This window comes from Cupressus sempervirens, chromosome 9 (genome assembly GCF_028749045.1).
Source record: "Cupressus sempervirens isolate cs-2001-9-10 chromosome 9, ASM2874904v1, whole genome shotgun sequence".
Classification (NCBI taxonomy): domain Eukaryota; kingdom Viridiplantae; phylum Streptophyta; class Pinopsida; order Cupressales; family Cupressaceae; genus Cupressus; species Cupressus sempervirens.
In genome coordinates, this window is record NC_143126.1 from 229,042,797 (window position 1) to 229,114,885 (window position 72,089).

The 72,089-nt window shown below is 33.6% G+C and overlaps 1 pseudogene; it reads left to right on the forward strand.

Annotated features, from left to right (window-relative positions):
- The first annotated feature begins 7,620 nt into the window (after positions 1 to 7,620).
- Positions 7,621 to 27,535, forward strand: LOC149538335 (switch 2-like; annotated as a pseudogene).
- Positions 27,536 to 72,089: the final 44,554 nt, after the last annotated feature.

A 72,089-nucleotide genomic window follows, 5' to 3' on the forward strand; every position in this document is an offset into this window, starting at 1 on the left:
TGCACTAGTGAATTTTTGACCAAGAATTAAACACTAACTTAAACTTCATAATAATTTAATAAACTATCTATCAAAATCCTGTAAATTTGCAAACCTTATTTTGGTACACAATATGAATTTTGATTATATGAATCACATTTTATTTGTTATAAGACCCATCACATTAAGCTTTAATGGGATCTATCTTTCAAACCCGACAAATTTCATCCAAATATAAATGCCTTAAGCTTTCTTCAAAGCCCGCATTTTACAATATTTGGAAAACAAACAAATACATACATATACATGCGTGTGTGTTTGAAATGTTTTGTGCAAATTTGAGCTGGAGTAGGTTTGAGGTGGAGTTAAAGAAACATTAGTGTAATCATTAGTGTAATCTAGATGTACCAATATAGGTGCTTTGGGTATGGCATCATTAATTTGATTGAAAGCCTTTCTTCTAGAATCGTTCCATTTGAAACTTTGACTTCCTTTCATCATATCAACTATGCATTTGGTGATTTTAGAAAAATTAGGGAGAAAACGTCTCAAAATGTTCACCTATCCAAAGAATGATTTAACTCTAGATTTGCTTCCTCACAAATTCAGCTACTAGATGGCTCTGACATGGCTTAGGTGATTCTCTAATTTTTTGGAGAAAACTATCAAATCATCCAGGTACATGACCATGATTTTATCCTTGAGATGAGAAAAGGATGCATTCACAGCCCTTTGAAAGGTGGCTCTGTCATTGATGAGCCCAAAGGTCATCCTATTATATGTGAACATTCTCCAAGGGGTGGTGAACGTTGTCTTGAACTAATCTTTTGGGTTTACTTGAATTTGGTTGAAACTCAAAAATCCATCTAACATGAACAAATTCTAATCTCCCCATTCTTTTTCTAGATAGGTACAATATTAGCTATGCATGTTGAATGATGTATGGAGTAGATAATTCTTTCTTCCAGCATCTTGTGAACTTCCCTAAAGATGGCCTCTAAGGCCATAGGGTTGTAGTTACATTGATTTTGCCTAAAGGGAGTAGCTTTAGGATTGTGGGGAATTTTTTTCTTGAATTGACCATTCCTAAAGGTCTTTAGGTCCTCATATCCCCAAGAAAATACATCTTAATACTCTGACAACAATCCCTTTGCTTTTTAACTTTCTTCCCTTGAGCAGCTCCTACTGATATTAACCATCTTGGGTTTATATTTGGTGCCAATTTTAATGCCTTCATATTCTCTCCAAGTTCTACCTTTTCTTGCCCTTTCCCTTCTAATAAATGCATCATGCCTATCAAATAGTCTCTCAAGGAAAGTGAGATGTCTTGGAATCTTACTACCTTTGAGTTGCTCATCTCTAAGCTCTAGCTCTTTCATGGTTGCAGGTGAGAAATCTATGCGGGCATTTTCGCTTCCTTTGAAGTACTAATAGCTAAAAGGTTTGAACATCCCTTCCTGGAAAGACTGGATCTATTTATCATCATTGAATACTTTCCATGTCTCAATGTTGTTAGGAATGTTGGACTTGAATAAGACTTCAACCTTGTACTAAATATCTTTGAAATTCGGATGTGGTATTAGAAGCAAGGATGATGCAGGTAACAAACTTGCCCTTGCATTCTGCTTCCTTGGAATAGCTTTTATTGAGAACCTATCTAGGTGCTCAATCTTATCCCATACCCTCTTTCTGTAATTCCTAAGCCTTGCATTCTTTACAATGTACTAAGCTAGGACTTGTTTTACTACATGCTCTACATCTCCTTGAGCTCTTATGACTTTCACTCCTCTCTTCTTTGCAATAGTGATACTTGACAACAAGGATTCATACTCTATTGTATTATTTTTGTTTATGAATTGCAACTTGTATACAAGCTGAGTTATGTCTCCGTCTAGGGATACAAGCAATAGACCAATTCAGGACCTAGTAGTAGCGCAACTTCCATCAAACTCTAGGGAGAAAATCTTTAGGTCACTAGGAAGCCTTGACTATTCCTTAGAACAATTGAAGTTGGAGATCATGTAATTTCTCAACTCCATCCCTTGATATATAATTTGTGCCTTTGGGTCATCATACCTCAGGACCATGAGTTTGGCCTTTTCCTCAGGGTCCAACTTGATCTTCTTGTTACCCATAGGAATGATAGTGTGAGACCAATCCATCTTGATTTCCCCTCCCATGTCCTCACAAAAGCTCCTACTCAAAAGCATACCATAGCTGGTCGGAATATGGGCTACTAAGATGGTTAGCTTCATTCTCTTTGCAATGTGATTAGCCAATGCTACTTGTGCATCTTCCACTTGACCTAATAGAGGGACCACTTTGCATCCATGGAATATAAACATCCAAACATCTTGGTAAGGGTCAAAGAAAGGACACGAGCAATAGAAGAGGGCATGACATTATCAGAGGCTCGAGAATCAATTATGTAGCTACTAAGCTTACGATCATTTACATATAAGGACACATAAAATGGATTAGGCTTTTGACCAAGGGAGGTAGGCAAAATTGATGCTTTTTCCTCTTTGAAGAGCATAGGCAAGATAGACTCTTCATTAGCTAGTGGGCCAATATCTAGATGAGGCTTATTATTGTTGATAGTAGAGTTGACATTAGGTTGAGTTTTGGCATTAGCATCACCTTTACAATAATCTACTAGCTTTTACAATTTAGTAGGATAAGTTTTGAGATATTCAAGGGAGACACCTGGATATGAGCATATATACAATATTGTAATATTATGTAAAATGAGGAGTAAGGCTTACCACTTGGATAAAACCTTGACTGCTCTTTCCTCCAGGATGAGGAAGTGGATGCTCTAGCTAAAGTTGGTGAAGGGCTAGTGGCTAAGTTTTGGGAAGGAACAAAGTTCACCAGATTCTTCTCTATCTTACTTCAACTAAACTCTCTCTAAGGTGGAAAATCTGTCGCCTCCAACCTCTGAATCTAATTCATACTCTGAAAGGAATCTTCTTCATATATCCTCTTCTTCTTGTCAATGGTCTCTTCAAGCAATGACACTGTAGAGAGCACATTGATAGCCTACTACAAGACAACGAGATCGAATAGGCTCCTCAGAATTAAGGGAATTTTCTTGCTCTAGGAAGCAATAGGGAAGCCAATAACCTTACACTACTACATTTAAACTCATTTTTCTACCAAAATTTTTGACCATCAACTAAATAAGTTTAGGTTGGTCAGAATGTTAAGGCAAAAATTTCTTTTTTTTACATGTAAGCCCCATGTTGGTTGAAATTTTGACCAACACAAGGGTATTGGTCAAAATTTTGACAAACGTGGGGCTTAAATGTAAAAAAAAAAGAAACATTTCTTATATGTTTTTCATGCACAACTTCATTTGAAGATTCACTAATTGGGAACATTTGATTATGGCAGTACAAAAACTCAAAAGTTGGGGAATTCTCTTACCATGTCTTGTTCTTTCTGATTTAGAACAATAGATATGAATTCGTAGCCCATGTTTGATTCTGGGGTTTTCAGTTCCATGCCCAATTCTAGGTCCCTGACCAATTTGATAGGTCAGGATGCACCAGTAACAAAGTGATGCATGCGAGTGAGGTTGAGAGACTGATCCAGAAGCCCGCTCTCTAATGCATGATCCAGGAATGGAGTGGTTCAACATGCTAGAGCAGTTCCATATCCCCTACTATTTGCAAGGGCAGAATCAAGATTGCCTTTATAGAGAAACATGAAGGATTTGTATTTTAGTTAATATGAATCAGGCCTAAAAAGGTAGATTATAATTATTCGCCTGGAGTCGATTAAATATGTTGGCTTGTAGCACTAAGATTTCAGTGCTCAGATGTGGTGTTAACACCAATTTGAAGATGTGTTAGTAGGTTATTTGAAAAATAGTGGTCTTTGTCTAAATCCGGTTCCTTCGTCTACCTCATGAGTTAAGTATTACATGTTAAATAAGCCATTTTCAAAATTTGAACAATAGCTAATCGTAGCCTTCCATTAAGCTTTGATTTGTCCATCTCTATTCTAACATGATATCTTTATCTGTGCAGAATTCATTTGCTTCAGTCAAGATAAATTATTTTTATCCCTCAAATCTGTCGGCACATGATTTGTTTGTACCTGCTGAATGTTCGAGTCTTTGGTAATCACTGCCAAAAAAATTTGACGCCTTCAGATGTTTATACATAGTTTTCTGAATAATTCCTGATATGGTATCTTCGTTAGCAGATTATATATTAAATTGCTCAACCTTTTGAATGTACTCATCCTTGTATTCAAACTTTCAACGCTGACTGATCTTACTGTGAACTCCAACGCACTAAACTTGGCTCAATGATAAATTCACAATGATCCCCCCCTTTGTTTTATATATATAATATTTCTTTTGTTGTAGTCGCAGCATATTGAATTCATGTATGCATCAACAGGTTTTATTTCACAATAACTTGGCAAGCTTCATACACATGATATAGTGTATTCTCTACAACAATTTATCAACTTTCCAAACCGATGGCATCTCCGTATATTTGGCACTGAGGCTCTTTGACGTCTCCTCCGTTCTTCTAATTTTTCAATCATTCACCATGCTTGTATACTAGTCGCCTTTGTATGTTCCACTCCTTTCCTGTAGTTGTTATAATAATTCTTCGGTGGCTGTATGATCTATGTTGACCAAACTTCTTGATGCAGTAATCTTTGTTTTCAGAATCAATGCTATTCATTGCTGGTTTATAGCAAGTTTATCAAACTCCTTTCATGACATTAATCCATGTCTTTCCTTTCCATTGGATCTTTGAAACTTGGACGACATCATGTTATCTTTAGTTGTTCATTACCCACTGTGATATGACTCCACTATATACTTCCAAACCAATGGCATCTCTGTATATTTGGCACTGAGGGTCTTTGACGTCTCTTTTGTTGTTCTCATTTTTTGATCATTCACCATGCTTCTATACTAGTCGCCTTTGTCTGTTCCGCTCCTTTCCTGTAGTTGTTTTTAATAATTCTTCGGTGGCTGTATGATATATGTTGACCAAGCTTCTTAATGCAGCAATATTTGTTTTCAGAATCATTACTATTCATTGCTGGTTTATGTCAAGTTTGTCAGGCTCCTTTTCATGGCATTAATCCATGTCTTTCCTTTCCATTGGATCTCTAAAACTTGGACGACATCATGTTATGTTTAGCTATTCATTACCCACTGCAATATGACTCCACTGTATACTTCCAGCAACCCATGTATAGATAGCAAATACTTATATTTGTCGCATTCTTAACAGGACCAACACTTTGTTCTTAATTTTATTGCCAAAGAACTTGCTACTTATAATATTCAATGTCTATTATTGACTTCCATAGAAAAAACTATTATTTAGTATTCTACTCTTTGTTTATACAAGTGATTACTTCACCAATAGATATGAACATTGTTAGCCATATATTGTTGATTATGTCTTATCATTTCCTTCTAATTTCTTTCTGTATGCTGATTTTGGAAGTGACTCAGATTAATAAGCTTTGTCTTTGTTTCATTAGTAAGTTTCTTATTGTTATCCTGTCTTCTTTGCTGCTACTTAGTTCCATGCTTGCTGCTTGATCATTACTGCTGCTCTATATATCTCTGTTCATATATCTTAGTGCTTTTGTCATCAATGATAAAACTTCCAACAATCTTATTGTCCTTTGACATCAGTGACGAATTTCCATCAATCTCCCCCTTTGTCATTGATGGCAACCTCCCAAATATACAATCTTGATTATGCAAGGCTCCCCCTTAGTTCGGTGGTCCCCCTTACTCCAATCTCTCCCCCTTTGTCATCAATGGCAAAGGGTCATCAAGGCTAGAAACTAGCTCCCCCTGAACTGATGCTTCTCAAAAAAAATTTAGTGGATAGATGAGAGTGATACTATTCCCAATTTCTCCCTTAGGTACTCAAAAGTTTCCTTTGGAAGGGGTTTTGTGAATATATCAGCAATTTTCTCCTTTGGGTTGATGTATTCCAACTTGTCTTGTTTAGTCTTGGAGCCAAACTCATTGGATGTATTGGAGCCAAAGTTTGAATCAGAAATCATTATCATATTTCTTCCCTATTGCTTTGGTACTGAAAACTAGGCAAAGAAATACAATGTTGGCCTTGTTGGTATTCAAACAATGTTTTTATTGTCTCAAATCCTTTGTAGTACTTACTGGCCACTGAAATTTTATGTTAAGAAACATGGTTCAGGTTAAAAGTGAGATCTAAGCCATCCCCTTTGGAAACTTTTAAATAAAATGAATATTGTTTGGGACTTGAGAAGTAGTCTTTAGTATTTCTCTCATGCCTTGTTTACATTGCCTCTGATTGTCTTGGCTAGAAGTCTATGTTATTTAGACATTCACATTATGTTGTTATTTTCCTTCATGCAACTCAATGTTCCCTTGTTTGATTTGCTTCTAAGATGTAAACAAAATTTGACTATCCTTGAGATTAGAGTATTGATTCTATCAAAAATGCCTTGAGTGAGTTTTTAGGTTCCCTTCAATATGATGTGAGGTATTGTTATTCGACATTCTTAAAACCTAGAAACTTGGGCCATGTTCAATTACACCCCTTAATTGAGAACTTAGGCTAATAATTTTTTCATTATCACTATATCATTGATCAATGATAAAATCTCATGCTATCGGAATCCAAGATTCAAATGTGATTATTAGAAATTTAAAACCTCTCCCAAAGTTTGCACTAGAATAGGGAAGAAGATGTCAAATGTTGTAATATGCAATTTATGAACTGCGCTAAATCATGATGATGCTCTAGGGCAATGATCATAAATTCATTTTCAGTTGTCATCTTACTATAATATTAAGATCCTACAGGAGGATGCAATTCGTACTCAATTTTTAATCAAATCAGTTAAATTAAATAGAAACACTCGTTGGATAAGCTATTTTTTAAAATTCTAAGTTTTTGCCAAGCTAAGTATTCCAACTATGGTACAACACAACCATGCCACACACTGCTGGAGTTATGGGCTGGCTTATTGTACTAGTAGGATATTATCTTGGGTTACATTCCTATATGTGTCCTCCGATAGTAGCATTGCAACCCTTTGGACCATTGTAGTAAAGTTGTAAAGCCTTGTTGTAGTTAGTTGAAGTAGATGAAAAGAAAGCAAATAATAGTATTAAAGGAGCATCAAACTACTAATAAGATGCATGTTGCCAAGATGTGAGAATTTTTTGTAAAGTGAACTAAGCCGATGTTAGCATTTCCAACTCCTCTATTGGTTCAGTTTTAGTTTCAGATAAACTCATGTTTGCTATTGCTGATATATTTTACCTTTTATGAGTGCATGTATCACAGAGACTTGATGGAGTTAGAGAATTGATGTATTTGGAAGATATCAATCTATTGACCATAAAATAGTCACATTTCATTTTTATTCTGCTTGATGTTTGATTATTTAACACTATAGAGAATTATTTATGTGCATTTATTTTCTATAATATCCTGTATTGTAGTCTCAGCTTGTCAAAGCTCTGCTTTTTATAGCAACTATTCATGTCCACGTCAAGTTACCAAACCCAGAGAGAAGAGCATTGCATACAGTTTGCATTGTCTTGTGCCCAAGGTATTAATATTGGATTATTATTTTCTTCTTCCACCAAATATTATGGCATATGACAATCGTATGATATCTTTGTGTAAATTTGATAGGGGACTCAAAAATTCTATACAAATAATTGCATTCCTCACTACTGTGCTATTGAAGGAACCAGAATCTGATGATTTTATTGGTGGTGGCTCTAATGGGAAGAAGAACTAGAAGCTTATTGAAAATAAAAAATTAGTATTGATTATTTGTCCCACATTTTCCATTTGTAATTGGGAAAATGAGTTTCATTAATGGTGAACATTCAATATTGCTATATATCATGGTCCAAATAGAGACCTTGTTCTAGAAAAGTTAGAAATCACTGGCACTGAGATAGTTCTAACAAGTTTTGGTACATTCTGTATTCATCATGACAGCCTATGTGAAGTGTAGTGGGAAGTTGTAATTGTTGATGAGGCTCATCATTTGAAGAATGAAAAATCTCAGCTCTACAAGGCCTGTAAAAGAGTACAAACAAAGAAATGCTATGGGCTTACGAGGACAATTATGAAAAACAAGATTATGGACTTATTCAATGTTTTTGATTAGACTACTCTTGGATGCTTGGCCTCTCATGAACACTTACATGAATTCAATGATGAGCCTCTCAAACAAGGACAATGCACAAGTGCAGCTGAACAATTTATACAAATAGCAGAGGAGCATAAACAACATCAGCTACTTGTTCTATAGAAATACCTATTGACGAGGAAAAAGGGAGAAATAATTGGGCATCTTATGAGGGGAAAGCAAGATAATGTTGTTTTTTGTGCTACGAGTCCCTTCCAAAGGCTTGTTTACAAGAGATTGTTGGAGAGTCCAAAATTTCAGAGTCTTATCTCAAAGGACTTACCTTGCAGCTAAGGAAGCCATCTAACTAAAGTTGATTTTTGTCATAAGATAGTTCCTGATGGGATAATCTAGTCTTATCTTCATCAAAATAATCTAGATGGTTGTGATTCATGTCCTTTTTGACTTGTACTTCCTTGTATGGTAAAAACAACAACAGGTATAGCCGAGATTTGCCTTCTAAAATTTTATTCTTGTACTAGCATCAAAGTACTTGAAAATTTATTCTACATAGATTTGCTTTGTAGGTCAGTAACCATTTGGAGTTAATCAAACCAAACCCCAAGGATGATCTAGAAAAATAGAAAAAGGACGAAGCATTAGCGGTGGCTATTTTTGATAAGGATGCTGAATTGATTGGTGGCAGTGCTCCAAATCAGAGTTTCATGAGCCTTAGTGATGCACAACATTGTGGAAAAATGTGGGATTTAGAAAAGTTAATGACATCTTGGATTCTGCAGGGTGATAAAGTGTTGCTTTTTAGTTACTCTGTCAAGTAATTGAGTTAGAGTTTGAGCTAACAGAATGGTTAACACTTGCCATTTAATGTTAAGAGAGCAATTTCTGCTTGAGTGAATTTGAAATAATATATTTGATCTAATTGATCATTTTAAAATTAATGGTATCATTGATAATTTGATAACCATTTTATTAAACAATACAATCTATTTATTTTTTACATTTGTATATATGTACATGATGTACAGGCACACTTCAAGATAGATACTTTTGTACTCTTACAATAAAGTATTTAAAAAACACTTTCACATAATCATTTGTATCCAACTACTTAGGAAACATTATTTAAGCTGTTAATTTTCAGTTCTATTACCAACCTTGGCTGGCATTTGAACCTTGTTTTGAGGTGTTTCTGAAAATAAGGTTTTCTGCGATCTAGGTGTGGTTCTTCATGGAGACATTTTTATATGTGCAGTCCCAATAATACTCTCTTTAATATATGGGTTGGGTGCAGGGTGGTTGATGATAGAGTAAAAGGTGTACACTAAAAAATGGTGAGTATTTTTTCCATTTTTCCTATATCACATTGATTACATATCATCTTCAGATAGGTTATTTGTTCTATGGCTCTTGTAATGTGTTAGTGCTTTTACTATTCCCTTTTGTCATGAATTTTGATGGCTCAATTGAGGGTCAAATGAACAATCATCAAGTGCTCAACTAGTTTAGGTTGCATATACACAAATATTATAGTGAAGTAAAATTTCACATTAAAAAAGTTAATATTGAATTTTCTTATAGATTTTTCATTTTGGTGAAATATAGACACCTGTAACTGGTTAAGAGAAAATGCACCCAACTCCAAAATTCGGTAATAACTCAACACTTTGTCATATCAAAAAAATTGGAAGAAATACATATACTCTAGTTGTTTAGACACTCTTGATAAGTAAGTTAACTTTTAGACATTTCCTTATCAGACACTTGCAAGTAGTAGTCATTTCCTTGCAATTTTGTCAAACTTCTCCAATTTCTTTCTTTTAAAACTGATGAACATTTTCTCAAAGATCCAAGGGTCCCTAACTTGTACTGATGATTTCTCTACTATATTGATGTCTGTTACAGGAGAGGAGAATGTCTTGAGATCATGAAGAGATTCATCTTCTAGATGTTCCAATGTGTTGGTGCCTACTTATCTAGCGATTCTAGTCAATTCATGAATGAAGACCAATATGATCCAAATGTATACAATATGTCTTTATATTTGTTATGTAATTTTTATTTGGCATAGGTACAAGGTTGATGATGACACATGCCTCTTAAACTTGATTTTTAAACTCTGGGTCTTCTCTGTAGAATTGGAGATGGCGGGAGAAGGCATGGTGTTCTTGTAGCCCTTGGCTCTAATCCAGTAGTCATGGAAGAAGCTATGATCACAGCTACCTCTACATCAATTATTCTTGGCCAGAAAATAGGGCTAGGTATTGGCTGAAGAAATTATTCTGGAAAAGAAAGTGACTTAGCAAATGGACTCAGTAAAATTATACTTTTCTTATAAATATAATAATATCTTGGTAATGCACTATCTGGTTTTGCTATCCTTGCCACTAACTGTGAAATCACTTAATATGTAAACTTGTAGAGTTTAAATCAGTGTTTTCAATTTTCTCCTTGGAGGCCCTGGGTCCGAGTATGATTTGAACAGGGTACTAGTTCTAAATTAATTTACTGAGAGATATATCCAGGTTTCTCTTTTCTACCTACATGTTTTTCCAAGATAGTTACTGGTGAATTGTGAACAAATTTAGGCAAATTAGCACTAGTTTTAAAATCTGAGGCAAGTTGGTGAGCGTGTTTAATTTATTTTTGGGCTTTGGCCTTGACTCACTAGGTTGCTAGTTTGTGTGCATCTAAGGTGAAATTGAATCAATACTCCTTCCACATACACGTAGAGTTTTTTTGTGGGTACTTAGCAGATTTTTAGTTAATGGTTTTTTTATTGCTATTGTTAAGAGTAAGATGATGAATTTTGTAATTCTATTTAAGCATACCATGAAGAGCCTTACCAAATTATTTCAAAATAGGTGTTATGAAGCCCTTTCGGGCAAATAGGTATTTACTATGAACTAATATTTACTAGTTTGGGCATGGGTGTTAGGGTTAAGTACGGGGATTTCAGCAAAAAAATTGGGAGTTGGATTTTTCCATACAAAAAAGATATAAAAAAATAAACAAAATCACCATAAGACTTAACTACTTCTTCAATGCTAATTAGTTAGACTCGAATGTCTTCAAAAACTTTCATTTTCAATATTAAAATAATAGTGTCAGCATCATATGGGTCTTCAAATTAGATGTTGGCAGATTAAAAGAATCACAAGAACTTTCACTAAATGAATGCTTGCTATCAACATTAACCTCCTTTCAGAAGGCACCAGAAATAAAATAGTAATATCGTGCAAGATTGGGCTGAATTGGCTCCCCTCTCAAAAAGGCATGTCAAAAATGCGGAAAATTCTATTGTGACATTTTGAGGAATTGCCTGGCACAGTTGATTGGTAAAAAAGGAGAGGTGTTCAGGAGGGAGCTGAGTTGGCTTCACCCTCAAAAAAGGTAGGTAAGAAATGTTGAATGTTCTGCTGCTATTGTTCACAGCATCACTTGGCATAGGTTTCTGTACAAACCTCAAGCCTTGATGATTCTTCTCTCCCTGATCTTCGATTTTATCTCAGGAAGAAGGAATTATCTTATATTTTTAGCAATTTTTTCAACTCTCTAGATTTATATTTTCTGGTGTATCATCTATTATGCCAGGTATATTAGAAATTATTTGATACATGTTTCTGTATACAGTAAGTAGGTCTACCTATATGTTTTGGGTGATCCTCTATCTTCTAGTAGTATTTCTTGAAGGCTTGTTCAGGAATGCTCAATTTCTTTTACCATGATTTTCCTCAATCTAATCCTCTCTTGTATTTGCATCTAATATTTGAACTCTACATTTTTTGAAACAAAAGAAAGCGGCTGAAATTTCCTTTTTGCATGATAAAGCGCTTCCTCTTTGAATGTTGTGAGTGTTTGAATCTCTTTTAAATGCAATTCATAAAGTGCTTTTGAAAATAATATAATTTGTAGTCTCTCAAAGACAAAACCTTCAAATTGAATATCATTCATTGGCATCTTAATAGTCTATCTTACTTTGAAATACAGGTATGGTAAAATGATTGAATACTTAACAAAATGCCTGGAAAGCACAATTCTCAAAATTTATTAATTAAGTTTTATCTTAAAAGAAACATTTTATTTTTGCTATTGTCTTCCCATCGGCATACATTTTCATCATCTTCTTCTCTGCCTTTATGTACACAAACATCTTTGGATGAATTATCAACATTTAAAGTTTTTAATCTGTTGAATTCAGTCTGAAGAGTATGGACTATTAAAAGTACTTTCTTTTGTTGAATTCAGTCTGAAGAGTATGGACTATTAAAAGTACTTTCTTTTGGGTGGTATCACTGACATGATTTTCACCATGCAGGATGTTAGATATCCTGGAGAAGTTTAACAACTCTACAACATTATGTTGGACATACACATGCTCCAACTCCCTATATTTTTATATGGTTTTCTTCTTTCGATTTTTTCAAAGAGTTGAAGCTATATTTTAATACATACCAGTGGAAAAGATTTGATAATATAGTCATTAATTGTGATACCGATAATGGCACTATACATATGGTGATTGTATGTATTTGTAATTGCTAATACTAAATTGTGATACATGATGTATCTACTAGAAAGTCTGTTGGAACAGAATACATGGATAGTTGTAATTGTTTGGCTTACCACTTTTAGTCCAGGAGCTATGAAGATGTAAACTTAATACTATAAAATTCTCCCATAATTTTCAGCTAGGAATGGATATCTCCAAATATGGATAATATAAAAATAACAAATTTCTCTCTAATTTAACGGTGAGTGTATTCAACTTTGAGTTACTTGGACAAACTGAGGTTTTTTGTTTATGCTTGCTTCAGATTTTCTGCTGAGTAATCTATTTGTATGTTGGATAATGTTGAGCTACTTCTCACGCAAAACTTATATTGCTCCCTGTTTATTTCATGCTTCATTTAAATGATGAAATCTATGAACAACTCCTAACTTGTGTGCTCAGCTCAACTAATCCATTTCAATAAAGAACTGCATTAGAGTCGAAATATTGGTCACCTCTGTAAAACTTGAACAGATTGCACCACATGCATGCTATTTTTTTGTTTCCTTTAACCCTAAGAAAATATCAGCAAATAGAAGCATATGTTAGTTTTAAAATTAATTCAAAATGAAATCTTGTCTAAGGACATTCAAAACCCAAACTACCCTTTTCTGCTAAAAAGCTATTGAAATGTAGTCATTGAGAGTATTAATTTATCCAGGAGAATCAACTTTCTAAGAAGCTAAACTAACTCAAATAGTTCAATAAATACAACTTGAAGCTTAGCAACTTAAAATCATTTATATGGAAGTAGGGAACTAAAAGAGAGCCTGTGCAGGGTTAATCGGCGAGATTCTTGAGATAGGTATAAAGCATCAACCAAAGTCACATTTGTCAACATCAAACAAACTCGTTCCTTAGTTTCACATTATTCAGAGTTGGTGTAATTAAGTTTTTTTACTTGTGAGATAATTAATTTTACCATGAATTCATCTTATTCACCCCCAATCCATACATTTAAGAACAGGGAAAAACGCGAGCATCTCCAGAATATACTCTTATCTCCTTGTTTTGTATTTCATAAAGTATTCCAAGTGTCTTTAACTGGCAGGCATTTTAATCGGGTTTAACTCTTCCCCAATGCATTTTGAAAACACCATTCCCAATCCTTGAGATGCACTCCTAGGAAATTGTATGGTAATTCTATGTACTAACATGCATATCAAATAAATATTGGACATGACATTTGGTTGAACTGTAAGGAAATTGGATAGATATTTCATGTGTAGAATAAATAACCGAGTCTACAAGACTATTGGGAGCCCTACCTCTCTTCCTCTCAATTTCAAATTGAAATAGCTGTTTAAGTTAGCTCTGTGTATCAGACAATATTTGTATTCCTGCAAGAGATAATTTCAGACAAGGGTTTCATTGCGTGACTGGGCTGTATCAATTAATGGGGATTTTATACAATTGGAACTTTATACTTTTTAGTTTACCATAGGTGTGCATGTCTGTCGTGAGTTTAGTTGATAATTTTATTTTTTCTCTACTGATGAGTAATAGTTTGTGCATGTCTATTTTTCTCCCTGAATAGTTATGAGAATTGACTCTGTACAGGATGTGAAAAATACCTAACAGCCTACTGTCCTGGTTAATGAAACTTGTTAGTGGCTTTTCTTACTTGGAATCAGGGTTAATTTTTGTGGCTGCTAAATTATTGTTGTCAGCTGAAAGCTTGTTGAACATGTGTCTAATGGAAAGATTACTATTTTATTTCTTTATAGTCAACAAAAGGTCACTATTTCATTGGGCTGAAAATTCTGAATCAAATTGTTGCAGAGATGAATCAGATATGTGTTGTTCGCTAAAATGATTGTGCAATATTTTGTGTGTTGCTTTTCTTAGAGAGGATTATCATTGAAGATTTCAATGGACTGTTGTATCTTATCCACCAAGCAAACATGGCATGCTTGTGGAAGTGAAATGTGAGAAATATCTATTACTTTCACTAGGCGTTTTATATGATTTTATTTCTTCACTTCTAAATATCCCTGATCTATACTGCGCATATGATTATTCCTCGAGATGGAAATTTATATAAGCATTTTAGCTTTCACATCTTTAGTTGGCGACATCTTATTACTTTGTGTCAGCCCATAAAAATATTCTGAATATATCTGCCTAGTTGCCATATGGTGCACATCCCCAACAAGGAAACTCAAAATAGATAGATAAGACAAGAGAAAACATGTGGTATCATTCAGATTTTCATTTTGGTATCACGTTGAGGAAGAACAGATTGGGAGGTGAGTCGACAGTCTATACCGTCATCAGGAAGAGTGTAAAACGTGGCTCTGCCGCAAGTCGGGTCACTGGAAGTGCTGTAATCAACCAGGTCTGTTGTAAACTCTCCATTCCTCCATGTATTTGCGTATATGTAATGTTGAAAATTATACTATGCTAACAGACTGAAATCAAACTGTTATAAATTCTGGGCTATTGTGAAGCATTAATATTGAGTAATGAATAAAATTACCCTCGTTCCGAGTTGTGTCACTAACAGTGTCACTGACTGATATTGACTGAAGATCCTAACATTTTGGTATTAATATATGAAAGAGTGAGAATATCTTGTTTCAGTTCCAAGCACTTCTAGTTACGTTACAAGTTTTTGACTAAATTCCATCAATCTGTTGTTCTATTGTTGTTCGTTTGGGTCAGAGATTATTACATATTTAATTACTTTGATTGACAAGTTAACCATGTTAGTGAACAGTTAAATATTATGATTGATTAGTTGCTTTAAGAGGTGCAAGTCATGACTTTTTAAAATTATTTGTGTATAGTATATATATTTACATTATTTTGTATTTTCATGTATTATAATTCAACTATTATGCTGTTAAATCTTCCTTCTTAACAAGGGAGTTTGTTAGGCATTACTGTGTAATTTACTTTGATTTAGATACAAAAAATTTGGATTTGTTTCTTTTCCATTATGTTTGTTTCATTTCATGATAATTTTATGCTTGAGTAATATGAATGCCAGTTTCAGTTCTTATATCTGCCTATTTTTATCTAACTATGGTTGTTTATGTTTGTTATGTCAGCCAAATCCAGGATTTCCCTTGACACATCATCAAAGAATTGCTTGCTCCTTCAGGGACTTGGCCCTTTTCCAATTTTTTCAAATCTCTATAACTTCATTACAACAATTAAAAAATAATAGTATGTTCCTTCCGTAGATTGTCATTTTTAGAACCTTAATATGTTATCCTACATGTCTTACATTATTTTTGTAGAGAAAACCTTGTATAGTGATAAAGATTCTATTTGTCTTTTGCTCCATTGAAAATTCTCTTTTGTAATCAACACTTTACTTGTTTTATAGTTGATAAGAAGGTTAAGGAACAAACACTTTCTCTTGCGTTGAAATGCTTATCATTTGATTTTGTTGGGACATCTTTGGATGAAAGTTCTTAAGATCTTGGCATTGTATAGGTACCAATTCTGAATTTATGAAAGAAATACTATTGTGTTTGGGAAACTCTTTTCGGTAGAATTTGATATTAATTTTAGGCAAATTGTTTGTGAGTTGGAATCTCTAGTAAATGGTTGCTCTAAATTTTTGGTTGTATTGAACCAGATTCCTTCTTCTTGGAGGCCAATTTTGGATGACTCATCGACTCTCCAGCTATTTTTTTTACTATTATGCCATTTCAAAGCCTCCTTTGTCAAAGGAGTTATGTGCTCTTAGTATATAAGTTGTTTTATTATTGAAGTAAATTTTTGATTTGTTCTTAATTCACAATTTGATATATTTTCCAAATTTTGTGTTTACTTATTTCTTCAGCTTAAGCATCTACTTGTTTACTTTTTGTAGAGTAGACCTCCACCTTGGGTGGTTGGCCTACCATAACTTTTGTGTAAAGATATAGTGGATATGTCCTTCCTTTTTAAACCGTCAACCATATTAAACTTGAAAAATAGTTGGTAAACTCAAATTGATCTTAGGACTGACATTCCATCTGTTTATGATATGTTAAGAAATACATGCCGCTAATGCAAAACACTATTGGAGTATATGCTTAATTTTCTATATGTGGTGCATAAGATATTGTCTAGCAAACTTTTTTGCATGTTTTTAAACTTTGAAGTGCAAGCTAAGAATCTAGTCCAGGAAATTCACAATGGATGCAACCCCAAAAAAACATAGATACATTATTTTTTGTGCATTACAAATAAGGACGCATCAAGATCCATCCTTTCCTTTGTTCAATATACACACCAGTCTTTCTTTTACAAAATCTACAAAATATCTGTGGCTGGGATATCCTTATTCTATGCGTTTAATTGAGGTATAATTCTCTTAGCTTTGTTTTTTCTTTCATATATAACACGACTTGCTTAATCTCTTAATATTTTACCATTTTGAGGACCATTTTTCATTATTCCACAAAGCTTTGGAATGAGGGACCGGTTTTCAAGGATGGGGGGTACTAGGACCAAAAGTTTCAAAATCATGGTGCAAATATGATATTGCGCTTGAAATGTCAGTTAAAATAATTGTAAGAAATAACGATCCGAGTCTATTCCCAATATGAGAATGGTCTCGTCAATATTTTTCATTAGTGATACCAATACCTTATATTTACAAAGAGTTAATTGTTATCCAAAGAGCTCATCTCTATCAGCTAATGACTCAATGGCAACACAATAGCTCTAAACCTTTGACAACAGCATTTGATAAGACTATGGAAAGATACATAGCCTTAGAAATGACAACATTGACCCTATTTAATATCTATTTCTCATCCCATAGCTTCTATATTTCTAGTTCATGTCATATTGAATTGGCTCTGAGGGTGAAGCTTGTCTGAGGTAAGTCAACCATATGCTTGTATTCATTTTCATCTTTAGTTTTTCCTTGAGATGTTTTATGTGTTGCTGCCATGATGAAAGCCTTCTCTCCAAATGAAAGAGTTGAGCAAGACCTATCAGAAACTAAAACAAGAAATGGGTATTTTTTATGTAGCAAATACATGCATTTCTAAATCACTTGAAACTGGGGATGGATGTAGAGTTGTGTTTAAGAAAAACCCACAAAGAAGAAAGTGCAAGGCCAGAAGAAGCAGCCGGCAACCTATTTCCTCCTAGGGCTATACATGTAATAGTTAAAGAGGATGCAATGCTACCCCTAATTGGACATTGAAGAATTTCCTAGTCCATAGCCCTTAAATAAACAATGTTGACCAAGTTGAGATTAGAAACCTTATTCAACACACTTTCATTTATTTTTTCTGCTTCAACTTCTACATCAACACTCACATAGTGGATAGAAGCCCACAACAAAGATGAAGACTATCGGTTTGTGGTGCAAGTTAATCAGTGATGAAGTGGACAATGAAGAAGTGCCCTCTCTGAAGTGGACAATGAAGAAGTGTCATCTCCACAACCCTTACAACCATAATGTCAACTTTGTCAAGATTAGAAACCTTATATTAATTGGTGGCTTTGATGCTGAAAATTAGTTGCATCTACATCACTCACATAGTCGATGGTGCCCTATGCATAAATGTCCATTTGTTCCATGTTGTATTAAGCAATTGTTTCTTATCCAAGCCATTTAATTTGCAACCTTTTAAATCTCTAAAAGGTAAAGTTGGAGTAGGAGAAATTTTCTTCTCAAAGATATCATCTGATTGTAAAGCGTCAATTCCATTATCTGTTGAACTATATATGTCTTGTTTGTTGAATAGATAATAGAATAGACAATTTACAATCAGAGGACACCTTTGAAAAGAAAAATGTTTCTGCTCCAACTTTATATTTGTAGAGATTTAGAAGGTTGCAAATTAAATGGCTTGGATACGAAGGAATTGCTTGATACAGCGTAAAAAACAAATTTGACCAAACATTGTTGGAAATTTCGACCAATTCTTGTTAGTTTTCTACCATGCATTGGTCAAAATTTCCACCAACTAAAATTGTTTTCAACCAACCATCGGTGGATTTTCACCAATGCTAAAAAAATTTGACCAAACATTAGTGGAAATTTTCACCAATGCCTATTAGTTTTTTACCAAGCATTGGTAAAAATTTTCACCAATAAAAAAAAAAATCGATGAATGGATCGATCAAAATTTTGACCAACATTGGAAAATCAGGACCACAAAAAATTTAAAAAATTCGACAAATTTATTCGTCAAAATTTTTACGAGAAAAGCTTCGATAAACATCTTGGTAAAAGTTTTGACCAACCTGGCTAGAAATTTCAACCAAAATTGGTCAAAAATTAAGCTCAAATTTACTAGTGTTAGTCATGAAGAGGGCTAAGGTATCCCCTTGCTGGGATGCATCTTGTTCTTGGTCATCCATGTGGTTGGTGTTATCATCCAAATTAATTACTTGGATAGGGGAAGATGGCTTGGCCATTGATTTTTCTTGTTCTTTCCATTTGTCCTTGTCTCCCTCCTTTTGGCTAACTTTCCTAGTGTTTGGAAGAGGGCCACCTTTGTAGGTAGGAGTGATTGGAACGTTCTTCTCTAGGGGTTGGTCTCCACCTTGAAGAATCAGCCCACATATGTTGAAGTAGTATTTGTCATGGTCGAGCTGCAGTAGTTGACTTGGTGGCTCCAGAAGATACTCCACCCATAGAACTAGTGCTTTCGGTCTTCTTCTTCCTTGTATGGGTCCACTCCACCCACTTATTTGTTCTTTCTATTATTCCCTATATAAGAACCTCCATAGTATCTATGATAGGACCTGCAGATGAGTTAGAAAAAATTAGGGTGCGTTTGATATTCATGTAGGATGTGGGATGCATGTAGGCTCCATCATCTGCAAGGTCAGAAACATCAACAGAATCATTATACAATTTAATCTCATTAATTTTTAGCGATGACCAAAATTTCTCTTAGGTTTGATATTAGTTGAGACACCAATCCCAATAGTCTTCTATATTCAAAACATACTTTTATGCATATACCAACTTGAAGTGATCGCTTAGAAAGTTGATTGGATCATATTGAGGCATGAGTATCTCATACTCTACCAATTTAATTTTTCTATCTAAGATGTTCACTAGATTTTGAGCATTAGATCTGGAAGCACATGAATATTGTCCAACCACTATAGGGAAAGGAATCTCATCTATCTTCTTTACATTAGAACACAAGGTGTTCACTACAAGGATCTATCGACATAGCTCGACTAGAACCACCCTATCTTATGAATACCCTGGAAGACACTTAGGAAAGTTGTTGTAAGCTCCTATCTGCAAATAAGAGAAACTCAAAAATTGGATGAATGAGTATCCAAATTGGCTGATGGTTGAAAGTTCCTTTGGTGAAAATCTCCTTTCAGGGCATCCTTGCAATTCCTGACATAGCCTCATTATGAAGGCATGATTTACAGCCACATACTCCTCAAAAATTCTTTGTAACTATAGGCGTGGGTAGAACTCATATAATTTAGTATGCTCATTGTAGTTCTTGATGCAGGTCGGGCCTCAAGTGCTGAGAAGCCAAGTCATAAATTTGATAGGATGACATGTAAAATTGCTTAAATTCTCTAGCTGAATTCAACTACAAGGTGAGGTCATCACAAATAATCTGTACCAAGTAAATATGCATATGCTAAGCATATATATCTTGAAATAGGAAGAAATGGTGCTTGATGAACACCGAGATCTCATGTTTTCCTTTTAGTCTAAGGAGAAGAGCAAGGATATCCACTATGTCTCTTTTCAAAATTATGCCAAACAAGGTCTTGGAAATTTCACTCTTCTTTGAGTGAGTAGTCTTGAACCATGTGCTTTGTATGTCTTCCTAGCTTCTTCTCATTGAAAATAGACATAGAAGAGCTAAACTCAACATCACAATACTACTCCTTCATGGGAATGTTGAACACGGACTACATCTGTGTCTTTTTGATTGAGATGATGATAGATTAGTTAGGGAAATAAATATGCTTTTTTCCATGTTGTATCTCTCAATACATTCCCTTACAAGATCAACTAGATGTACTGCCATTGCAAGACTGGCTGTCTCAACTAGTTTTCTCTCTTTAAGCTTTCGATTCATTAGGTGAATAGGTTTAGAATTGAGTCCTCTATGAAGATCACCCAAATCGTAGAATTTGAAAGATGTGTTTGTTAGTTCTTTTAATTCACTCTCTAGGCCTATTAACTTATTATTACTAGTAGCTCTGATTGCCATTTGCTATGATTGCACAGGATATAGTTCTTGATAAATAGTCATTTTAATACACTTGAATAAATGAATTGCAGGCAATTCTGATGAAAGAGGTATAGGAATTGCCCGATGTTGGCACCACACAAAGGAAATTATGTTTGGCGAAAAATTATAATGAAAAGATTTACATTTAATTCCATGATAAATGACTTGTTAACTTTCCATTCTCTTGCACATAAGAACTTAAATTCTCAGAATCTCTATTACTTTACTTTCGGTAAAGTCATATTGCCAAATATCACTTAACAAAACAAGTCTTTAAGTTCTATGGGGGTGAAGGAGAAACTTATCTTTTCCACAAGCCAACCTTCCTTCTATTCATAATCTTAGCATGAGGAGTAATCCTTTGTTTGCTTCCACACTTCATTCTTTTGCTTTCTAGCTTAAGCATTTAACACTGCATTTCCTTTATCTCAGAGTCACATTCTCACTACTGACTTTTCTAATGTGTCTTTCAAGAATCTCTGAAGAATATCCATACCTTAAAGTAACTTTTGTTTCTATTCCCAAAGCCTTTAGATAAGTAACCTTTTTCATTACCTTGAGATAGATACCCCTTTCTTAGCAACACTTCCCTGACTAGAGTACAACTAACAAACCTTACCCTTAACCTCAATCTGATGGCTTTAAAGCTAGGTCTCAAGCATGCCTCATTGATGAAAAGCTCACAAAAATTATTTCAACATTGTGCCTTTGTTTCTTGTATGTAAATCCTTGGGTATCTCACAAATCATTGTGGTCTTGAATGCTAAACAAAACATGTTCGCTTCCATTAGTCAATAGTGGAAAACTCATAGATCTAGTCTTTTCCTTCTGAATGTAGAATCTGCCCCTACAACATGAATGAGATTCTTCTTAGCATTGGTTCTCTTCCTCATGGATCTTTCCATCATGACATATGAGTATGCACAACTTGTTAATCATTTACATGGCTTCATTCTTTGAATACACACTTAATTTTGTTCGTTGAAGGGAAGACTAGCTCCATTGCTCAGAATCTATAAGAAAATGAATAATGGGGCAAGATAGGAAATGATAGAACATGGATAACTTACTTCTCATAGAGAGGATGAAAGAACACATCCCAACCATACCTAGATCACCTGGACTCTATGCACATTAGAAAAATAGAAACACAGCATAGAAGAAAAAGATATAGGTAATGCAAGGGAGATCTAGAAACAAAGAAAGTGAGGGACTTGGGGAAGATAAGAAGTAAGTAACCTAAAGGATACTTAGACATCACCCTGAAGACAAACTCAATTATATACCAATAATTTCAAGCTTTTAAGGGTAAGACTAAAACTTGGCAACAACTCTCCAATGCTAGTCAGCTAACAATGAACAAATCTATTCCTACTACACTAGACTCATCTAAAATATTATTTCTTGCTTACCATTAAAAGCTAAATTTAATCTTGAGGGAAAAATAAAATCCTTAATCTAGCAAGGAAACTCCCAAAAAAAGAAGCTCATCCTCATTAAATGGGATAACATCTATAAACCTATTTGGAATGGGGGTGTAGGTATTAGAAAGCTCACATGGAAACATAAATCCTTTGGAGTCAAACTACTATGGAGACTTCCCAAGGAGTAAAATAAGAAGTGGGTCAAATTTAGTTTCCACAAATATCCATTTCCAAGTGATTCCTTGAGTATATTGAGAACAAAATCCTCCCCCAGACGCTCTCAAGTTTGTAACTTGATGATAGATAAAAGACCCTTGATTGTGAATAATTTTTCAATACACTTCATTTTGATCCTATATGCACATTGAATAAGAAAAACATGTTGAATGAGTAGAGAAGTGTAATGAGCCGTACCAATAGGCCACTAAAAACCTCTAATGTTGAACTAAGAAATTTTGTCAAACACTTCTCATACAAGGGTAATATGACTTATATAGTATTTTATTTTTCTTTAATGACTCTTTCTTCAATCATAATTTTTTGCAAGAAGACTCAAAATTGACTAAACAATGACCTAACATGAATGTGCAACTTATTTTGACAATATTCAATGCAAATATGTAACTAAGACTACTTGCAATATGTTGCTACAACAAATAGTAATTATGACAAACACTTTGGATGCAACCTATGGTGGTGTTAATGCACTTATAGCCAACTGGCATTAATACAAACACTTGCTATGTAAATTTATAACATTATTTATGCCAAAAAGAGAACCTACAACCAATTGACATTTTGTCAAACAATTGGCATGGAAACTAATAAACTGATCATGAATGATAAATACATATTTGATTACAACTATATCACACCAGCAACTTATGTCTACTTTATTGCACATATCAACTACAATGCTAGTATGAAATGGCCAAGACTCTTGGCTTACATTTGCAAGAATAATGTTTAAATCTAATACAAACTTTCATCTATAGCCTTACCTTCTAATATGCATCTAAATGATAAGAAAAATGCATGAAATATCTAAAGTAACCTAATTATAGATGGCTGTAATAATTTTTATTAATGTTGCCTTTTCACTTTGCTTTTTCAGATCTTCTTTTTCTCTTTGTTTTTTCGGATCTACTTTTTTCGGATCTGCTTTTTGGACTACTTTTTTGGATCTGCTTTTTCGGACTACTTTTTTAGACCACTTTTTTGTATCTATTTTTTTTCTCTTACAACAAAAAACTCAAACCCTTAAGTAAGTTTGAGTATACAAATTAAGCTCACCTTGAAATGGCTAAGTGCCACTTGCAAAGGGCAACCCTTCAGAGGATCTTTCACCTCCTCAATTATGCAATCACTTGGGAGGTATCATTTCCAATGATTAAGCTAAATACTTGCAGGCATTCAAGCTCCACAAATGCCAAAGTAGACACAATAGAGAAAATAAACTTGGATGATAGACAATGAGCCCTCCATGCCTATATATTCTTTTTCTCCAATTTCTCTAGAAACTTCAAGAACATTATTTTATTTTATCTATTAAGTGACTTTATAAAATATTTTATAATTCAAGTCACTTTATTAAATTAATTAAATATAAAGTTATCTTTTAATATTTATTTATTTGATAACTTTATAAATAATTAACTCAATATCACTTATTTAATTAATTAAAATAATTAATTAGTCATCCTCATAAAATATTCATTGTTTTGGACAACTTAATTAATTAAATTAATTAATTCAAATTACCTGCAAAATTGGGACATGACAATTCGCCCTTCCTGAAATTTCTTGTCCCCATGCAATGGCTAAACAATAAACCAATCAATCCACCTGGATCCCAAATGTAGTCATGAACTATACTATTTTCCATCAACATTGGTTCTTGCAATATCCTCTGCAACATAACTAGGAAGAATCCATGAATGAAGGTTGAATCATTGCTCAATTGAACTTCAAATCCACTACTGCCATAGTCAGAAACCCACAAGACACAAACTTCCAAAATATCAGAACCCAAGTAGAGTGGACATCCCAAATTGCCAACATAGTAAATACCATCAACGCATCCCACTGACCTATGCGGGATGTACAATCCAACTCTGTCATAATGGTGAACACTCCCGAATGAAACTGCAGCAGGTATGGAGAATCCACATACTATACACCTACTATAATCAACACAACTCTGCAAATCACCGGCCACTGTCTCATAAATATAACTCCCATGCACCACTAAAGGTGAGTATACATCACAAGATAAACAACATCACTAGTCTCCATGCCATCCATAGTAGAGACCACCACCATGTCAGGCATACCAAAAAATTCTGCTGCAACACCCAATTCAATTGAACTTGAAACCTGTTGAAGAGAACCCGATATGCCAATTCTAGTATTAAAGATGGATGCATCCCCATCTCCACTATCTCTAAAATCCTCGACCATGGACATCCTCAAATCACTAGACATCACAATATGTGACTGTATAGAATCTGGTAAAGACTATAGTTTCTCTAACTCCATGGTCACCTTAGCCAAATGAAATTGTGACTCCTCAAGAGCCAACTATGTACTCTCAAGAATCTCAAAAGTCACCATGAGCTACTGAGTAAGCTCACTCACCTCATCTTCCTTGACCAATAATGTGTCATATGTTGTACTACCCCACACCATAAGATAATCTTTGTTGGCTACCAACTGCATATAATTCTGTCTCAAAATCTAGATAGCCTCCCATAAAGAGTGGATCTTTGTCAAGGAAAGGTAACTGTCTCCCTGCTCATCACTAGTAGGAGAACCCTATCCATAAACTGCTATCAATTGACGAGTAGCATTGAAATGCTAGCAAGTGATAGCAATATCTCACTCAGTAACTCTCAACTGAGTAGACACATGATGGCACTGGCTAGACTGTCTCCTACAATCCTCCTGTGATGCACTATCCAAAGGAGTATCCTCAAAGTTACTAGTCTCTAGAGTATTACCATCCATATCCTGCGAATCAACTCTAAAGCTTATATCAACCTACAGAGTATCAAAAACTATACCACCACTATCCAACTCCTTTGTACCAAAAGAAATTTCCAAGGAAACTAAGTCCTCAAAGCTGCCCACTACATCCTCTTGGATGTCATTAATGCCAATATGATGCTAGGACTCATCTGTTCATACCGCCAAATATGAAAGATCACCAACACATTCTAGCAAGAATGGTCAACTAGATATATGAACAAAGCCCAACATCGATGTATAAAAACTAATACTAACATTAGACAAGCTATTGGCACAAGAAAAAAAAACATCATGCAATCTGTTAATCAAATCCATGATAGCAGCCAAATAATCACTGCTACCAAAAAATGATAAAGATCTCTAGTCAACTGAATCCCAAATGCCAATATAACAATCTTGAGTCCATATTCATAAACTAGAATCAGCTGGTAACTCAAGGAAACTCCTCACTTGAGTAATATGGCTAATACCAACTAACTCCACATATCTGTCTAACACTGTCCCTATATCTTGGATGTGAATGCAAGACAAACTCACAATATTATCTATGACCACATATGATCTGCCCGCCGCAGAAAGTTGTGTCTTAGGTGTGCAAGATGAAACTAAACTCAACTCCATGCCATGCTCATCCCCATGTTTCTACAAGTCCTGTAATGCCACCGGAGTATTCACCAAAGAAGCTCAAGTGTCCTCAAGCTCACGAGAAAGCCTATCAACTTCCTCCTCCTTCCTCCTCAAGGCATCTAAACAGTCTCCAGCAAGGCTAAGAAGATGGTCACAATCTGATAGAAGATGTAAATAACTTAACTTCATCATTCCCATTCCTTCCCTAATCATTTCTAAGTCAACACAAGAAGTCTCTACCTGAACTGCCTTATGTTTGCCCTATAACTGAATCACCTGAATGTGATCCTCTATCATACCCCACATCATATCATGATGAGATAATGAAGTCACAATACTATCTTTACTCAACTTTAGTTGTCTAGATAAATCATGCAAAGTACTACCAGCCTCAACCTCATGTGAAGAAGCATCCAAATGTGCCTGGTACTCCCTCTCAGTAAATTTCATGTATACTCAATGTTTGCTCATCTTTACCAGGTATCTCACCATCTACTATGCAATAATGATATATCTGACAATATAAAAAATAAAACAATATATAAGATTATAGGATAATTGTAATGTTAACTATTATATTACGATTATAATATTAATGAGTTAAATAAATATAATAAATTCATTAAGTATGATATAAGGTTATGTATGTTACCATAATATAACATAACTTTTATATCAACATATTAATATAATAATAAATGTAATATCAAATAGTAATACATCCAATACTATGATGTATACTTATTTGAAAAAGAATAAATAATATTTTTAGATAATATTTAAGAATTGATAATAGAAATAAATAAATTAACATATACCAATAATAAGATAAAATTGTATTATTTATTAATATAATAATTGATAATAAAATATTATTTATATAATAACCAATATACAAAAATAGAGAATATATAAATATAATAATAATGTCTGATATATGGTACATTAAATCAATATATGATTTATTACTATTTAGAATAAATAAATAAAATATTATTATGAGATAATAATCCTAAATATCCTTATTAATATTTAAATTAACTTAATACAATAATAAGAATACAAATATAAATGAAATATTATAATCAAACTATATTAGTATCTTCTGTAATAATATTTTTAATAACTAAATCTACCCTTTTGAGAAGAGATATCTCTTCATGTTTCTCATAGTATTAAAAGAGATTAGACATGAACGTAGAAAAAACACCCTACAGAATGACTTGAAAAAGATATACAGTCAGAATGATGAAGTTAATGACCATATGCACAACAATTTAGCTAGTAACTACACAAGATAATCCCTGGATTCAACATCCAGGCATAAAGGTTATGGTCAACATTTGATCATCGATAACAGAGGAAGGATCAGCAGTGAGGTCAATCAGAAGTTACATGCATCAGATAATGGTTCAGTAGTGGGACTATGTTCAAACAACAACAAACACCACAGCACCTACATGGCAGAGTTGAAGTCGAAGGGATCTCTGAAATGCAGCCAAAGAGAAAATTGGAAAAAGATGGGCAAAAAATTGAATGATCTAAAAAGGGGTCTTTACAATTGGTATCAGAGCATGTTCCTACCGTCCTGATGGGAAGAATGCAGAACATGAACATGAGATGAAATAAAAATAGGATTCGAAATGCAGAGGATCAAATGATGCATATTGCAAATAGATATTCTAAGATTATGATTGTAGCATTCAAAATTAGGGACTAAAAAGTATTTAAAAGGGAGAATCAACGCCTTTCAGTCAGAATTTGATGGGACTAAATCAAGAAACACAATTTGATCCAATCTGAGGACAAAGTCAGATATGTATACGCTATGCACAATATGGGTCTGCGGATATATACAGAAAGACATAAACAAAAAGAATACTGGTTGGCAAAAAAAAAATAAATAAATAAATAAAGACATTATAGACACCATGATTATGGAGAAATATGCATCAACGGCTAAGAGATACATACAAGACAAAATTACATAAGCGTTGAGCATCAAAGATGGAGGAATTGTCAATCAAGCATAATGGAGATATAAAAATGTGCAGTGATATATATTGATTAACAAAACCGTTATCACTAAGTAGATATACAGAGAGTGAATGCTTGATAATATCATTCATGAAAGTTGAATCCGAAAAACCTTTATCACAGAAATCTGACTGCGATTTTTCCAAGCCGACCATCCAATTTGTGGGTGCCTTAGACATCAAATTGCTTTGATTCACAAATAGAGGACAGAAGCTCCATATTAGAACAATTCTCAAGCAACTACAATAAAATAATGGATTCTCGCCTTTATGTCTCGGAGAAAATGTCTAAGAAAGAGAGGGATTTTTTTGTAAAACAATGGACAGCTGCTGCTAAAATCAACGCTGATTGTCATTATGTTGGAAATTATGCGGATGATGACTATGTTGAAAACAATGCAGATTATCATAATGATAGTGATTTTCTTTCTCGAAGAAGTGGCCTTGCAAAACAGTATCAGCATTGTAACAAAAATCACATTGAACTTTGAATGAGAGCATGAGAAAACACAAATTTGCCCTATTTTAGATGATGTTGGGGAAACAAGTGCAGCCTAATTTTTAGACGAGCTCTGTGTACCTATTTCACATCATCACAACTTCAATACCATCATTGCTACTTCTAGAAGTACGAGAGTGGTGTTACAATTAGGTACTACACCCCAATCAATCATCGAAATGCAATGTTTGACTGAGGACGATAGTTGGAGATTTTTTTTCTTCCCATGCTTTTCCACATAGCCATGGAATTTTTCCGCAAAGCATTAATCAAGAAAATGTGAGAAGTGTCTACAACGAGTGTGGGGGAGCTTCCCTTAGCCCTAAAAATAATCGGCATGAAATGTCAGGCATCACTCACTCAAATGAATGGGGATTTGCTCCCCAAAAGTTACAGGAGGTTGTTGCATGTTTTCCTTACGGCAGGATTGAGACTAAGCTTTGATGCTTTGGCCGATGTGGCTGACTATGGCAATTCCTTGCAGTTATGTTTTCTCTACCTAGCTACTTATCCAGAAGACAATGCTATCCACACTCTCAATGCCACTCTGTACTGGATTGGTGAAGGGTTGCTGATTGGGCCGGATCCTCTCAAAATTGGACAGAGATGCGCCAACTTCTTAGCTGATTGTTTTCTTATAGAACTTCTTGAGAAGAATCATGAGGGAAATGTGCTTGCTTTCAGGATCAAGTTTCAAAAGATATAACAGATAAAGGATAGAAAATTTTTAATACACCACTGATTTCTTTTCCTAAGTCCCTTCTCTTATATCTATATTATGTTCTTCAGGAGCATCATGCAGTTCAATTGAAAAGATATCATTATATGCTTTCTGACGACTGTTGTTATAGTGATTTCTTGTTTGGAAGAACTGAACTCACAAAGTAACAAAGAGAGACTTTGCTTATGAGAGGGAAACAAAGAAGAGATAAAGTTATGGTTGAACATAAGCAACATTAAATATAATATATAGGCAATGGGATTAATTCAATAAGTTAAGGTCTTATTTACTGTTTGAGTCATTTTGGTCAGATATTCGATTCGGGACTTAGTCTAGTAACAGTTCCATGAGTTTCCTATTCCCAAGTCCAAGTGAGCATGTACAGCCTATTTTATATTTGAATGGTGTACACTGCATCTTTCTCTTTAGACTCTAACGATGTTGGCAATGATATTTTAAGCATGAAGTGCCTCCCACAACGTTATTATTCATCTTTTGAATGATTTATTCGAGATTTATTTCATAATGTTGGTCTCTGTTTACTTTATAACCTAACTTTTGGTCAATTACAAGATAATCGGGAGCCTGCAAATCTTTCTGATTGCTCGCTAGTATGAACCATAAGGAGCCAACGAAAATACTTCAAAGTCATACCCAAGATGCTTCCTGCAGTGATATGTGGGCGTGAAGCAAAGGCTTTGTCATTTGTTGTGAAGCACTCTTATGCGAGATCTGAAGATGCGTGATGGGGCCATATGTTTCTGAAAGAGAGGATATAATTATGTGAGGGGGCTGTTTGCTTCTACTTAGCAGAGGAAGATGGCCAATTCTGGCCACGCAGGAGGCTGCGGTGGCTGTGCCTTTGTCTTAACTCTACGTCTGATAATGTTTACACATAACAAAAGCGCAGTCAGTACTAGAGAAAGGACAATAATGGAAATTGCTTCCCACGCCATAGCTGAGAGCTAATTGATTTTGATGAGGATAACCACGACAGAGTTTTGCATGACCACAACTCCATCATAAGCCTACCCAAGTTCTTTTAATATAAAATAAATGAGTATAACAATGTTAAGCAGTAGAAAATAAAATATAAATTGCAGAGGGTCATGTGAGGGACATGTTTATAACGTAGGAATGACACATTATACATGTTCAAAAAGGATTCAACTTTATACAAACCAAGTGACTCGTGCTAATACTGGAGCTACTGGAGGAATCATCACTTATCAGCACCACTCTGAGTAGATGAACTATTTTACTTTTAACATTTTTGGCAACATGTCATATGTCAAGAAACCAAACTATCATCTGCATGGGAAAAATAGAGCAGCGAAAGTGAAAACTACAATAAATGGAGTGCCTGAAGGTTCAGCTAAGTGAAATGAAGTTGGAACACATGCTATGGAGAATCATTCATCTTAATTTGCAAAGGCATTTGAATCAAACAACAAGAACCTCTTCATAGAAGGTAAGTAAGTATGTTATATCATGTCTATAATGATCTATTAACATATTTTGTATTACAAATTGTGAACATTCAAATACCTATGATCCATGGTTATATTGGAGAGTTATGTAGAATGTTAATTAGTTATCATAATGAAATAAACTAATAGATAATTGTTTCCAATTACAATATTAATGTTGAAAGAAATGAAGGATTAAAGAAAAGTTTTTTGATATGAAAATGAGTATATATTATCCTTTGACTATTATCTATTCATTATAGTCTCTCTCCTATTCTTTACTTTCTATTAGAATTATGTGACTTCATCTTTTCTTGAAGAATGTTCTTGCAAGAAAAGAGGGAGATTAAGATTTAGAAAGAGAATACTGAGGGTGTTAACCTTCAGTGAACCTCATCATATTGTAAGAGGAAGTAAACCATGTTGAGATAGTTTCTCTAAAAGGTTGTCATAGTCAAAAGAGGACTATGATCATGCGGCTTTATATGGGCCTATCCCCTACGTAAGTGATTACTTCCAAATGATTACCACGTGCATTTGTAGAAGTTATTAAAATGTGATGATCTTTCAATTACTTATCTATAATGATGGATATCGTATGATGTCTATGCAGATCATGACAAATTATACCTTGTATGATAGATGTGAATATATAAACATGAAAATTAGATAAATATCAAATTAATAGATACATGTATATATGTTAAGATACATTCCTAAGGAATCATGATGACATTAGGAACATAGGAGTCTATTTCTCAGCCACATTATGATCTCTTAAGATAGGGAGTTGGTGGAGGGAGAGGCAGAGTAAATTTGAGCACCTGACGGATATCTTCCAGAGAACCGCTTGTAGCTTGTTTCACGCGCCCTTTGCACCGTCAATCTACCATCTCAAGATGATTGTAATAAGGAGAGAGAAATATTCCTATTAATTAGATTAACATTCATTTTCTCATCCACATTATGATCTCTTAAGATAGGGAGTTGGTGAAGGGAGAGGTGGAGTAAATTCAAGCACCTGACGGATATCCTCCAGGGAACCGCTTGTAGCTTGTTCCACGCGCCCTTAGCACCGTCAATCTACCATCTCAAGATTATCATAATAAGGAGAGAAAAAGATTCTTATACCAAATAATTATGTTCATTAGATTAATCTTCTCATCCACGTTATGATATCCTAAGGTAGGGGGTGGGTGGAGGGAGAGGCAGAGTAAATTCGAGCACATGTTGGATATGCTCTAGGGAACCGCTTGTAACTTGTTTCACATCCCCTTTGCACTGTAAATCTACCATCTCAAGATGATCATAATAAGGAGGAAGGGAATCATCACAAAACTCATATTTTCTTTAGAGCTATTATATGCTAATATATTTGTGTTGCAGGTCCATGATCAAAAGGCATATTAGGGAAGCATATTTTATAAATCATTCCCTTTACTCTACTTCAGTGTGAAAATTAAATTATAGAGAATCAAAAAAGAATGTATGATGTGTCTTCATCGTGTATGCTTTGTGTTTTCATGCATTCATGTGTCTACTTCGTGCTTGCTTCGTGTCTTCTTGCATTAATGTGTATACTTCATGTCTACTTTGTGTCTTCATACATTAATGTTTATGTGTTGTATTTTTTATATTTTTCATAGTTTTCTTAGCATAATCATTATTTTACTAATCTAAAATAAAATGATCAAGGAATAGGCCATTGGATTTTAAGATTATATGTTGAGTGGAAATTAGGAATTGCTTGAGGGCAAGCAATTTGAGGAAGGGCAGACTTGTCATGAGCCCAAATTAAAAGGATATATGAATATCTAAATAACATATTATATAATGATAATAATTAAAAATAATAATATGAAAGTAAAATATATTATAATCTACTATGCAATAATGATATATTTGACAATAAAAAAAATAAAACAATATATAAGATTATAGCATAATTGTAATGTTAACTATTATATTACGATTATAATATTAATGAGTTAAATAAATATAATAAATTCATTAAGTATGATATAAGGTTATATATGTTACCATAATATAACATAACTTTTATATCAACATATTAATATAATAATAAATGTAATATCAAATAGTAATACATCCAATACTATGATGTATACTTATTTGAAAAAGAATAAATAATATTTTTAGATAATATTTAAGAATTGATAATAAAAATAAATAAATTAACATATACCAATAATAAGATAAAATTGTATTATTTAATAATATAATAATTGATAATAAAATATTATTTATATAATAACCCATATACAAAAATAGAGAACATATAAATATAATAATAATGTGTGATATATGGTACACTAAATCAATATATGATTTATTATTATTTAGAATAAATAAGTAAAATATTATTATGAGATAATAATCCTAAATATCCTTATTAATATTTAAATTAACTTAATACAATAATAAGAATACAAATAGAAATGAAATATTATAATCAAACTATATTAGTATCCTCTCTAGTAATATTTTTAATAACTAAATCTACCCTTTTGAGTAGAGACATATCTCTTCATGTTTCTCATAGTATTAAAAGAGACTAGATATGAACGGAGAAAAAATACCCTACAGAATGACTTGAAAAAGATATACAGTCAGAATGATGAAGTTAATGACCATATGCACAACAATTTAGCTAGTAACTACACAAGATAATCCCTGGATTCAACATCCAGGCATAAAGGTTATGGTCAACATCTGATCATCGATAACAAAGGAAGGATCAGCAGTGAGGTCAATCAGAAGTTACATGCATTAGATAATGGTTCAGCAATGGTACTATGCTCAAACAACAACAAACACCACAACACCTACATGGCAGAGTTGAAGTCGAAGGGATCTCTAAAATGTCGCCAAAGAGAAAGTCGAAAAAAGATGGGCAAAAAAATGAATGATCTAAAAAGGGGTCATTACATAATTCTAGGTGGGCTTTGAGAATGTCTTTCAACCATGTTCTTAGGTGTGCTGGTTCCCTATGTAAATACAACCCTTTTGTTTTTTCTTTTATTAACTAAATTGAATGGTGACTGCATAAACCCTATTAGACTGGCAAGAAATCACTCTGATACCACTATAATGACCCCTACCAATAGCCCACTAAAATCATCCAATGCTGAATTAAGAAATTTTGTCAAACACCTCACATACAAGGGTAATATGACTGATATATTATTTCAATTTTCTTTAATGACTCTTTCTTCAATGAGAATTTTTTGCAAGAAGACTCAAAATTGACTAAACGATGACCTAACATGAATGTGCAACTTATTTTTACAATATTCAATGCAAATATGTAACTAAGACTACTTGCAATATGCTGCTACAAAAAATAGAAATTATGATAAACACTTTGGATGCAACCTATGATGGCGTTCATGAAGTTATAACCAAGTGGCATTAATACAAACACTTGGTATGCAAAATTATAACATTATTTATGCCAAAAATAGAACCTATAGCCAATTGACATTTTGTCAAACAATTGACATGCAAACTAATAAGTTGATCATGAATGATAAATACATATTCAATTACAACTATATCAGACTAGCATCTTATGTCTCCTTTATTGCATATATCAAATACAATGCTAGTATGAAATGGCCAAGACTCTTGGCTTACATCCGCAAGAATAATGCTTAAATCTGATACAAACTTTCACCTACAACCTTACCTTCTAATATGCATCTAAATGATAAGAAAAATACATGAAATATCCAAAGGAACCTAATTGTAGATGGCTGTAATAATTTTTACTAATGCTACCTTTTCGCTTTGCTTTTTCAAATTTTCTTTTTTAGAATCTAATTTTTTGGACTGCTTTTTTGGATCTTCTTTTTTTTCTCTTATAACCAAAAACTCAAACCCTTAGGTAAGTCTGAGTATACAAATTAAGCTCACCTTGAAATGCTTGAGTGCCACTTCCAAAGGGCAACCCTTCAGAGGATCTTTCACCTCCTCAGTTATGCAATCACTTGGGAGGTATCGTTCCCAATGATTAAGCTAAATACTTGCAGGCCTTCAAGCTCCACAAATGCTCAATTAGACACAATAGAAAAAATAAAATTGGATGATAGACAATGAGCTCTCCATGCATATATATTCTTTTTCTCCACTTTCTCCAAAAACTTCAAAAATATTATTTTATTTTATCTATTAAGTGACTTTATAAAATATTTTATACTTCAAGTCACTTTATTAAATTAATTAAATATAAATTTATCTTTTAATATTTATTTATTTGATAACTTTATAAATAATTAACTTAATACCACTTATTTATTTAATTAAAATAATTAATTAGTCATCCTCATAAAATGCAAGTGAAAGGGTATGTAGAACTAAGCCCACATCCACCTAAGAAATTAAAGCTTAGTCTGGGATTTTTAGGGTGCCAATACAATCTAACACAAAAACCTGCATGAGCTAAAACATTGATATTCTAACCAGACCAAAAACAAAAAAGGGACAACACACAGGTGGATGAAGCTAGACTATGTCTTCAACCTTCTCTTTATGTTCCAAGTGAATTTTTTATCTTATTTGTGAGCTCTTTGGTATCCATTTTATCAATTTGGGTCACTTGCTTCTACTTCTTCTTGGTGTTTGATCAGGTCAATTTTCCAAGAGTGGCATCCTCCTTTTCCTTCTCAACTTCGTCTAGATCAAGCACAAGCTTCACCTCCTTATCCTGACCTAAGAAACCCAACACCCTATTCATGCACACTACATTGACTTCAAGAAGACCCCAACATCTGGTCAATGCATCCCTTGTCACATTTTTCCATTTTGTCAAATTCTCTCTTCATTTCTTCAATCATTTCTAGATTACCCTTATACTCTACCTCCTCCTTTGGAGGTATTTTTTAGTGGCTAATATTTTCCAATTAGTTAATTTTTGAAAATTTTGGCTAGTAATTTGGCTAATAATTTAAGATTTAATGCGACCCAAATTGCCACATTTTTTATAAAATTGAGTTCTTAAATATTTAAAATTTCTCAATGATTTATTTTATTTAAAAATTTGAACTCAAAGATTTTCCACAATATTTTATACATTATTAGATTTGATTCACCTAAATATTATATATTATTGGAGAAGTTAGATGAATTCACCAATAATTATCATAATTATTAGATACTTTAGGGATATATCATCAAATTTTAATTTTCACCATTGATTTAAATATAATGTAATAAACCTCATAATATTCTATCATGTAAACAAAGTTTTAATATTGATTTATAATATTCCATGGTGATTAATGAGCTTCCTATTTTTATTGAGATCTGCCAAAATTTTCAACACAAAAATTATGATTCCAAAATAATAGCTAAAATAAATAATTTTGAAAATTAAATAAAATTGAGAGATTTGCTAATTGAAACCATTTTTTTCAAAATAATGAAAGATTTACCCTTTCTTGTCCTCTTCAGTCTAGATCTCCTCCATTCTCTCTTCTAGAGCTTTGACATTTAAATTTTACATTTTAAGGGATTAGAACGTCTATTTATCAAGTCTAAGCAAGTAGAGCGAGGAACACTAGCTTTGTTATTTGAAAAACATTGTGAGGAGTTTCGATAGCTAGATCATTGATACCTTCATCCATAATCTTGATATTAAACTTGTTCTCATCAACCACTTTAAGCAATAGAATCCCATCCTTTCACTTTCTATTAACCCTCCCATAAAGCCTTGTCCATTTTCTCAATTAGTTTCTAGCTATGCGTCTAGCCCTCAAAATCCTTACTTTCATCATATTGTAAAGAAATGAATAAGTCATTCTCAACTGACTCATCATAGTCAAAAAACCTAATGGCTTATTTGGGGTCCTCTTCTACCACATTCACCTAAGTAGCCTTGATATCTTCTTCTATGATTATTATTGGAGATCTCATCTTGTTATGAACCAAACATGAAGAGGGAGGGGTAATTGGTTGTTACCAGTCTAAAACAATCTTTCCATAGATTCATAATTCTCAACTTAATCTAGATTATCTATTTCTATTAAGCTACTTTCTCCTTCCCCTTAGTCACATCTTTCTCTTCTTCATATTCCCCTTCTTCTTCAGATTCTAAGACAAGCTCCACATAATTGACCTTAGCCTTCTTCATTTTTGTAAAACTAGGGTATTCTATTCCCAATTTCCCTAAAATCCTTTTACCCTTTCCTAATTTGTCCCCCAAACTAGCCATTTTAGCACAATGTTCCAAGATTGTCTTCTAAATAGGGTCACAAATTTTTTTTTCACATAATTATTAATGATCCTCATAAGAGCCTCATGCAGGATAGGTTTATTGGGTTTGGATCTTAAAGAATTGATACTATAATGAAATCAAAGAATAAGATAGAAGGGAAAACAAACCCATTTTTATATCTAAAGTAATTGAGAAGCACAAACTTATAGGTCAGACCCCTATCATATCTCCCATCAAGCGAAACATACTCCATTGCAATAGTAAGAAGATACCTTCAAAGAAATTTAATGGACAACATGAAATCTATTAGTTATATTAAGAGGTCTAATCCTTAAATTATAGCAACATAAGATCACTATATCAGTTTAAAACTTTCTACTTATTCATACTAAAAAAAATTATTGAGTAATTCTGCCATTTTTGTTTAGAAGATATGAAAAAGGGTACATTAATATGAAACAAATGTTTTGATTAAAAAAGGTAGGAAGAGTGTCCTAAACCCATAGAAAAATAATGAGCACACTCCATCTCTAGCCTAGGACATTACAACCAATCAGTAGAGAAGCATACTCTAACCCCATCGGTTAGAGTGCCACACAGAACTTCAGGTAAATAAAATTAATCAAAACCAGCCATGTCCTTCGAATAGTTTAAACCATCCACACCTAAACCTAACTTAAGTCTAAACTGTAACCTACTAAACTTAGTAACCAAATAAAAAATCTTACTACCCAAACAAGAATGGGGATTAACATAGTTATTAGTTAACATAAGTAAACTCAACAGTGTTGAAGGAAACTAAAATTACTTAATGAAACCACATATGAAATATGAAATCACCAAAAAATCCAATAAGAGAAAAAAAAATAGGAATGAGGAATTAGGCATGTTTAGTTTTTGCTAAATCTTTGTTAAGTTACTTGATTTCTTCAATCTAGTTCTCAATACATATAGAACTCTTTATCTTTTCACACTTCTCCTTGGTTTGGCTTTGCTTTCTCAATTTACTCTTCCCATTGGTCACCACAAACTCAACCTTTCTCATCATTTTCTTTTGCATCTTGCACATTGCAAAAATTTCCACTCCCAGCTAAAGTTAAGTGATGGCCTTGTTGAAATTATTGTTTAGCTCTTCAATCCTCACATTAATTTTAAAAAAAAACAATTTGCAGTCATTTTTCAAGTCTCTGAGCTTTGGACAATAGGAGGGGACACTATTTATTCTCTAGTTTTCTCATGAGACTTGATCTTGTCAAAACTCAATATCCTTAAGTCCACTCCCAATTTTGTTTCTTGGGGAAAATGAGTTTCCTCATTAGTATCCTTCACTTCCACTTCAAAATATGCATCTTCAGAGGACCAAACCCCAATTTCTCTAACAATTCCTCCACTTTCATCTCTTGTGCATTATCCTCCATTTGAGAATCATGGGATTCATCCTTCCTTTCTTCCTTATAGCTCTTCCATTTTTCAATTTTCAATCTTGCTAATCTTCTCTCCCTAGAGCTAGCATTCCCCTTCTATATTTTGATTTCCATAGCTATATCCTCCACCTCAAAATCATAAAATTCCTCCCCATCATTTTTGTCAATATCAACAATGTCTTCCACTATTTTCCATTTCTATGAGTATGTTAGAATCATTCTTCCATATTTGGTGGGCCTCAAGGAAAAGGTATTTTTCAAAGGATATATTAAGCTTCTTGTATTATAGGAAATAAGGGTCATCTAAGAGATAGGGAGACTTTATTTGCGATTTGTCAATCCATATTTCTTCAAATAACCATCGAAAGATTGGGTCCCTTAGGTGTTCTCAAGTTTTCAATAGGTAGGAGACATCTATCAAAACCTAGATGGTAAGCATGGACATGACAGCAATGGACAATAATGAGCCCTTGGTGAATGTGAGGATTTTCTCCCATGATGATACTATTGACAAGAGAAGAAAGCAAGAAGAATGAGATGTTAGCTTTTTCCCCATGTCTCAATATGTTAAGAAAAGGAAAATAGCAGCCATGATAGGTTGTATATTGACCTTCAAGAGTGAAATACTTGATTAACCACTAACATATGCAACCAAAAGGACTAGGAAGGAAGAACCTATCATACCCATTTCCAGAACTGACTCTAACTGGTTCTTCTATATCTTCAAATAATTTGTATCTAACTTTAGTATAATCCAATTTGTGTTTTCTTTCAACTTGAACAACAACAATTTTGAGACCTGTCATTTCACCAATCAGCTCTGATGTCACAACAAATGTGATACTCCCTATCTCAACCTGACCCTTGTTCCAAGAATTAGAAAACTTATTTGAAAGGGTGATGTTGTGGCCTATCATCACTTGAATATAAGAATGTAATCCCTTCTTGAAAAAATAACCACATATTTCCTTGTTTTGCTCCAAACCTTTGCTATTTTTGGTTTAAATGCTTTTTGGTGGACTACCCACAATGTTCCCCTTTCGAAGAAAACAAGTTATTGTTTTCAGGACCAAAGTTCACCTTGTGAACACCTTTGTCTACAACACTACTCATTATGGAAACTTTCTGCAAACACTGAAGAAAATGGATTTTATCAAGGACTTTTATTTGTAGACAAGACCTTTGTGTTTCCAAATAAGGGTGATGAAAAATATAAGTTGTAGGATTTAATGTTATAAAAATCTTGCCACAAATATTTCTATCGATTCTATCTCCATACCTTTCCACAAGATAGGAGCTTTCCTTACCATCAATATGACACATGTAGTGTGTAGTGCCTACCCTCGTTCACATCTTTTCTGGACATATTATTGCTATTATTATCAGACTATGATAGACTAGCTTTATGTTAATGGATTAGTGGTATTGTTTTGACACTATCAGACATTATGGTATGGATTCAGTTGTTATATGATGGGATCATTTAGACTTTACATTTGATGTATGCATGATGATCATTATATTGTTTTTAGTTATTGTTGATGATTAGTTAGATGGTTTATTATCTCATGTGTTTTATTATGGATACTTACCCCATACTTGCATGTGTATGGTGTGCGTGTTTTCTTATTGTATTGCATTTTTGATGTGATTAAGGAAGGGACTCGTAGTCACCTGCTTAGTCGGGATCTACACGATGCACCACTTCCTGCCATTGTCTATTTAGCTTAGCGTTATATATATATATATTGTATGTACATGCATGGTTTTTCTGTAGGTTGCAAGTACCAGGTATCGACTTCCCTGAATTGCCAGGATGAGCATACCCTATTATACTATCTCAATGATAAGAGAGGGGAGATAAATTCTCAAGTCCAAATCCCAAACCCTAAAACCATTTGTCCTAGTGAGTTAGGACAAGTATTAGAGTTGAGTACCCACTGAATGTGTCGAATGACATATTTTGTGATTTTTAATCCTTTAGACTGATTTTGTATGAATTGTCCTATGATGGGTTTTCATATTTTATCTTGGAGGTGTATGGTAAATTTTCTATTAATTAAGTCTCAACAAATAGATTTAATTAATAAATTAATTATTTGAGAAAATTAAATATCATGATCTTTGATATTTTGATTATAATTAATTCAAGGAGAATTAATTGAGAGAAAAGAATTAAATTTAAAAAAATAAATTAGAAATTAAAATAAATAATAATTATAAAATACTAATAAATTAATAAACAAATAATAATAATAAGAGTTATAAAAATTAAAATAAAAGTTATAAAATTAAAATGGAAGTTATTAATATTTAAATGGAAATTATTTAAAAAGTAAATTGGAGTTATAAGCTTGCATGTGAATTAACGTATTCCTCTATTTCTCATGTGTCAACAACACGGGGGTTAGTGCATCAATTGAGCACATGGTGTCTAAAACCTTATGGCTCATCAAAAAGGTTGGAAAAGACCCATGCTTAGTTGGTGACACCTTCCAGCTATTTCTAGAAGCATTCTAGAGGTTTCCTAAGAGCTCTTTATATTCAGGCATCCTTAGAAGCTTAGATATAGCGTGGATAGCATGGATAGCGTGGAGAACAATTGGAGCATTGGAGGATTCAAAAATTCTAAAGAAGGGAGCTTGTTCTGTGGGTTTTCTGAGGAAGAGTGAATTAGCATTAGAATCCGGGTAGATTCTTGTGATTTTACTTATGCTATTTCCACATCATGCATTCCTATCTTCTTCGTGTCTTCCATATGTCTTCTGAGGAATCTCATATTCATTATGCATTTTCAGTTTGGGCAATCAAAATTTATTTGAGAATTCTATATGCTTAGATTTGAAAATGACATGGGGCTAGGGTTGAAAATTCATAGTCAAACCCATTAGATTAATTATTGGAAATTTTGGAAATCCAAAGTGTATAGAGAAATTCTGAAAAATGGAAGCTTGTATTCATAAATTGTCATTTTGCTTATACATATATATATATATATATATATATATATATATATATATATATATATATATATATATATATACTGTGATATTTATAATTTTGTATATTATATGTATATATACATACATATATATATATATACATACATACATACATACATATATATATATATATATACATACTTGTGTATATATATAATATATATTTACATGTGTTGAAAAATCAGATAACATACCGCGGGCGAAAATGTTTTATGAAACGTTTTTTTAAAAAAAAATCTATATCACATAGTCTGAAATCGCGTAAGCGATTGTTAAGAAAAAATAATTTTCATTTACATTGTTGGGCGGGCGGGTATTTACTACCCCACCCACCGCAAGCCTGTGGGATCGCAGGGTACCTGCAGTGCGGACGTATGGATAGCCGCGTGATTTTTTAAAAATCGCATTATGATATATGTCAATTTTTTTTAAATTATACTTGCAACGTTATTTCATATGCAAATTTGATATGAGTTCGATTTTCTTATTTTAAAAATGTTGCAATGTTATTAATTTTTTTAAATGTTATTATATATATATATATATATATATATATATATATATATCTGTATATAAGTATATATGTATATATAATTAATTATAAATGATTATTATTAAGCTCTAAATTGATGGATCACTCTTTTTAATGATTTAAAGTATTATTATTAAGGTTATGAAGAGATATTAATAATTAATTTAATTAAACATTAGTTTTAATTAAGATTAATTATTAGAATATACAATCGAAGTTTTGATTATTGGAAATGTTTTTTTTCAACAAAGTTTTTTATAAAATATTATTAGGAAATTTGAATCTAATGGAGGAATTTTTATCTATCAAGCAAAAATACATGGGTTAGGTAAAAGGTGAAATTTCTCCACTTGATATTAACTTGGGAAAACGTAAACTAACACTTTTAAATTCAAATTTGAAAACTTAGCAAAACCAAAACATGTGTTTACATTGTGTATTCCTTATGCTTATGTTTTGGGTTGACTAGTGTTGACCAGCATAGGACATCTACAAGAGGCTTGGGGGATATGTGATTGTGATGTCATGATGATGTTTTATTCTCGATTTTTATAAACCCAACCATGATTATGTGATGGAATGCTCTATGTATTGGTTGTGATTACTGATTGTTAAAGTTGAGATTCTTATGTTTGAGACCCTTGACTTAACCATTATTTTTGGTCATCAATCAGTTATCCTTGGTTATATTCTAGTCGCCATGATGGGACTGATATGTGGATTTATTCTTAATGATGTCATATTGTGACATGTTTGACTCAACCATTTTTGGATTCTTCAATCAGTATGATTGAGATATATTTTGGTTATTGAAAACCAATGGATACTTTGATTATCAATGATACTTCAGTTGCCAATAGAGAGTTGTTGTGGTCATGATTTTCTATGGATGTTGCTCATGGAGATTTGATGCTTTTATGCATATTTGATGATTTTATCATGGATATTTGATGATTTTTATTGTGGATATTTGATTATTTTATGGATTTTCTTTATGATTATGATACCATGAGCATTAGGGTAGGATATCTACATGTAGTGTCGGGAAGTGACTTGCAATGGGGGCCAGGGCCCTAAGAGGCTGCCAGGGTAACTCATTGTAAGTTGGATTAATAAGTGATAACCTTCACACCTAATACTAACTGAATGAACCTAAAAAGATAAGAGTTTTGGTTCTCGCCCATGTCTTGAGTGCTTATATAGGCTAGGATGGGAGTAGTGAGAACGCATGGTTGCGATCTTGCATTCCATAGTATGCCTTGTCAATAGGAGAGGATACTAGTGGCCGCATGAGATCTGTATGGACCCATGGAGTTTAGCGAACTGCCAGGGTAACTTGTACGAGATAAATGTGATGACACTTTTTCGCTTGCATAGTAGGTTCTTACATGTCATTGTGTGCCTCTGGGAAATAGATGTCTATTTTGTGATTAGAACCTTTGAGTTAATATACTTTTAGGATTCCTGGACTTTAGAGACTTGTGCTATGTGATTTTGATAGCCTGTTTGAGACTTCAGATTATCTCCTCAGTACGGTGGGAGTGGACCACTTAGGTATCACGTGGTCGGGTGGTAGTGTATTTTCCACTCTTATCATTTGAGATTCATTGAGACATCGTGGCTGAAGCATCCTTCGTGATGGTGGATATGTATCCTTTCATTGATGATTAGCATATGTTAGATGATGTTATCTTATGCTTATATTTGCATGTTAGATTACTTTCTACATATGATGTTGTATTTATTAGGAGTGACATTCCTACTATGTTAATACCGATGATCTCTTTGGTGATTTGGGATGTTACACACAGAGAGATGGCTAGGGCCCACGATGGTCTAATGATGCTATTAATGGTTGGGAGGAACCGTGCACTTAGTTTATTTTGTTTGATTTTTATGATGGATGTATATGACTTCAATGATGATGTATCATGTGTATCATGTGATTATCTTTACTTTGATGTATCATGGATTAGAACCTGATGATGTACCTTATTTCACATATGTCTATTCTTTTAAGCCTTCATACCCTGTGACATGTACAACGAATGATTGAGCATTTCGAAATGTAATTTATGAACATTGGACTGATCATTATTATTTCATGTGGTTGTTGTACTAGATGGATTCATGTATGTAATTCAACGTTAAGGGATCTTAAAGAATGTAATCTGTTGTGTATGTTATGTTTACTCTTTAGATGGACATTGCTATTACTTCCGTTATTGTGAATAAGTTATATGTGGTATTTACTTTCTTCTAATAAAAAATCAAATGTTACCAAACTTAGTGAAATTCTAGGTTAATTCTTTGGATCCCTTGGCGGGGCATTACATAGTGAATCATAATGAATTGCGATAGGAAATGTCTAAGTTGAGTGGAGTACTTTCCAACATGACTCCATTAATGTTAGATAATGAGATTATTAACCATCTTTGGAAATGAAAGAGATACATATGGGTTAAGATTCACATGATTAAAGCTTATTATTGAAACAATGTGGAGCATTAATTTTGGCTTCAAGGGGATGAACACCTCCTTAATGTGAATATTACCAATAATGCTTAAACACGTCTAAATAGGATTGTCTCCTTTAATGATCATAGGACCTAAACCCTATTGACTTTGTTGCTTGGCAGTCCACCTAGAATCTCTTGTACTCCTACCATGTACCATTATTTTTTTTTATCATTTAAAACTATTAGATTTAACTCTTGTGTCCCCTCCATCTTAATCACTGTAAGGAAACTTTTGATAAAGAATTTAATCATTTCCACATGACCCATAATAGATCTAAAATAAATATGCAATTGAAATCCACATGCAAGAAAATAGATAACATACCCACAAAAAATGTGACATAAGATATGCCCTAGGAAACCCTCATTGAGGGAATAACCTAGCCTCCAAAAGCATCCATTACCATCTATTATTTAGCAAAGATACTATTGCAATATAAGCATGGAAGCCTTCAAAGCCATAGCCACAACCAAACAATCCATGTGAACAAGCATGAATCAACATATCCCATGCCATGCTTCCAACCTTCACAAATGCTCCCTTGGCTAACTTGTCGAGCCTTATCCTGCTTGACTCTTGTCTTTTTGCCTTATGTCTTATATGTACAACAACCCTTCTAGCTACTTGTATAGTAAAAATTCCAACAAAACTACTAAGTGGTATTACATAAACCATTTGCTACTAAACCCATTCACCCCACATTTAACATTGGACATTTATTTCTTTTCCCCAATATCAAATAATTACATCAAATATTATCACAATGTTACAATACAACTCATCAAGTATATCACATGGAAATATTTATATAGTGCATGTCCATCTAGGTGCTCCTAGGTCCAAGATTACATAGTAAAAGAAAATAATATAATATAATAATATTATGCAATGTGTGCAACACCCAATATCTCTACAATATCCCACTTGTTGTATAGATTGTATAGGGTCAATATGTAGCCACATAAATGAACAAGGGAACAATCCCTCCTAGGACATCCACCATCATGGAACAAAGTACACCAAGTGCTCCATCCTAGTACCTACGACAAAATTAAAGTATCCAGCATCTCGAACATGAATGATCCCACCTCCTATTATGTCACTTCCACTGGACGTACATAGAAGCCCTACAAAGAGAAAGCCACCCAACCTGTCACTTAAGAAGATCATAAAATCTTGTACCAACTATAACAGCAAGGAGAAACACCCAATCAAAAGGTGATCACATGTATTTGTAGTTGTCAAATATCCATAGCTAAATAACACTCACAAAAAGTGCCAACCCATCCAACTATCCATACCTATAAAGGTATACCAAGTGAATCTCACATCATCAACATATCAAATCTTTAACATGTAATCACAAGCTTTAGGAGAAATACCTATCACATATATAACAAGAAGCTCTAACAACACAAGATAATGTCAAATATATAAAAAATCCACTCACAACATCTCAAAAAAGTGAATCCATGTAGTATCAAGGACATCCACAACACATATATGAATAACTTGGAAGAACAACTCTCATAAAAAGTCTCCACCACTCTCCCACTATCCACAACCAACAAAGGAAAGAGATCAAGGTATAATCATTTCAACTCTCACATGACATACACGAGCACAAACTAGTGATCACAATCGCCAACCAATCTCAAATCCAATGTAAGTGAAACCGAACACTGAGGAAGATAATCAAGACCAAAGAGATACTATGAAAATCATATAACCTATATCATGTCCTTCTCAAGTTGAGAGAAACAATGAGCTATACCTCTCAAGTTGGAATATTCTAAGTAGATCAAGTGTGTCAAATGAGAATACTCATCAAGATATCCAAGTCCCAAATGAAGAATCATCTAAGAACAATTTTCTCTCAAGTCCATATTAGGTGAATGCCCATCAGACTTCCTACCGAAACTATTAACTATCCCAAAAAATACTTCTCCAATCCAAGAGAAGTCAAAATCACCATACTCTCTAAGTATCAATGAGCACTTTTCACCAATCAATCCATGCCAACTCCAATTGTAACATAAAAATATTATGAAGTATCTAGTAAATGATCAACATACTCAATATTAAGAAACAAAACCAAGGTCAATGTGAAAGTTCAAACCATGGACTCAAGAACAAAAACATGACAATATGATCTAACCATTTCAACCAAAGAGATAACATGCTCCATATTAACATACCATAACATGTCAAAACTCTAAATGCATATCAAGAGTATACCATGGAAATAATGAAACTATCCTCACACCAAGGATAACATTCCAATTAAATGAAGGCATAAACCAAACCATTTCCAAGAACCCCATGAGTCCTCAAGATGCAGCCATATCCATACACCATGATAAAAGCAAACTCCACACACCATGAAGAACCATCTTCATACACCATGAACATAACCAAGAACCCCATGAGTCCTAAAGATCTAAAAATATTCACACACCATGAAGATAACAAGTGCACCATGTAAATGTCAAAGAAGCTTCAACAACAATAGGATCTAAGTCAAACCTCCAACATCTCCAAACACTCACTAAATATGTCAATGCCAATAACTCCCACTCAACCATGGTACCAAGTCACTCATAGCATCATAAAGTCCATCTCCTACACGAAGATCCTTCAGGTCTACACACGCAACCAAAGTCTCAATACCAAGTGAAACCAAGATCTCCAACCCAAGAAGATACAAACCAAACTAGGAACCAATCCTGCACTGTCATCTTGTCACTACCACAAGCTCCCACTAAATCATGTATTCAAGCTATCCATGAAAACATGATGAAAAACTATTCTCTAACCATGAGAACCAACTAAATAATTAAACCATCATATAACTGAAAGTGCACATTATGAGCTCGTTAAAAGAAACCAAATAACCATGATCTTTAACAAAGAAGATATACCACCTTAACTAAATTAGTAATCCAAACCAATGAACACCAATAAAGTACCTTTATATCTAATCATGTCATGCCAAAATCCATGGCACAATGATCACATCCCTGAACCTCCCTCTAGAAAAAGACATAAAATTTTGGTGAATCTTTCATTATTTTGAAAAACAAAGATATAATTTTGATGGGCTATAAGATCAGTATTAAACCCTTAAAGATGAAATTATAATCATTATGAAATTTACTATGAATGGTAATTTTAATCAAAATGATGATAATTGAAAGTTTAATTTATAAATTCTATAAAAAAAAATGCACAAATATGTAGGACCAACATCTAAGATGATCAATTTCTTCTATAGACTAAACTTAAGATTCAGGTACAAAAAGTGCCACAAAGTTTGAAGATCGAAGAGACAAGCATAAGAAAACTTAAAGAAACAAAGTTTCTTGGGCTTATAAAAATGTCTTTTTGTATTAAAGACAAAATTATAATCATTGAGAAATTTATTATGAAAGGTATTTTCTCTCAAAATTATCATAATTTAAAGTTGAGTTTATAAACTCTATTGACAACAATTGAAGAAATATGTAGGAGCAACATGTAAGATGATCAATTTCTTCTACAGACCAAACTTAAGTTTTAGGTAGAAAAAGTACACAAAGGTTGAATATAAGTGGCAAATAAAAAGAAAATTTAAAGAAAGAATATTTCTTGGCTATCCTAAACATAGTTGATCCATCAATCTTCACTTGTCATTGTTCTTTAATTTTATTCCCAAGATTTGGGTGTTCCATTCGTATACTCTCACATTTGAAAGGGAAGTTTCTTTTGACCACCAATGGATCAACCACAAAGGAAATGAGAAAATAATTAGAGCCAATAATAACCTATCTAGTTTTACTAAGTAGCTTTAGCTGGGTTGTTGTTTACTACACAACAACTTAATTATAAAATTCCTTTGTTACATTGCCTTTTTCTCATCTTTCCAATACAACCTATTGTATTTTTTCTCTTCTCCTTCCTTTAAAAAATCCACATTTATCTTGTTCTTTATATATCACAATCTCTCAAACTGACGCCCATATCTAATTTTAAAGACAAAAATGGGTTAATGTCTATCTAATACAAGATCTCTTAGAAAAGTATTAATAAATAATTCTCTAAAATTGTATTTAGCACAAAAACTTGCATGGATCACAAATTAATGTTAGATAATTAAAATATCTTAAGAGACACTAAAGTTGTTTCGAATAATGGGAAACACTATAAATAAAGTAAAAGATTAATTAGTTAATATGCAAAGAAGTTTCTTTTGGCTTAAACCATTCAATCATTCTCAAGCTAGAAATAAATGTGTCATCTTCCTAAAAATTCATGATCTACTTGTTAATAAATAGAGTATACAATATATTCTAGGTGAAACTTCACTCAAATTGAATTCTCCCTATGATTTCATGTTACTCTGCTTTACACATTAAAAGGATCCATGGACCTTATTGGTAGGGTATAAATGGATAATTCCAAATAACCACAACTAGTCATTTGTTGGATTCAAATTTTAAAATCATGTGGCAAGTGTATAACTTTGTGGAGCCAAGTAGTACTAGGATATAAATTTCACTATTCACATCTTGCCGAACATTCATTATGAGAGCTATATACAACTTCGTATAAATGAAAGGGTAATTTCTTAAATAATCATCTTTTACATTAACAAATGTTTAACACATTGGTGCTTTAATATAACAATGTTATTAAGAATGCAAATAATGATGAACCTTTATTCAAAAGTTCAATTTTTTAATTATTTAATAACTAACCCTATACACAAAATAAATCTTAGAGCACAATCTTATTTACTTCTAATTTACCCAAAAGATATATTTCTTGCAGCATGGAAGAATACATGTTTTTTCACTTACCATTATATACATTGGCATTTTTCTGATAGAGGAATTAAACATCCAATTCAATGTTATAGAAATATATAAATAATTGAAAACTATGATAAATACATGAATTTAAATGATGAGAATCTTTATCACAATATATTATTTATACACATTAGTATGCATTACAATCTAATGAATTTATTTATGATTTATTATCACATTCCTAACATTAAATTTCTTATTTCGTAATTAAAATGTCAATAATAATAATTAAATCTTAATCAATCATATTTATTCATAAAACTTCTCCATATGACTATACATAATTCTCCTTTTACATCGTCCCATGCAATATTTGAAAAAAGCTTTAAAGTTCCATTAGCTTACTTATATTTCTATTTTAGCTCTACTAATTTTTTAGAACATGACATTTGTCACATTTGTCACGTTGTCATTAGTCCTTAACCATTTATATGTTTTTGTCTTTAACACATTAGCTGTAACTCTTTATTAATTTCTCTCTTTTATATGGCGCTTGTCATGTTTCCATTAGTTCTGTACAACATAAAAAATGTAAAAATGATTTATTCATAGCAGTGCAACAGTAATGCAAATGAATGTGAATGAATATAAAAAGGTACAAGCAAGGAATTACAGAAAACAAACAATTCTATATGTGTGGTGCGACTCCTATTTATTTAGAGAGCATATACACAACCAACAGGTGGTTGCTTTGTTAGGCACATATGCATTCTAGTCAATGCGTTATTGAAGGAATGAAAATAATTGGACAGAATCACAAAAAACAACAGGTTTTATTTATGCGGAGAAACTAATGGTTAGGGATAGGAATAGACGAGGAAAGAAAAATGGGTTTCAGTAGATGTCCTTATGCTGAATATCTGAAGCAGGGCATGGAGAGGAGCCACAGTTGGGACTAGAAACAGCTGACTGCTCCATTTTTGTGAGCACATTATTATTATTATTATTATGGTCTGACAAGGCAACTTGTTTGTATAGCAATGTTGGTGGTGGGGGAGGGAACGGAGAGCTGCCGCAGGTGTAAGCAGCCGACTGCCTCAAATTTGCAAGGGAGAGAAGAACAAGCATTAATATTGTGCTTATTTTCATGCGCGCCAAACTTCCCATGTTCGGAGTTGTGTGCCTTTACTAACTCAAAATGCAGAGAGGATTATTAACGATTAGATTGTAGCCAAAGATTGAGATGGTATGCAATGCATCATGGCAACCCATTTAAGGGCGGGCCGATAACATACCGATAATTTCTTCCACGGTGATGTATTTTTGTTTTGGAAACGTGTAGGGATTTATTTTCACTCAATGACCATTCCTTCTCTTCATTTTCATATATAGGCCGTTCAAGCTAGAAGCTTTGGCGAAGTAACCCATCCATTTGATTAAAAAACAAAGTCAGGAGATGTGGTATTAACATAGAACAATCTCTTTGTTTAAAATCAATCAGCAGTTTCTCGATAAATATATTAGTTAAATTAAGAGGTGTAACCCATTTATATTAGCAATTGAAGATCACTAGATCGGTTTACAGCTATGTATTTATTCAGACTAGAAATAAATTGAGGAAATTATATCATTTTCTTCAAAATTATGAAAATAAGGATATATTAATATTCAGCAAAAGCTATATGTGAAAAAAAATAAAAAATTATTAGCATCAAATGTGTATGACAGGTACATACAATTTGTAGAACCATCTTAGCTAATTGGGGCACAATATAAATTGTCCATGATAAACATGTGTCAATTTTAATAAATATTCTGGATCACTCTATTCTACAATATAGATAGCATTTAGATAGCATTTGATATGTATTTGTCTATAAATATAATAGATGAGGGCTCGTGTTCAGTAAAGCCCATATTTGGTTTTCTCCTTAGATTTCTCTTCTTCCTCTCCCTTATTTTTTAAACTTGGTATCGGAGTCAAAAGGTAAGAGTACTATGCAAGATGTTTGAGGTATAAATGAGACTGGTGAACAATATCCCAGAAGATAGGTTTATTAATTTTCCCACAAGATAAGTGCATTAATTTTCAGCTAATGCTCTATAAATGGTTTGTTATGATGAAAATAAAATAATAATCATTTACAAATTTATTATGAATGGTATTTTCATACTAAACCATCATGATTGAAAGTTGAGTTTATAAAGTCTATCAATAAAAATCACTGTAATATGTAGCTGCAACATATAAGACGTTCTCTAAATTATGTATAACTTTCTTTTCGAGTCCAAACTTAAGTTTCAACTACAAAAACTGCAACAAAGATTGAAGATTAAATTGACAAAGCATAAAGAAAGAATGAGTTCACTATAATTTGCAATCAAACTGCTTGAAGGTAATGTTTTGTGTGACATGTCCAATTACATGATCATCCATGTTCTTCCTATTTATAGTAAAGAGCATTAAAAAATGTTACTTCCGTGTAAAATTCTTTGGCCCATATTATACGTGTACCTTTTTATTCTATACAAGTACGCCCTTGTTGTCAGAAGATCAAATTCATCCAATGACAATACATAAATATGATGCTTAAGCTGCATGTTTGCGGCAGCATCCATTGCTCAACATATTTTCACATGATAAAAAGTGATCAGTTATAGTGAAAACAAGTAAGAACTCTGAACCCTACACCCAAGTGTTGCACTCCTGCTCTAGAAACAATAGAATTTTACAGCTATAGCTGCATAATTATCAAAATAAAAGATGAAGAAAAATATCTTTGCGAAAATACCAAAAATAGAGTTGAATTAAATAAAATTATATTTATCTCATTATCTTCATTCACTAAAAAGTATAAAATTTATACACAACTAACGATCAAATTATAGTGAAGTTTAAATCCAAATTAACATGCAATCATAAAAGATGACAATGATGATCAATAAATCATGGTTCAAACTAAAGCTTAAAATGGTAATTGGAAAATTGTGCATTAGTGAAACATTGAGATGGTACTCAACATCAACACGCCTCCTTAATTTTAATTGAGGACAAAAGAAAAATTATGTCGAGTCATAACTACCAAGGTGATAAACGAAAAGACTTCTCTAAAACCAAGATGAAGATCATGGTTAATATGCATGAGTTTCGCCAACAACACTACTCAAATAATGAAGATATGACAAACACAGGAAAACATTTGCCAATGAAAGATAAAGAAGACAATAATGTTCATATGTGTTCTAAAAAAATGAATCGATGACAAATAAAGGAAAAATATATATCATTGAAGGATGCAGATGACACATGAATCTATACAAGTGACCCTAAAAATGATACTCAATTATGCAAGAACAGATCGGTAGTTGAAAATACAAGAGTAATTTTTTTTTTATAAATTTGATCAAGTGGAAGCAAAAGAATATTGGCATAAAGAGGCATGATAGATCCAGAAAAATAGTGTAAAATTGTTGAGAAAAAGAAGGCAAGAACCATACAAAGATAGCATGACCTTTACCAATCTTTGATACAAAATTTAATTCATTATCTGTTGCCATGAGTCTTCTATGCAAACCTCTACTTGTGGGCCTAAGATGAATTATTGGTTGAATGTAATGAGAATGGAAGTTGCTAAAAATTCCATTCCTAAAAATATAATCTCCATTACCTGAAATAAAAATAAAAATTTCTCTTCTATCTAGCAGTTTTAGCTATGATACTATGTAGAATTTGGTAGATATAACGATTCAATAAATTAGAGATTTACTTGAAAAAGAAGAAAATAATTTTTACAAGAACACTGAATATGGAGCTAAAATGAATAAAATTTTCTTTATCCTGTCTTCAATCATTACAAACTATAAGATTTAATCATAACTAACCACCATTTAAAATAGAAACTATGGTGAAGTTTAAATCTAAAATAACATTAGTTGTCTTGCAATTAATATGCAATCAAAAAAGAAGTCTATGATGATCCATATATGGTGGTTAACACTATAGTTAAAATGGTGATTGTAAAATCATGCACTAGTGAAATGTTGAGCTAGAATTAAACACTAACTTAAACTTTATAATAGCTTAATAAACTATCTGTCAAAATCCTATAAATTTGCAAACCTTATTTTGGTTCACAATATGAGTTTTGATTATATGAATCACATTTTTATTTGTTATAAGACCCATCACATTAAGCTTTAATGGGATCTATCTTTAACACCCAAAAAATTTCATCCAAATATAGATGCCTTAAGCTTTCTTGAAAGCCCACATCATACAATATTTGGAAAACAAACACATACACACATATACATGCGTGTGTGTGTGTTTGAAATGTGTTGTGCAACTTTGAGCTAGAGTAGGTTGGAGGTGGAGCTAAAGAAACCTCTAAAAGCATTTCCAAGGTGAAGGCAGGGGGTGTTGTTGTCTCTTTCTCGATGGTGTATGGGGTTCTACTGCATGGTGGTAATAATTTTGAAGGAAAGTCTTCTTTTCCTAGCACCTATTTCTCTACTTTATTCTTCACAAAATTATAAAAAGAATTGGTCCTGAAGACCCCAACTTTGGTGACTCCCCCACTATCAATGGTTTGCAAATCAACTCCTCTAGGAAATTAGAACACCCATTTTGGTAATATGTTAAAGCTTCTTTAGGGAGGTATTCTAGCCTCTAAATAGGTTGATTGAATGTGTTTCAATCTCAATGATTCTTCCTTAGAAATCTTTTGAGGTTCACTACCTTTGTTTTTGGTAAGTTTGGAGGGAGGATACCTAACCTAGTTTTTGTAAAGAAGTGGGTTCTTTCTACTTGATCTCTTAAAGGTTTTATCATAGTTTTAGTGCTTTCCAAAGGCTTCTTATATGTCTCTTTCTCTATAAAGGGGGACCCATTGTGCATGTTGGTGGGTGGTCAGTGGCTTTTGGCTATCCTTATATCTTTGTAAGTAGTGTTTAGGGTTTGACCTAGTGGCCTATCTCTCTAGTGTAGTTTCTATCTAGGTTTTCCTTCCTATCCTTATCTTGCAATTTATGGATAAGGAGTTGTTAGCCACAATGCTTACATTTGCACCTCTTATATTTCATAGAGTTCCCTAGTTACACTTCATTATTCAAGTTTCCTAACCTATGGAATCGATACAGTGTGCTCAAGAAGTGTACCATTTCTTAGTATACATTTTTGGTGCCCACCATGGGGTTGGAAAACCTTGTCTAGCTCTTGTTCTTGCTTTTTTGTCATTTTGTTTCTTGTTGTTTCAACTGTTTATTTTTTGTAGATAGAATTATCATGGGATACATCTGTAGTGTTGTAAGATCCTTTACCCTATATAAGCATGATACTTTTCTAGTATCGTACAATACTTTATCCTATAGTAATGAGATATTCTACTAGTTATTATATTGCAAAACTTCTATAGTTTCTATCACACATGTATTATGTGAAGTATTGCACATTGTGAGATAGAGTATCACGCCTGTAGATTTTATTGTCTCATTATACAAGAAGTATTGTATAATACTTGTGTAGTCAAAAGTATCGTCCACCCTAGTTTAGTTCACTATTTTAGTTCTTAGTTGGTATTTTTGTTACTTGAAGTTTTCCATTTTTTAGGTTTCTAGTTTTCTAACAGTCTAACTAGTGGTATTGCAGGGTATATTTCAGATTTGCTAACTCTTTGATTTTATAACCTTGTTTTTTTTAGGGATTTCTCACTTGCCTACTAAAGAATGATTATAAAAGATAAAATTTACAAAGGGACTACTAACATTTTGTTGCAGGGCTTCCCAAATAAAGCAAACAAAAATTCAAAAAAGTTTTTCTACATGTTTTCTTTCATTTCCAAGTATGACATGGTACTAGTTGTTTCTTTTCATTAGGCACATAAAACTTGTAAGTAGGGGCTCATTCTTGATAAGAGATTATTCTCTTCATCTTTTAGGTGAATTGGAAATCTTGATTGTCCATTGAGTCAAGAAAGTAAGAGAGATACTCGACTTTTTAGTGGTTTTAAGGACTCTTTTTGGTGTGTTTGGGGGAAGCATCAAATAATAGGAGACTATGCTCTTTTAACTTCTTAGGGCAATTAGAAATATTTATCTCTTTGGTATGGATCCATTTTGTTCTAATCTCTTAGTAAGATTTTTACATTTAGAGGGCCTACTATTGGTGGAAAGATATCAATAGAAATGACTTGAAGTGAGAACGAGAAAAACCCAGCTAAACAAACCCACTATAACCACAAACCCCTTGACAAAGGTAAAATCCTTTACGTGTGTAAAACTTGTCTTCACCTAGTTAGAGTACTTGTGGGATTGTGACCATGAGGAGATCACTAGGTGGGAATTCTTAAGGTACTCTTGTGGCCATGGGGTCTATTCCTTATTTTTTTAATAAGGTGTTCCAATATTGGGCGCATGAGGGGTGTTGCAAATGAGACCCTTACTAGACACTTTAGGATTTAGAGACCACCCTTATTAGCTTCTAGATATCTTGGTGCAAGAATCAATCTACCCAGATCACCCCAGGATGTTATATTCACCATATGTGTCACTTTGATTGTATTAAAGAGACTTCCATGAAAAATTCAATATCTATTGTTGGGAAACACTTTCTGTGAGATGATGGGGCACCAAATGTGGGCTAAGGTATTGAGTAATGAACTATGAACTTTAGGAAGATATTTCTTGGTGTGCTCTCATTTTTTTGTAGACTCATGGAAATTATTTGAATATACACATAATGGTAGAATTCATAGGGTTTTTGTTTTGAGAATGTCACAAGTGTTTCTTTTGGAAAGGTTTATTTGTCCCTTTCTCAATTATCTGAAGATGTGTGCTTGAACCACTATTTACTTTCAAAATATCACATTTGCTTCTATAAACTTAAAAAATAGTCTTTTCTAACTATCATTTTTCTCGAACACATGAAAAATTTGGTCATAACATAAGTGTTTTAAGCATGTAGTTAAGAAATACTGACTCTGTTGAACTTGTATCACTCTATTCTTATAATAAATATCATATGATACTTTTGGACTACCTAAAGTACCACACCATATTACAAACTCCATCGCTTGAGTATTCTACATTATGCTGCATGATCTACTAAAATCTATCATATTACTAGAAAATAACACCTAGCTAATATAGAAACTATCACAAAATAGTTCATGTTGAACTTGTGTAACCAAACCTTGTTGAAATGATCTCCTAAACCTATTTTGTTAAATATTTGATCTTTAATTGCATTCTTCCTAGTTAGGGGTATTCTCGGTTAATCATAGTATTTTCTTGGTCTATAATTTGAATATTTTGCTATGTCTAGGCTAAAGAGATAAGTTTGGCTTCCTCGGTGCAAACTTAATGCTATAGATTATTCACTTGTCAAACTTTTATATATCCTATTTTCCTTGGCTTTTTTCTATTTGACTTATTTCTCTTCTCTTGACTCAAGTTAGTAGTACCATAAATTTATTGGGTACTTTTGACAACCTACTATCTTTGTTACATTTCTTGAGAAGTGAACATTATGAATTTAAATGTTTATATTCCAAGTGCTTTGTGTCATCCTCCTAAGCTTAGATTCATTATTACATGTTAGTGACAACTAGGTTGTAATTTGGTCAAGGAAACCATCCTTCATTTTTCTTTGAACAATTAGCTTCCCCTAGACATCCACATAATTAACACTTTGACAATAAACCCTTTTTGACCAAGAGGAAGGTAAGACTACCACTTGGTACAATCCTGTTAGCCACTTTGGTAGTTCTTTTGATACCCCCTTTGACACTCCTAGAGCTGAAGATTGTGTGTCTCTCACCATGAATCAAGAGGAGAATCTCTACCTCTTAGATGCACTCTTTGATATTATCAGAGAAAACATTGAAAGGGAAAAACAAGTCACTAAAGATGAACAAGCTAGACTAGAGAAAGAGAAGCTTTACTAAGATAAATGCATAGCTTCTAGGATAAGTACACATGCTCATTACGGAAATGATACCAACAACAACAATATTGAAGGCTTTGGAAATGCTTACACAAATGGATATGAAAACTTGTTGGTGTAAATAAGTATTTACTTATTACACTTACTTGAGTTTACTTATTTTAATCCATTATTTAATTATTTTACATCATTTTATTATTTTATTAGGTGAGACACTTAGGAGTTTGTGTACTATCATGAGTTATACAACTCTAATTATGCACATGGTGTCTACGACACAACAGTTTACTTCATTCACTAAGTTGTCATGTTGACAACATAGTTATCTGCACTCCTCATTTAGCACATGCTATCTACACCATTGATTTGTGTGCTACACCATTCTAGGCTTATCCTCACATCATCACACTTAATTCTATGCTTAATGGAGGATAACCCATATCTGGTGGACATGTTCCTAGTTGTATGACTTATCATGTTGCTGACTTCTATGCATTCTAGTAGATCTCTTGAGGCCTTTATATAAAAGCACTCCTAGTGTACTCTCAAGCTGGCATATTGAATGAATATTGTCATTGTAATCATACTCTCTCTATTTTGGTCTACTGTGTGCTCGTGTTGAGTTCTTTGGTTCTTGGGTGAATTATAGCCTAAGCCAAATTCTTACATGGTATCAGAGCTGAGGGAGATTCTCTACACATAGTTGTTCAAGACTATTCATGCTTTAGCACCTCAACCCAAATCTGGAGGATCCGCAAAAATTGGGAGTGTCTAGAGCTAGATTTGACCGCACCATTGCATCTAGAGTGTCAATTTAGTGAAGATTGACTATAAATTTTCCTATGTTGGGTGAAATTTGATCGTGAGGCAATTTTTTTTGCAAATCAAAACTCGGAGTCCCTAATTTGTAGTTCAATTTTTTTTTTTGTTGAACTGGGTAGTGATGCCCTAGCTCAGCTCTATAATTTTTGCGGAATATTTTGTATTATTTTCCATAGGGTTTACTTGGCACAAATTGCGTCATACCATATCAAGCATGCATTGTAATCTCTGGATGATTAAATCCACAAAATCTAGGCTAATTAAATTAGCCACTAGACTTCCCAAGTTATTGTGGTTAGCGGTCACAACAATCTCAGTAGTAAGTCTACCGTCCCAGCCGACCACATTCACTTTACCGGTAGGAGGTCCTTGTCATTTGACACCCGCAGCCTAAGTCATTTAAACAATCTATAGAGTATTGAACCCATGCATGTGGGACTAAAAACCAAAATCTGGCATGGCGTTTTTTGTCAACTATTTTTCAGTGACATTTAAAAGTTTGGGCATCATATCTTCTGCATAGTCTAGCGTACAAATCAAACCGGAACCCTCCCACCTTGTAGACACATGGAAAAACCATAATTTTCTATGCAAGTACCCACATCAACTCAGCCCCTATCACTGAATTAGTAGCTAACTCCACGTTAGGCCAGTACAACATCCACGCAAGAAGGCCTAGTTAGCACATGTGGACTCTGATCCAGCCTTCATACTTGTGACCAGGAAACCACATCATTAGTGATTAGATAGACATGTCAGTGCCATGTCACCTAAGACATTATTATTTTCTGTACATTTCTATATGGACCATATAGTCATACAAGTGCCATGTCAACAAGTCATACTGCCACATTAGTAGGGGGCTAATTTTTGCTGACATGATCAATTTCATGACCTTAAAATTGATGGTCATTTGACTGTCATAATAGGCCAAATTTGAACTGTTGTGATGGTTGTATGATCATAAAACTTAACCGTGTCATTCATTGATGCAACCCCTCTCCAAATTGATTTTGGTTTTTGCAGTCCGACTTCAGGAGGCCATAACTCAAACATCCAGACTCCAAATTAGGAGTTATTTTTTTTGAAATTGGGTAGAATTTTTTAAATTTTTAGTGATATAGCTCTTTTCTAGTTTTGGTACAAGGATTTTTCAAAATTTGCATTTTTTTTGTGACTATACTTACTTTATCCTACATTTTGCAATTTCAAACACTCCATACGGGCACATCTAGAGTCGAAAATAGGTTCCATTTTTTTTGAAAGTATTTTTTTTTTTTTTCTACTTTCTAGATCCTTAGTTAGATTGTAGGGTTCTATGGACAAAAGTGTCACTTTCAGCAATAGGGCCTTTCTTTTCTTTGTAATGCTTTAGAATTGGAACACATTGTAAAGTTCCATATTTGTAATCTATCAAGAGGTTGTAATAAGAAAAATTAGAAGTCTATGAAGAAAAAAATTGGCAAGTGGCCCATTGTAATTGCACTGCTAATAAAGTGCCCAAAGCATCTCTTTTGGGAGGGTTTCTTGATTTAGTGAAAAGGGGGGGTGTTCTTGGTGTTGTGTTCTCTCTTTTTTGCACTTTTCTTTCATTTTCTACATTATGGGTAACTTTAAGTTTCCTAAATTAACTCCTCATAACTATGCTACATGGTCCATAAAAATGTGGTACCACTTAATGCATAATGGAGTTTCACAATATCTAGATGGTATTGTTCCTAAACAAGCAAGTGATAAAGTATTAGAAAGTGATATTTCAGCTTGGGTAGCAATGGATAGGAAAGCCCTAGGTGATATATGTTTGGGGGTTGATGATAAGATCATGTACCAAATCAAGAAGTGTTCTACATACAAGTAAGTTTGGGATACTCTCAAAAACCTTTATGGTAAAGTGTCTGAAGAGGATGTTTTCAAAATTGTAAATGAGCTTGTCTCCTTAGATCAGAAATCATATGATTCAATATAGGATTTCATCATCTAGGTGAATGAACTAAGGACAAAGCTTACTAATTGTGGGAGTTCTATAAAAGATGACAGACTCATCTATCTTATACATAACAAGCTACCATTAGAATATTCCACATTTGTATCTTCGTTTAACACCTCAAAGACTACCTTAGGGTCTACCTATAAGACAGTCACTTTTGATGAATATGATAAACTATCAAATGAGAATATGGGGATTCTAAAATCACCTTAGTCTAAAGCATTGGTGGCCAACAATAAGGGTTCTCAACATTCAGCTAGACAATCTTCAAATAAAAGAAAAGGTAAGAAGAAGAGGAAGAAAAATTGAAGGATGCAGAAAAGACAACACCACAATCCAAAGGCAAAGAAGAAGCGCACTTATTGCAAGAAATTTGGTCATGAAGAGAATGAGTATTATCTTAAGAAGATTGATGAGTTGACCAACATCATGAAGAAACATAATGTTCCATTTCCTAATGCTTACAAGGAGAAGGGATCTTCTTTAGATTCAAAGAGCAAAGCACAAGCACCCATGGCTAATTCAAACTCTTCAAAGGAATGGATATTTGACTCAAGTGCCTCATATCATATGGGTTCTTCAAAGGAGGATTTTTCTTCAATGATGCAATCAAAGGCACCACACATATTCATGGGACATGATAGAAAAATTGAAGTTGAAGGGAAAGGAAACTTGGAAATAGAAAATGGAGAGTTTCAAGAGGTTCTCTATGTTCCAAACTTAAGTTCAAATCTCCTGTCAATCTACCAAATCACTCACCTCAGAGATGGACATGGAGTTAAATTCCTTCTAGACTTAGTAAAACTACACAGTCTTCAAGATGATTCTTTTATTGTAGTGGGGAAAGGGAATCATAACAATAGGTTTTACTCTTTCTCCCATTTTGTGCCCAAGTCTCCTTCAAAGGCCTTGTTATCTCAATCCAATTCAAACATGCAATTATAGCATGAGGGGTATGGTCATCTTGACTACTGCTATCTTCAGCAACTTTGCACAAACATAATGGTCAAAGGTCTACCTCAAATCAACTTTTCCAAGGATGAATGTTCAATAGATTTAGTGGATATGTATCCAGTGGGGAAGTTACAAAGAGGGAAGTCTTCCAGAGTTTAGGTGTTCTACAGATGGTTCACATGGGATTAGCAAGTTCTTTTGCATTCAGCTAGGGTCGCTACATACTTACCTTTTGTTGATGACTTTTCAAGGTTCACTTGGGTCTATGTTCTGCATAGTAAGAATGAAGTGTTGGACAAATTTCTAGACTTCAAGACTCATGTAGAATGGAAATCTAGAAAGGCCATCAAAGTAATCTGCATGGACAATGGAAGCATGTATGTGAGTATAAGACTTATGGACTTTTGTAGACCTGAGGGAATTGATCTTTAGACTTTACCAACATTCAGTCTGCATAAGATAGATGTTGCAACACTAAGGATTGGGACTCTTAAGTCTATGGCAAGTTGCATGATACAAACCAAGTCTCTAAAGATCCATCATTAGAAGTTGAAGCAATCTCTAATGCCACTCACATTCTTAATCATTCTCCTCATTCAACCTTAGATGGGAAAACTCCTTTTGAGGAATGGTGTAGTACAAAACCTATTGTGACACACTTCAGAGTATTTGGTTGTCCTACATGGGCAATGATATCTTCTAAGGGATGCAAGGCATAGTCACCTAAGACTTGTACCTTCATTAGTTATGAAGATGGTGTGAAGGCATACAAACATCTAGATCCTGAGACACATCAGATATTTTTGGAGAAGGATGTATACTTTGAGAAAATATCACCAAGCTTGTCCTCTACTCCTCTTCACACATCATATAGTGTGGAAACTAATGGTGACACCAGTGATAGTGCTTCAATAGATTTAGACATGTGGAGTTCTATCGACAGTTTCAGTGAGAGTTCACAATATTAGTTTAGTCGACATGCATACATAGCCACATGGATAGGTCCAAAACAATAGGGTACATCTAGACTTCCAAATATATGTTCAATGATAGATTTGGGAGATAGTATTGATGATCTACCTGTTCTTCTTGATGTAGAAGCTCCTTCTTTAATTGTCATGAGGGCTCCATCCAACTCTCTTGTTCAGTATCTACATGATCAATTGTCACAGGTTGAAGTGATTGTGGATACTTAGGTTCAGTAGTTGCAATAGGGTTCTTCATTAGTTGCAGAGACAGATAGTTCTTTGAGATAGGTTCTTTAGCCAATTGACCAAGTTTAAGAGACATCACTTTTCCATGGGATTATTTCCACACACAGCAGAAGTGTCTCATTTTTACCTTTGGCATTTTTTCTTCCTAAGGGGAGGAACACCATTTTGTAATCCTGGATCAGCTTCTTCATCGGAGTAGTCACTGGTGGGCATTCTTCTTTTGGTGGGAGGGAGCCTATCCTATCTCTCTTCCTCTTCTCATCATTCTCTTATGTATAGATTGGATGTATGTCTTAATGGGGGGTCTTGACTACTCCATCCATCCATACATCCTTATTTATCTCTCTTTTTGGTAGAGGGTTTTTCCCATGAGGTTTTCACTCTTTCCCCACTTTATGAGAGATTTCATATCATTATGTACATGGGTACCTAACATGGCCTAGTAGTAGGGACCCATATTGCATTTCATCCTAGATTTCGTAAGGTTAAGGGCATTCCCCTAAGTTGCACTTAAGGGGGGGTGTTGGTGTAAATAAGTATTTACTTATTATACATACTTAAGTTTACTTAGGTTAATGCATTATTTTATTATTTTACTAAGTGAGACACTTAGGAGTTTGTGTACTATCATGAGTTATGCAACTCTAATTATGCACATGGTGTCTATAGCATAGGAGTTTGCCTCATTCACTGAGTTCTCGTGTTGACAACATAGTTATCTGCACTCCTCATTTAGCACATACCATTTACACCACTAGCAGACATGTGCCTAGTTGTATGACTTATCATGTTGCTAACTTCTATGCATTCTAGAAGCTCTCCTGAGGCCTTTATATACAGGCACTCCTAGTGTACTCTCAAGCTAGCATATTTAATTAATATCATCATTCTAATCATACTCTCTCTATTTTGGTCTACTATGTGCTTGTGTTGAGTTCTTTAATTCTTGGGTGAATTTTGGCCTAAGCCAAATTGTTACAAAACTAAAATGCTAACCCTACTTTTATAAACCCCTTTATGAATCATGCATACTTTGGAAAAAATGGAAGTAATACCCCTCCAAGAACTCCAAGATCATGTATTGAGGTATTAACATCACCACCTAGATGACCAAAACCTTCACATCATGAAAGTGAAGTACACAATAAAGTTTCTAGTGAAGATCTCAAGAAATTTCAACAAGATGATCATCTTCTAAAGCTCATACTTAAGATATTAGTACAAAATGGTGATCCACATTTTATATACATGGTGAGTAGAGGTTGTAAGAAGCCCCATGACTTTGATGTTCAATGAATAATTTAAAAGAGAGCAAATTAGAGAGGAGATATTAGAGAAGCATGTCCAAGATATAACAAATCTAGACATGCAAATGCAAATGGGCAAAAGAAAAACATAAGACCTCCTTTGTTGAAACTCTATGTGGTCTTCCCTTTGACAAAATTCTCTACTTGATCAATAAAACCTTATTAAACCTCAAACATGGGATAAATAACAATAAAAACCATAATAAGATACACATATAAAATTAGACTAGATATGTTAACTAGGGAAACCCTTGATCAGAGGGAAAACCCTAGTGGGGAAGGTAGCCATAAAATGATGTACTAATATATAAGTTCCTTGTAAGAGGATGGACATTGTTACAATGAAATACATTTAGTAGATATCAATCCCTATTACGTGACTTTGAATCCCTATTAGGATATTCTAACCCTATTAGGAGTTGTAGAAGGCAAATAGACCCACTATCCAAAAACTTTAGTGGGAAGACCACCAAACTCACTATCAAACTAGAATCTACATTATTCCTTCCAAAATAATAGAAATGAAAGTTATTTCACCAAATCTAACTCTTTCTCTATCCTCTTACTACACCAATAATGTAGCAAATACTTCTTAGATCTCAATACCAAATCTTGATGTTCACATCACAATGATCTGTTTTATCACTTACTCACATTTACCTATTTTTCATATTACATTCCTAATTCATACTTACATATTTCATCATAAGAAAAATGCATTCCTTTATACAATATTCTCAAAATAATTCATTGATTCAGCTTTGAGGTTTTCTCAATTACAATTATAATAGGAATCCTCAGACTCAACAACTCAATCTACCCTCTTGAACCTTATTTCTATATTAATCACCACAGATGCTAATGCAATTTTAAATTTAAAAAATTACAAAAGAAGAAACCAAAATTTCTCTCTTCTCAATGTAGCTCGGCAAGGTGCCCATTCCTGATAGCTTCCAGGCAAGATTCTATCAAAAGTTTTGGAATTTTCTAGGTGATGACCTATGGAAATCCCTTAAAGATATAAAGAACTATAGTAATCTCCTTAGATAAATCAACCACACCTATATCACACTCATCCCAAATAAATTTGAAGAAATCCATCCTAGGGACTTTATATCGATTTCTTTATATGACAATATTTAAAAGATACCAAATCCCTCACTAACTAGCTCAAAACTATCCCCCCCTGCCCCCCCCATCATATTTCATGAAAAAGAAAGCTTCATTCTATGAAGTTGACTATGGACAATATCATCTTCATATAGGAGCTCAACCACTCTATTCAAAATAACAAAACCCATGTATGCTTGTTAAATTAGATATTCATAAGGCATGTGACAAAGGGCATTGGATATTCCTTTACAAATGCATGGAGACATTTGGTTTCTCTAAATAATGCATTCACCTCATCTTTAGTTGCATCTCCTCTCCCAAAATCTCCATTTTTTTTAATGGAGTTCTAGAAGGATATTTTGATTTCTCTAGAGCCCTTAGGGAGGATTACCCCATCTCTCCATTCCTATTTTTTATTATGGTTGAAGCCTTTGGAAGGTTGACCAAATCCTCCCAAGAATACGGGCTCATTAACAATATTAAGGTAATAGAAGGAATTCCCAACATAACCCTTCACTAGCTCATGGATGATACTATCTTTCCTAAAAAATGGTCCATCAATGAAGAAAAAGTCCTCAAATCCAACCTTGACTTAGTTATGGCAGCCTTAAGATAGATAGTAGATGTTTATAAGTCATAAATTTTATTTATTAATACAATCTGAATCATCAATATGTGACATGAAATATTTGGGGTTTAATGAAGGGGCTTGACTTTGCAAATATTTTGGTATGCTTGTAGAGAATTGGATCAAGTCTACCAATGCATGGGACCAAGTGATTCAAAATGTGGATAACAAAATAGATAACTGGAAATCTGGATGGCTCTCCAATGCTAGTAAGCTAACAAAGAACAAATCTATTCCTACTACACTACACTCTTATGAAATATCATACGTCCCTTAATGTTCAAAGCTAAAGTTAACCTTGATTAAAAAATAAAACACTTTATCTAGCAAGGAAACTCCCAACAAAAGAAGCTCATCCTCATTAAATGGGATAACATCTATAAGCCTATTTGGAATGGGGGTGTAGGTATTAGAAATCTCTTGCTTAACAGTTTGTTTCCTTATCTTTTTGGTTCATACCTTGACTCTTAAACAACCCAATGACTTGTCGAGAACAAAGAAGTTAACAATAGAATGGGTCAATCTACTAATCTATTAAGGACTCCTTAATTGAAAGGAACAACTCTCTTTTGAATACAAGATATATAATGAATTTTGTTTTTTTTGGGTTTTGGGGGTATTCTCTTAACTAGAGAGTGGAAAAGGAAAATATAAAGTTGCTCAACACTTTGAGAAATTTAGGTAATTGAAAGGGGGACTAACTCACAACATGTAATCTATTCTGACTTAAATACAATAAATGGAAGCATGCATAACCAACTATGACAACAAGAGGAAAGGAAGAGATGGTGAAATAGTTACTTCTTTGATTACACAATTAGCTGATGTTTTGACAATACTCATATTATCTATCCCTTAGATACTCCATCTACTAGTTTCTGGCCTCCTTATACAATGAACTACACTAAACACAAATAAACTATGATGTACAACAAAGAGAACAAAAGAGATCCTTAAGCTAAAGAAAGTAAGACATACAATTTGTTGAATGAAGGAAACAAAACCATGTTCATTTACATTCATTCAATTCTAAAAAATAGCACAGTCATTCCATACATCACATTGAAACTAAATGAACAACAAAAATTGAAATGAACTTAGAGTCACACATAGTAGTCCCAAATATAGGGTTTTTCCCAAAAGTAATTTTTTGACGCTATTAATTTCTGAAAAGGTTACACTTATAGGCCTTCTCAAAATGGCTAGTTACACCAGATGATTACTTCACAAAGAATCTCTAAGAAAATTAGACTAAAATAGGACAAGCTTGAATCATTCTCTATTATAGAGACTGAAAAAATTCCATGAATGGGTACAAAAGGAAAGAGAAGAGGGAGAATGACAAATGTCTAGAAGAGCATCACAATATCATGCCTTCTTAGGAGTAAATATTTTGTCTCTAGAAGCTTTAGTAGCATAAGTTTCCTTGTCTAGTTCTTCAACATCTGGAATGATGATGTTGTCAACTCAAACCATCTAGTAGTCATGTGTTATAGTCAATTCATCAATTCTGGTGACCCTTGACTAGAATTTCTCTAATTTTATCCTTATGGTTGCATTCGCTGCTTAGAGTTCTTGGATCTTGGATATTTAAAAGTTGAGTGTGTTAATAGCTTCGTCAAAAAATGCCAAGAACTTTTATTTCATCCTCTCAATATCTGCAAGCTTTCCATTACTAGACACAAAGGACTCTATGTGCAATATCTTTAGATATTGAAATAATTTTTGAATGACCTTTTGCACTAGGTCATGTACATCCTTGATCTCATTTGCAAAGATCATAGAGATTTCTATAAAAAAAACTCCAAGGATCATTTCTAGTGAAACAATGAGTCCTTTTCCATCTTAAGGATGTCATTGGTAATGGAAAAATTAGTCTTCATGTCAATAACTTCCTATAGAAGAGCCAACTACATTGTTAGTTTGTCGATTTCCTTTTCTATGGTGGTTTCATGATTTAAATCTACCTCCCTAAGCTTTTGAGCATATAACACTAGACTTCCCAAATTTTCAATTAATTGGGGACCTTGAGCCTTCACTTGTTCGACCCATGCCTAGACAACTTGCCTAAATTGCCTTTCTTGGTGCAACTCTAGGAGTAGCTTTTTGTTCTCCTCAACATTCAAATCAAATTGACTTAATGAATTACATCCCAAGTGTAGAACTTATGTACTCCATCAATTCTTTGTTTTAGGCCTTAAGGATTTCCTTTTCTACTCTAAGATCTTCCAACTTATCTTCAATTTTCTTATTTGTGGAATTCCACATGTTCACCATGGAGTCATGAACAGTGATACCAAGATCCACTATTCTAATCAAGAAGTCATCTTTGGAAAGATCATGAAATTTTCCTTAGTCTTGTGGCTCATTAATCTCTACCAAAATGTGGCTAGTAATTGAATCAATAGCCAATGCAATGATTTTCTTCTACATCTTCATCTTCTTGAATGGCTCAGAAGACGTGACCTATGTGATCAAGTCCTTAGATGAAGCTTCTTGTTCATATCTCCTCTTCTTCCTATCAATGGTCTCTTCAAGACATGACTCTCTAGAGAGCACATTGATAGCTAACTTTAAGGCAGTGGGATTGAATAGCTTCCTTGGAACTAAGGAAGTTTTCTTGGTTTAGGATGAAATAGGGAAGGAAAAAACCTTAGTCATCAAGTGGGCTAAGGGAACCCCTTGTTGAGGTGCATCTTGTTCTTTTCCATCCATGGGGTTGGTGTCACCTTCCAAATTGATGATTTGGATAGGGGAAGATGGCTTGGCCACTGATTTTTCTTGTTCTTTCTCTTTTTCCTCATCTCCCTCCTTTTGCTCAACTTTCCTAGTGTTCGAATGAGAGCCACCTCTAAAGGTAGGAGTGATGGGAACATTCTTCTCTGGGGTTGGTCTCTACCTTGACAAATGGGCTTACAAATTTTGAAGTAATAGTTGTGGTGTTTGTTGCTGTAATTGATTTTGCAACTCTAGAAGATACTCCACCTATAGAACTAGTGCTCTTGGTCTTCTACTTCCACCCATGGGTTCACTCCACCCACTTATCTATTCTTTCAATTATTCCCTTCATAAGAACCTCTATAGTATCTATGATAGGACATGTAGCTGGGGTAGACAAAAATGGGGTTGCTTTGATCTTCACATAGGACGTCGGATGCATGTAGGCTCCATCATCTACAAGGTCAGAAACATCAACAAAATTTTTATAAAATTTAATCTCATTAACTATTAGCCATGACCAAAATCTCTCCTGGGTTTGATATTTGTTGAGACACCACACCCAGTAATCTTCTAAATTCATAGCATGCTTGTATGCATATCCCAACTTCAAGTGATCCCATACAAAGTTGAATATATCATATTGAGGCATGAGCACCTCATTGTTTACCAATTTAATTTTTTTCTCTAAGTTGTTTACTAGATTCTCAACATTGGTTCTTGAAGCACATTAATATATTCCAACCACTATAGGGAAAGGAATCTCAACTATCTTCTTTACGTTAGAATAGAAGGTGTTTACTTCAAGGATCTCTCGACATAGCTTGACTAGAAGCACCTTGTCTTATGGATACCTTGGAAGCCTCTTAGGAAAGCCATCATCAGCTCCTATCTACAAATAAAAAAAACTTGGAAATTGTATAAATGAGCATCCAAATCGGCTAATGGCTGAAATTTTGTCTAGTGATAATCTCCTTTCAAGTCATCCTTGTAATTCCTAGCACAGCCTCATTGTAAAGGCATCATTTATAGCCACATACTCCTCAAAACTTCTTTGCAAATACAAATGTGGATAGAACTCATATACTTTAGTATGTTCATCATTGTTCTAGATGCTTGGGAGGCTAGGCCACAAGTGGTGAGTAGCCAAGGCATAGATTAGATAGGATGACATTTCAAATTTCTTAAATCCTCTGGTCAAATTTAACCATGAGGCAAGGTCATCGTAAATAATTTGCACCTAGTCAATCTATATATCCTCAACATTTATAGGTTGAAATAGGAAGAAACGGTGCTTGCTGAACTCCAAGATCTCCTCATTTCCTTTTAGTATGAGGAGAAGAGTGAGGATATCTACAATCTCTCTTTCTAAATTTGTGTCAAATAGGAACCATGTCCTTTGCATGTCTTCTCATCTGTGGGACTTCTTCTTGAACATAGACATGGAAGAGCCAAAATCAACATCAAAATACTACTCCTTCATAGGAATACCAAATGCAGATAGCATTACTGCCATTTTCATCGAGATGAGGATAGATTGGTTAAGAAAAAAAATCTTCTTTGTTTCTATGTTGTATCTCTCGATACATTCCCTCACAAGTTCAAGTGCATGTACTAACATTGGAAAACTAGCTACCTCAACTAGTGTGCTTTCTTTAAGATTTTGAGTGATTGGGTGAATAGGTTGAGATTTGAATCTTCTATGAAGATCACCCAAATCGTACAATTTGAAAGATGTTTCTATTAGCTCTTTTAGTTCACTCTTAATACCTATTAACTTATCATATATAGGAGCCCTGATTTTCTTTTCCTATGATTGTGCAGTATATAGTTCTTGATAAATAGATATTTTAATACACTTGAAGAAATAAATTCTAGGCAATTTTAAAGAAATATGTATAGGAATTGGAACATTAGCAGCACACAAACAATTAAATTTGGCCAATGATTGTAATGACAAGATTTGCATTTAATTCCATGATCAACGACTATTTGAACTTTCCATTCTCTAGCACATAAAAACTTAAATTCTCATTATCTCTATTGGTTTACATTGAGTAAAGTCATATTACCAAAAATCACTTAGCAAAATAAGGCTTTAAGCTCCATGGGGGAGAAGGAGAAACTTAGCTTTTCCGCAAACCAACCTTTCTTATATTCAAAATCATAGCATGGGCAATAATCCTTTGTTTTCTTGTGCACATCATTCTTTCACTTTTCACCTTAAGAATTTAACATTGCATTTCCTTTATATAGAGGTCGCATTCTTAGTACTAACTTTTCTGGAAATATCTTTCAAGCATCTAGAAAGAATATCTATACTTTAAAGTCACTTGTGTTTCTATTCCCAAACCTTCATATAAGTAACCTTTTTCATTACCATGGGATAGACAACCCCTTTCTTAGTAACATTTTCTCGACTAGAGTATAGCTATCAGCACTTTACCCTTAACCTCAATATGATGGGCTCAAAGCTAGGTCTCAAGCAGGCCTCATTGATGAAGACATCACAACAATTCTTTCAATATGGGCCTTTTACTACTTGTATGTAAAGCCTTGGGTATCACAAAAACCACTATGACCTTGGAAGTAGAACAAAACACCTTATCTTCCATTAGTGCACATTGAAAAACTCATAGATCCACTCATTTCCTTCTAAAAGTAGAATCTACCTCTACAACATGAATGAGCTTCTTCCTAGCATTGGTTTGCAGCCTCATGGGTCTTTCCATCATGATAGATTTATATGCATAGCTTGTTAATCATTGTCATGGGTTAATTCTTTAGATACACACTTGATTTTGTTCGCTGAAGAGAAGAGTAGCTCAATTACTTAGAATCCATAAGAAAAAAAAATGATAGTGAAAGATAGAAAATGGTATCTAGCATGGATAATTTACTTCTCATCAGCAGGATGCTAGAACACATCGCAACCATACCTAGATCACCTAAACTTCATGCGCATTAGAAAAACATAAAACTCACATAGAATAAAAAGGCATAGATAATGCAAGGGAGATCTAGAAAAAAGAAAAGAAAAGTGGAGGACTCAGGGAAGATTAGAATTAAGAAACCTAAAGGATAATTAGACATTACCCTAAACACAAATCAACTTAAATACTAATAACTTCAAGCTATCCCACAATATAACCAAATTGTCCTCCATGAACTTCCTTGGTCTAGCCTTTTTTTCAAAGAATGTCTTTATGTGCTTCTAACACTCCATAATGTGATGAATCATCATTTTGCATTCTTCTTCCAACTTAGTTAGGTGCATAATGCATATTTTGGAAAACTGGATCCACAATTACTTACTATATTTTATAGATGGATAGCTCTAATGGGAATAGAAGACTAACTTCAACTCCATATACCAAGTCAAATGGGGAAATCCCAATTTTCTTCTTGGATATTACTCTATCTACCTAAAGTGCTATGTGAATCTTTTGTCCCAGTTCTTCTAGTTCTTAGAAACAAACTTCTTCATTATATTAATTAAGTTCTTGTTGCTTGATTCTTCTTGACCATTCCCTTGAGGGAAGTAATATGATGAATGACTAAGGTGTATGTCATTATTTAAGTCATGATCTTCTGCAATTATCCTATACAAGCCATTTCCTCATACCAACTTTGTTGGCTTTAGGCTGATGTCATACTCTTGAACTTTTTCTATCAATGCACCTCTAGTGTTGCAACCTATCTATTGTTAGGTCAATATTCTTTTGATGGTCGAATCAAGCACAAATAAAACATGATGAGAGTGCAAGAGATAGAATCTAAAATTTTTGAGTGCTCTTACCATTGCATATGCGTGCTTTTCCATTTTAGAGTATCTCAACTCATTCTCTTTAAGGGGAATACTCATGAAAGCAATTGGCACTTGGATACCTTCCTTGGTTTCTTGCATGATTATTTTAGATATCATATGGGCTAAGGCATAGCAATATAGTATGAAATAATTAGTGTAATCTAGATGTACCAATATAGGTGCTTTGGCTATGGCATCATTAATTTGATTGAAAGCCTTTCTTCCAGAATCATTCCATTTGAAACTTTGACTTCCTTTCATCATATCAACTATGAATTTGGTAATTTTAGAAAAATTAGGGACAAAACATCTCAAAATGTTCATCTATCTAAAGAATGATTTGACTCTATATTTGCTTCCTCACAAATTCAGCTGCTAGATGGCTCTGACATGTTTTGTGCCAATCACGATGCCTTACCAAGAGA